Source organism: Labrus bergylta, chromosome 13, assembly GCF_963930695.1.
Source record: "Labrus bergylta chromosome 13, fLabBer1.1, whole genome shotgun sequence".
Classification (NCBI taxonomy): Eukaryota; Metazoa; Chordata; class Actinopteri; order Labriformes; family Labridae; genus Labrus; species Labrus bergylta.
The window spans coordinates 29,797,770-29,866,686 of record NC_089207.1 but is presented as its reverse complement, the minus strand read 5'-3'; the positions used below and the strand labels follow the sequence as shown (position 1 = coordinate 29,866,686).

Genomic DNA, 68,917 nt, shown 5'->3' with positions numbered 1-68,917 from the left:
CCAGTCGCTGCTCTTCAGGGCTTAAGGTTCTGCATCGATGCAGCGCTGGCAGTCCTCCTTCCCTGGGACTTGGTTCATCACAATTAATTTCTTTAAATGTCTTTGTACTGCAGCACATTCTTCTGGTGTCCAGTTTCTTTTAACAGCAGTTTGTTTACCTAAACGGGCATAAAAAGGACAAGTTACAGAGTTTTGAAAACTTAAAATCATAACTAGAACTGAAATACTATCAGATTGATTCAATTGGTCATCCAATGAAGTACTGACTTGGTTGAGAGACCATACAGGACTCTCCCACAGTCAGAAAAATATACAGTTTAACCAAACATTAACTAAATGGGTGTCTTATACCTCTTTTGCACACAAGTGTCACAGAACTACAACCTAATAAAGACAAAAGTGATGGAGGTCTTTTAAAGTTAGCTTATCCATGGCTTAGTCAACCCCAGATTTCAAATATTACCATAAAATCTGCTGTATAAGATGCACTTTTAATACCTATTTTTTCGTCTTAAAAGTTGGCTGTGTCTTGTACACCGGTGCGACCAATATACCAGTATAAAATACTGAAACACGTGCCGTCATTACAGCGGGTGCAGCAGCCACTAACTGCAACCTGACGTGATTAAAACCCATCCCCATTCAGTTTGTATTGAAAGCTGAGTGCACGCTGTGCTGGAAAAGACGGCGACACTGAACAGGCTGGCTGTGCGACTTTTTTCACATCTTTTCCCCCTCACAAGGTCACAACCATGCATTTACAGAAAACAGTGGTATATTGTGTTGTACTTACCTCTCTTTTTTTCAAACTTCCTCCTCTGGTTTTGGGCAGACGCTGTAGAGGTGCTTTCTTGTAGTGATGCGGTGCTGGCCTCATCTTCTGACCCCTGGGCTTCTGCCATCCTGGCATCTGGTAACAGAAAATAGTTTAAACAAATAAATGAGACAGCTATTGATTAAAATATGAAACATGACTATGAAGTAGCTCTCAGTAAGCTGGCTGAATTTTGGTCTTTGTCATGTATACCTTGATTGGTCATAGTGACAACTATAAAATTGTAGTAATAGAGAGTAAAGATTTTATACAATTATATAATTTGTACATGGTTCCTGTGTCTTTTACAGATAAATGGACAGAATTTGTACATTATTCTTCTCAGCTCACCTCTAGTTTTTGCAGAGCTTCTCTGGTTTCGGGCAGATGCTGCAGAGGTGCTGTCTGGCAGTGACATCACACTGTCCTCATCTTCTGACTCCAGTGCCTCTGTAATGCTAGCAACTGGGTACAAAGAGAGGCCATTTTTAAAAAGCAACCGTGCAATGAGGCCACTGAGACCTTGCAAGACAATAAGTGCACTGACTGGGAAGTGTTCATCTCCCAGACAAGTGTGGCGGAAGCTATTGATGTTCTCACAAATTATATTATCTTTGTGAACACTTGGTTATTGTATTAAAAGTGATAATGATGAGAATCCAGGACCACTAACAATTTGAAAGACACAAAAAGGAAATCAGTCTTTGCTTCAGGCAACAGGACTGAGGCTGAACTTATTCAAGGCAGGCTAAATAATGAAATAAGACAGGAATTATAAGACAAAGGTTTTCCAAGAGGCCAAAACCAGGGATGTCTTGAAAGGTGTCAAGACATTTGCTGGCTTTCCAAACACTGAAGTCCAACCTATGCACAGCTGCAAACTGGAGTGGGAGGAACTGAGTACCAACCTTACACTGATATATGTAGAGTTTTCGCCCAAGGGATACTGAGGGGGTGCTCAAGAGAATAAATGCAAATAAAGCCCCTGTGCCTGACATTATAAGCAGATGCCTTTTTGGAGCTCCACTATAACTGACACTGGCGGTAAAAGGCAGTAAAAGTAAGCATGTTTAAGAGTGTAGATATCTTGGCAACCCCATCAATGACAAGCTTATTTTGAAGAGCAGCAGTAAACTGTTATTCTAGAGTTTCTGGGCCACCCAAAAGTATTCTGAGCTTTCTACAGATGCTTTGAGGAACCTTTAACAACCCAGTGTGGTTTGAAGCAATAAGTGCTGAACTGAATCCCTTGAACAAGATTGTGAGGACTAGGAACAAGATCATCAGACAGGGACAAGAGCCTCTCAGCAGCATCCACAAGAGACTTACAGGAAGACCTCATAAATTGCAGTAGAAAACGCATACCTAACACCCACTAGGCCCCCATGTCCTCTGTACATCTATATAGGTCCTTGTCACTCAGATAAAAAGGGTTTCTCCCCTCTACCCTTAAGCCCCCCTGCTAACAACACACTAACCTTTGCACCTACTTATACACCATTATTGTCAGGAGAGCTGTTGTAGAAATGTGCATTTATTTCTTATGAATAGTGTTTTTTTAAGGTCCTTTAAGAATTTTACAAACACAACATGTGCCATTGATGACCTGAGTCATAATTGGTTTGTGTTTGTTGAATTTGTTTTGTCTGTAAACTGTGTCAACCAAGTTCCTCATTGAAAATAAAATAGCACTAACTGAACAGACTTGAGATGTTTACCTCTCTTTTTCGCAAACTTCCTCCTCTGGTTTTGGGCAAAGCTGCTTTCTTGTAGTGTTGTGGTGCTGGTCTCATCTTCCGACCCCTGGACATCTGCCATACTGGCATCTGGTAACAGAAAATAGTTAAAACAAATAAACGAGACAGAAGTAGCTTTCAGTAAGCTGGCTGCATTTGATCCTTTTCTTTCATGATAATTTAGTATATAACGTGAATCTAAGGTGACTGCGAAAGTTGTGCAAACTCTTCTAATTTGACAGATGGGGAGTTTAAAATATAACAAATACACTTTTTCAAAATTAGAGATTCCATAAAAATCACCAAATATATGAATGCTCTAAATGTTGTGTGATAAGATAGTCACTTTTCCAAATGTGCATTCCCAAAAATTAACAATAAGTAGGGGAACCTGCTGTCATTGCATAGCCAAAGAAAATTGTTACAAATATTCCAATCCAATGATTGATCATTCATAACCAGTGTAAAACAATGCTTCACACATACCTTCCATGACCTCTTGTGAACAGGCCTCAATTTCAACAGTCTCTGAAATGTGTATTGACAAAATAATGTATGAATGAGTTGGACAGATGAAAGTGTAGTGATTCACCTCTGACAATCAAGAGTACAACAAGGGAAACATAAACAGCTGGACTGATTAAATAAATAGTTGAATTTAAATTGCGCTGTTATAGTCAAACTCTAACCACTACAAACTCGCTCTGTTCAAACCTTTATCTTTGCATTAAAATATATTATGACTAAGTACCATTTGAATCAATGTGAATTTCATCCAGGCTCTTTCCTTTGTATTTTCCGAGCTGTCCCTGTTCCAATGCCAGGAGAACTTTGCTTATCTTGGTGAGCTGTAGGGTCCCCTCTGGAAGGCGGTAGTGCTTTCTGTGTACATCAATGTTATGCCCAAGGAAATCTGCCAGCTGGTCAAGTTCTGTGTTCTTCAGATTCAGTACAGTAGAAAGCATTGCAATGTGTTTCCTGAGTTTTGTTGAGGTTAGAGCTTTGGGATTTTTGATATCACTACATTCATGCACTAACTGTCTTATGCAGTCAGAACCCCTGAGGTGGTGGACAGAATGAGGCAATGCAAACAAGAAACCATTTTCAGTCAGTACCCCACATTCTTCTCGCTTCTCAACCAGAGTATCAAGAGATTCCCTCATGAGTGGAGTGAGGAGAACAGGAACTTTCCTTCCTCTCTTTCCAACTATGGTTATCCGGACAAAATGTTTGCAAAGCTTCTGCTCCAGTTCTGTAAGGGCCAAGCTAACATCTTCATGCATTTCTGATTGGTCTCTGGACAAGTACACAGACAAGGGCATTTTGGATACTTCTCCTTCTCTCCGGCGGTTGAAGAGAATTACTTGCCCCAGGGTCACTTTTGCCAGGTCTTTCCAGTTTGAGGGGGAAACCTCTTCTTTCAAGGCATCTAAGTGTTGCTGTTGTTTTTCAGACAGCTGGGAATGAAGTCTTTGGACATCCTGTGTGAATGGTAAGAGCTGAGGACAATTCCACTTAGACTGGTTGAGCTGAATCAGTGCTTGGCTTGCAATGTCAAATTTCCAACTTTCTTGGTAGAGCTGAGCAAATTCCTCAGCACCTTTGACAATTTCTTTATCTCTGGCATTCAATCCTTCCGACTTCACAAACATGGCCAAAGTATGTAAGCTGTGTCCAACTTTTCTGGCCAGTGATGGACATTTATATTTGCCTGTTTCATCACTGAAGCCAGCTAAGCATCTTGCGGCAGTTACAACATGAACATACTTCTCAGGTTTTATGAGTTCTTTTATAGTCTTTACTGGTGTAACTTTTTTTTGCAGCCACAATCAGCCTGCCAAGCTCCCTCAGCTTTTGTCGGATATATTGATGTTGGCTGATTACTCTTTCGTTCTTCTTGAACAGTCTGTAGCCGTACTCCAGAATGCAGCTGTCTTGCTTTACAGCTAATGCAATCTTGTCTTGATTCATGTCATTCAAGAACTTCCAGTATGCATCACTAAATCCAGGTGGAGCGCGTTCAGCAAAAGCACACAGTGCCTGGACCCTTGTTTTACCTGGTTTAGATTTTTTTTCCTGAGGCTTGAATTTGCAAACCTGAAAGTGTCGCCACATCACTTTTTTTGTAAATAGTCCATAGCAGTACACACAATGTAGAAATTCTTGTCCCTCAGTGTTTTTCTTTGGTTGTTGAGCTTTCCTTTCTGGCTCTCGAAAACATTGGTGTTATGTTCAAAGTTTCCTTTGTTTCTAATGAAATCTAAGTGCAGTCGTCTTTCTTTGGAGTTCTTTGGTAGACTGAACGCTTTTGTGACATCAATTTCATCATTGTGCATACGCAACAAATGTCTCGACATTTTTTTAACTACTTTTTTACAATAAAAGCAGTGATGCTTCTTGTTGTAGAGTCTTGAACCATCCTCCTTCTTCAAAACTGGATTCACATAGATGGATGCATTGTTTTCATGGTTTTCAAGGGCATCCTCATCAGCAGGATCGTTGCTTTTTTCAAAGCTGCTGCTTTGACTGGAAGACTCAAACTGGCTCTGACTGGAAGACACAAACTGGCTCTGACTGGAAGACTCAAACTGGCTCTGACTGGAAGACACAAACTGGCTCTGACTGGAGGACTCAGACTGGCTCTGACTGGACGACTTGCATCTTTTAAGACTAGTAGAAACTTTGTTCATATTTTTAATTGTCATGGGTATTTCCAAGCAGCAGTCACTGTCTGTGCTCTCCTCCATTGGACCTGGAATATACTCTTCTTCGCTGTCTACACTTGAGGCATCTGATCCTACAAGAATCTTTTGAATCTTAAGAAAGCCTAAATTAATAACTCAACCTCCTCCCTACCTTATATATGTTTAACATGTATTACAGTCTAGGAGGTTTAATACATGCTAAAATTATGTACATTCAGAGTAGGATGAGTAAAATTCAGAGTGCTTTCAGTCAAGTAAATTCACATCTAAAGAGAAATACTGTTAAGTTACAACAGACTAAGGGACCCACATTTAAAAATAATTCACTATATCAATATTAAATTTATATTAAAAAAAAACCTAGCACAAATCTACTACAATATCTGGGTAGATAACTTTAGTAACTTCAAAAATTTAATAAAAATACCTTCAAACAGTAAACTTCCTTACAAGAGTAACAGGCATGCTCATTGATGATAGTCTTTATGATTGCATCTCTCTATATGCATGTCTGGAACTTTAGTAAAGGAACTTTGTTTTAAGTTTGGGAGACACTACCCTCAAAGTGATTACCCAGAAAAAGTAATTAGGAGACTTACAGGATGGTAACAGACTCTCCTTGGCCTTTGTGAAGCCATCTCAGACTTAGATGGGCCCTCTGCACTGTCATCACTTGAATCATAGAGGGCATCAGAAAAATCTGGAACTTTTTTCATCTACAAAAAAAAGTGTGTAGTTATCCTTTTTTGCAAACTAGTACAATTAATTACAGTTGACAGATTTAAAGGGGAAAGGTCTGTCACTTAGTTATTTGCATTCAAAGTGTCAAGGCCGTACCTGAATGCTTTTTGTCCTTCTCAGCTTTGGAACAACTTCAATGTCTGATTGCACATCGGAATGGTCTTTTATGGAATCCTCATCATCGGTTTCTTCCACAATACTCTCAGTTGAATCACTAAGAGTTTGAGGAAAATCTTGTAATGTATCCAACTGCAAATAAGAGTTATGTTAGGGTAAGGTTATCTCTTTTTTGTTTAGATATACAAACCTACATGTTAGAAGTAAATACTCGAAGGTTATGTCAGAATAATGGAGTAAATATATCCCAATTTGTTCGTCAAATGGGGAGGTAAGAATTAAAAAGGCAAACCCTTGCAGAACTGTACTGAAATTGTTGAGAAAATATGAATGAATGCAATAACAATATTACTACTAAATTGGCAGCACCTACAAAAATCAACACCAAGCTCACCAAGTAGAGCAACAGACATGTGCAATGATGACCATCTGACCAATGATATGTATGTCTAACAGTGTAGTTAGTAAAAGAGGTGTTCAGTTTGGCAGGGGTTAACCTTTAAGTGATAACACAGAGCAATAACAAAAAGGCTTTCAGGATGGTAACAGCCTCCACTCACCCTTTGTGAAGCCATCTCAGACTTAGACTGAGTAGAAGGGCCCTCTGTACTGTCATCACTTGAATCATGGAGAGTGTTACATTATGGTACAGTTATACAGTTTTGTTTGAATTTATCAAAATCAATTACAGGGAAAAAATTAAAGGGGTAAATGACTGACCAATAAATGATTGGTATTTAAAGTGTCAGGGGCATACCAGAATGCTTTTTGTCCTTCTGGACTTTGGAACAACTTCATCATAGTGTGGACCCAATGGCTGGTCATTTAAACAATTCTCATCAGTTTCATCAGTGTCAGAATAATCCACCAGGGATGGTCCTCTGGCAGTAAATTCCTAAACATCATAAAAGACGAAATAATCAGGGGGTTAGAGCATAACAACTCTTATAAACACTGTGGTGCAGTTACTATAAGCAGACAGTACATATTTCACTCTAACTGTGCTGGGCTGGTAGCACCAGTGTTAGTGAATTGGCAGTTATTTGTAATGAGAGTCAGGAAATTAGAAAAGAACCTTTTTTTTCCCTCCACATGAAAGCACACATGCTTTGTGAATTAAAACGGTTTGGAGTTGGCTCCTTTGCACAGATTAAAAAAGTGCAAAAGTTGCACAATACTTCAGTACAACAGTCCCTCAGTATAAACAAAAAGCAGGATATATTCCTGACATAAAAACATTCACAAGTTAGAAATGTTTGCATATGTGATGAGATTTTTCTAATGGGCATTAAACTTTGAGCCAAGTAGAATTATTCTTTAAGGGTTCTCAAAACTCTCACAACTTCAAAAAAGGCTGCAAAGTTCTTGTTCCTAAATGTTTTCTTCATCATGCAGCAGTTTAGAATGTGTAAAATTAGAACTGGGAATACTAATGGTAAATTTAAAAAAGTGAGAGGAGTCACCCATTGATAAACAATCACAAAAGAAAGCTCCACACAGTGGGCCCCATGAGGGTCATTCTTATAGGTCTCCCTATCTTGACATCAAAAAAGAGGCCTAAAAAGGATCTCACTTCAAAATATTTTCTTCACCATGCAGTTGCTCATAAAGTGCATTATTTGTACTGTGAAACACTTAGTTTGTATAGTGAGAAGTGTTGTCCTGTAGGTTAACAGTCATTGACAGAGAGGTCCATACGGAGGGCCCCATGAGGACATTGTGTGTGTGTGTGTGTGTGTGTGTGTGTGTGTGTGTGTGTGGAAGAGAAAAGTTGGAAAAATCTCTTGCAGGAAGAGTAATATAGAGGGCCCCATGAAGACATGCACAGGAACATGTGAGTGTGTATCACAAGTTAGCTGACCAAATGAAAGTCAAATAGAAACTAATCAGTCAAGTAAATAGTGTACCCTGTACCAGAACTCAACCACATTCATTATTTCAATTACCTTTGGGCTAGCATCCTCATCCTCATCATGGAGAGACAGATTAACAGGAAGAACATCGGTCTCTTCTTCCACAGCAGGAGTCTGCTTGTATGTTACCTGGTGTTAAGATATATAAAACAAGATGGCAATGAGCTCCAAGTCCAGACACATTTATAGGTCACAAAAGTTTGCTCACATTAAAACCATCTCTGAAACAGCATGTTACTACTCTTTATCAAAAATTAATGATAAATATCTCCTCTCTCAATACTTCCTACAACTATAGCTATATCAGCAACTCTGACAACATGAATCAACTGCAACTGATCAAGTTAAAAAAAATAAAAAAGTGATAAAACTTGCAACTTTGACTGAAAACCTGCACCAGAAAAACACTGCTTATACCTTCCACACAGTTTGGAACTGCATAGTGTTGTATAAGTGAACATAGATATTTTGTAATGGCATTATCCACATTACTTCATTACCTGTACCCCAGCATAATCTCCCTTTGAATCCTCATGGGAAGTCAGCACTGTAGGGAAGGTGTTTGCTTCTACTGCCACAGCAGAAGCCTTCTTGCTTACAGCCTAGAATTAATATAAACGAGACATGACTTTATGATCCATTTCTATGTAAAAACTCATGTGAAAATGGAAATAGAAGACTGGCCTATTTTTATGTTCGTAAAGCAGATCTCTTTAGCACCAACACACCACTTATTAAGCGCTGGTTTCAGCCTTGTGTAGACAGTTTCATTGATGAGAATGAAAGCGGGATGCAGCAGTTGCTAAAGAAATGATCTGCATACCCAAGATGTTTAATGTGGACTGCCCACAAATGTACTATAAGATCTTATGGTCTTCAAATACAGCCATTAGCCAGTTTTAGGCACTTCCCATGTCACTATTTTTCTTAGAAAAAAATACTTTGGACAGTGGTCTATGACTAAGACTATGACTCAAAGATTCTCAATTACAAGACACGTTATGTGAAGTGAACTTAACAACTTTAAAATCATGTAGGGTGACCAATGCATAATCTAACAAGCTCACCTTTTTATGCCATGGCCATTTTGAATCACCATAATTGTAATCAAGTTCAGTTCCTATTTCTATGTTCTTCACAGCAAACAGACACAAATGTGGCCTGTTGTTCACTACAACTTTTTTCATGATGCAGTTTGGAGATTTGTGGTTGTCATTCACTAATCTTCCAAGGGAACCATCTTCTTTGGATGCATCAATACTAAAAGATAAACAAAAACAATACATCAAACTTAGTGCTACTCAAATATCAACTTTTATAAAGTGTCTCATCACGGTTTGATTTGAAGAGCCACTTAAGATATAGAGCACATTAAGTCTAACATTTTACTTGTTAATTCATGAAATATTTAAACACGTTTCAGGTCTAAACAAGAAAACCGTAATTGCTACTAAAAATACATCTCATATACTTACCACCACTTGCGTTTCTGCCAATCAAATTCATACAGGAATGTACTCTGTATCTCTGAGTAGTGCCTTGATCGGCATTCTTCCACTGATATGAATTCCCTCCTGTACTCCAACACAAACGAACCTTGCTCGATTGGTTGGGTAGCAAACACTCCTCTTCCTACAAGGAAACAGAATTAACCCAAATCAATATGTCGTCCCCCTCCTTTGGGAATATCTGTGAGCTGGATTTAATTTCCTAAATGCTTTGGAAACATACCATCTTAAATAAAGAGATGACTTTATCTAGTAATTAGCCAAATTGAATGCATGATGGTCACTGGTCTAATGATGTATTTTTGTTCCTTGAGGATCTTCTCTTTACAGTTGTGTATCATATATGTCTTTCTAAAAATGTTTTGTTTGTGACATGACTTTTAAATATATGGGGTTTCTGTTTAACAGGGACCATCATGTGTTAAACACGTGACCCATGATCCTGTATTTCGGTTCTCTGTTTGTAAAAATAATTCTACGCATTAACTTAAAATGTCACCTCTGAAGATGCCTGACAGTTGCACAGATTTCAGTCCTTTCACGTTTTCATTACTGTCTTCTATTGGTCTAGCACCTACCTTAGTGGTATTTGAATGTGCTGGACACTATACAGTAAATACAGCAGAAATAAAATAAATAACTGACTATATTTGATTTCACTGGTGTGTACATGAAACTTCTCTGATAGAATTCAGGCTTATTAAGACATGCCTATACCTGAACGCATTGGATTTGAACAAAACAGCAGATTGAAGCCAGTTTTTTTCTGTAAAATATCTTCTGACCAGTAGCCTAAATATTTCTTCATTCCAAATGTGTGTGTTAATGAATAGTATTTAGAAATGCAATGCTGTAATTTGCAGCTACCAAAAGGGCTTGAGGTCATACCTTTGATATTGTTGATAAATCTTTCTGCAAACCATGGCTTGTCTCTCGAAGACAGAACGTACGACTTTGCATCTTCGACAGGCTTTATCCTGGACTTCCTTTTGGACATCATGGCTCTGTGAAAATATTTTTATATCATTTCACAGCTGTGCTACACGAGAAAACAGACTGGTCGTTAACTTAGACATAGACATATTTATGTTCAAAGGTTTCTGATATTTGTTGGAAAGTTATCAGAGTCGCATCGCACCTTATTTTATTTTTTAATTTTCACAGTTATGAGAACATAGCATGTGATACGAGTATCGCAATTTTGGATTCATGCTTCAACTACTGTGACTCCTCCACATAGATCATGAAATCACTAGCAAGATGGCGGCCCAGTCAGTCGCAGCGGCCCAGCGCTCTTCACGTCAAGGCAGCTTTTATGTTTTAATTGTGTTGTATTTATGGCTTTGTCATCTCGACGAAGTAGCAGTTACACGTATACAGTACAGCAGATATGAACTTTTCACGGCTACAAAGACAGCTACACAGCCTCAAGCCCTACAGACATAACACTACCTGACACTCTGAATGAGTTTTTTGCCAGCTTTGACAGACTGAACACTGAGACCAACATCTGCTCTGCACTGCCAGTTAAGAACTGTCCTATAAAGATTGAACTACATCAAGTCAGATCCACCCTGCACAGAGTTGACACCAGGACAAAGACAAACAGACTCAGAAACAGTTTCTTTCCACAAGCAGTGAAATGATTATTTCATAACTCGTGTTACACTTCAAAGGGTGGCTCGGACCGCGACGCATTACCTGACTAGGCCCAAAGCCTTCAGTGACACATTTAACATAAAGCAGAGTTTATGTTACAATGCTTTTGTGTGGCCGTATGTGAACGTTTTGACCACTCAAACATTACGTTACATGTGATCGGATGGCCCCTTCAAACAAGGTCAATTACAAAAATACAAGCCTGCGGTGAACACTATTAGCACTTAGCTGCAAGTTACCTGTAGGCTACGTGAGCACAACAACGTCTTCCATATATCAACACTTTCGTAGTAAAGTACGAGATGAGTTTCTCCACAGAAACAGCAACAACACATTTATCAAATAGCTCGCCAGACGTCTGTTAACGTTAGACACCACGTTGAAACTCCACACTGTAGGTATTACAATCCACCGTGTTGTTGTCACTCGGGTATCTCATGAATATTCACTTGCTTAATTAGCCATGTGCTCGGCTGCACGCAGGAAGCACACCCCGGCTCAGAGCATGAGGTAGAGTAGTGTTATACAGAAAGTAGATCCATCTTATTGATACGTTTTTAAATGTAACAGCAGTCAAAATAACTGAAAGTCTATCCCATCAATATGAAATGATGATGTAATGTACGGTGACAATATCCATCCGACTATCATTCATGTTTTAATCCATGTACCAAATGGACCATATTTACCCCTAATTACATCAAAACACTAATTATATTGAATTATGACCACATTTCAAAGTAGGGTGCACTGCATTGTCATAAACTAAACTGGAAGGCTGTGTGCAAGTGAAAGCATCGCAGTCTCCAAAGCTATTGGTTAGCAGCTAACTAGCTTTAGCTAACAGAAGCAAGCAAACGGTCTCATATAGTTGTATCTCAGGGAACAAAGCTTGCTGTACTCCCATATTCTTCTGTTTTATGTAATAAATTGTAAAATGTTAATGAAGTTGTTAATGAAAATAAAATAAAAACTAGAAACCTCAAGCTAGCGATTAGCAATCAGTGATCTACAGCTAAAATTAGCAATCTGTATCGAATGGTACTTTTTATATATATTTTTTTAAAGAAAATCGTTTCTTGTAGTTGCACAAAACTCCTACAGTCAAAAGAATATTAGTTAAAAAAAAGAAAACTTGAAGTAAACTTACCTTATTAACGTGAAAAGTTCTTCAGTCGGTACAAGGTACAGGGTATTGCTCCGTGTTGTGCTTCAGCTCAAGATCAAAATCCTGTAAAATCCCGAGAGACTATGAGACTTGATGTTCAAGGCATCTCATTGGCTAATACCACACACACTTCCGGAAGTGTGTATCCTGCTGCAGTGGCATGGTCGAACCACGATCGACTCGGTGGCGCACACCCACTTCACACACACTTTTCCAATTTTTGTTACCTTTTGGGCCAACTCAAAACAAAGCATGAGGAGTATCAGTGAAGCCTCCTGAGCAACTTTAAAGCAATAAACGATATGGGGCCCAGCATTTTGGCCCCACAAGAATTCATGGCCTCATACCGTTGGTGGGCTACAAGTGGTATGACCCCACCAACCCAGAAATGTGAGAGCACACACACACACAGACAAAGAGACACACGCACAGACACACACAACACACACACACACACACACACACACACACACACACACACACACACACAGAGACACACGCACAAACACAACACAAACAGACACACACACACACACACACACACACACAGACAGACGCACACAGACACACACACACAGACGCGCACACACACACACACACACACACACAACAAACACACAGACACACACACACACACACACACACAAACACACACAACAAACAGACACACACACAGACATGCACACACACACACACACACAAACAGACACAACACAAACAGACACACACACACACACACACACACACAAACAGACACATGCACACACACACACAGAGGGTCGTCTTTTTTTTAACTTTTTCGTAAGGGGGGGTGGGTCGTCTTTTTTCAACTTTTTCAACTTTTTCAACTTTTTCGTGGGGGGGGGGTGGGTCGTCATCTTTCAACATTTTCGTAAGGGTTAGGAATGTGTCGTCTTTTTTCAACTTTTTCAACTTTTATCGTAAGGGGGAGGTTTGTCGTCTTTTTTCAACTTTTTCCTAAGGGTTAGGAATGTGTGGTCTTTTTTCAACTTTTTCAACTTTTTCGTAAGGGGGGGTTTGTCTCTGTTTTTGAACTTATTCATAAGGGTTAGCTTTTTCGTAAAGGGGGGGTGGGTCGTCTTTTTTCAACTTTTTCATAAGGGGGGGTGGGTCGTCCTTTTTCAACTTTTTCGTGAAGGGGGGGTGGATCGTCTGTTTTCAACTTTTTTATAAGGGGGGTTGATCATCCTTTTTCAACTTTTTTGTAAGAGGGGTGGATCGTCTGTTTTCAACTTTTTCGTAATTGGGTGGTGGGTTGTCTTTTTTCAACTTTTTCTTAATGGGGTGTTTCGTCTTTTTTCAACTGTTTCGTAAGGGTTAGGAATGTGTCGTCTTTTTTCAACTTTTTCATAAGGGTTAGGAATGTGTCGTCTTTTTTCAACTTTTTCGTAAGGGGGGTGGGTCATCTATATTCAACTTTTTCGTAAGGGGGCTTTATCGTCTTTTTTCAACTTTTTTCGTAAGGCGGGTGTGTGTTGTCTTTTTTCAACTTTTTTCTAAGGGGGGGTGAGTCGTCCTTTTTCAACTTTTTCGTAAGGGGGGGTGTGTGTTGTCTTTTTTCATTTTTTTCGTAAAGGGGGGGTGTTTCCTCTTTTTTCAACTTTTTAGTAAAGGGGGTTGTATCGTCTTTCTTCAACTTTTTCATAAAGGGGGGTGGGTCGTCTTTTTTCAACTTTTTCGTAAGGGGGGGTTGGTCGTCCTTTTTTAACTTTTTCGTAAGGGGGGGTTTGTTGTCTTTTTTCAACTTTTTTTGTAAGGCGGGGGTGTGTCGTCTTTCTTCAACTTTTTCGTAATGGGGCCAGTCATCTTTTTTTAACTTTTTCGCAGGGGGGTGGGTCGTCCTTTTTTAACATTTTCGTAAGGGTTAGGAATGTGTGGCCTTTTTTCAACTTTTTCGTAGGGTTAGGAATGTGTCGTCTTTTTTCAACTTTTTCGTAAGGGGGGGTTTGTCTCTGTTTTTGAACTTATTCATAAGGGTTAGCTTTTTCGTAAAGGGGGGGTGGGTCGTCTTTTTTCAACTTTTTCATAAGGGGGGGTGGGTCGTCCTTTTTCAACTTTTTCGTGAAGGGGGGGTGGATCGTCTGTTTTCAACTTTTTTATAAGGGGGGTTGATCATCCTTTTTCAACTTTTTTGTAAGAGGGGTGGATCGTCTGTTTTCAACTTTTTCGTAATTGGGTGGTGGGTTGTCTTTTTTCAACTTTTTCGTAATGGGGTGTTTCGTCTTTTTTCAACTGTTTCGTAAGGGTTAGGAATGTGTCGTCTTTTTTCAACTTTTTCATAAGGGTTAGGAATGTGTCGTCTTTTTTCAACTTTTTCGTAAGGGGGGTGGGTCATCTATATTCAACTTTTTCGTAAGGGGGCTTTATCGTCTTTTTTCAACTTTTTTCGTAAGGCGGGTGTGTGTTGTCTTTTTTCAACTTTTTTCTAAGGGGGGGTGAGTCGTCCTTTTTCAACTTTTTCGTAAGGGGGGGTGTGTGTTGTCTTTTTTCATTTTTTTCGTAAAGGGGGGGTGTTTCCTCTTTTTTCAACTTTTTAGTAAAGGGGGTTGTATCGTCTTTCTTCAACTTTTTCATAAAGGGGGGTGGGTCGTCTTTTTTCAACTTTTTCGTAAGGGGGGGTTGGTCGTCCTTTTTTAACTTTTTCGTAAGGGGGGGTTTGTTGTCTTTTTTCAACTTTTTTTGTAAGGCGGGGGTGTGTCGTCTTTCTTCAACTTTTTCGTAATGGGGCCAGTCATCTTTTTTTAACTTTTTCGCAGGGGGGTGGGTCGTCCTTTTTTAACATTTTCGTAAGGGTTAGGAATGTGTGGCCTTTTTTCAACTTTTTCGTAGGGTTAGGAATGTGTCGTCTTTTTTCAACTTTTCCGTAATGGGGGGTGGGTCGTATTTTTTCAACTTTTCCGTAAGTGTTAGGAATGTGTCGTCTTTCTTCAACTTTTTCGTAATAGGGGTGTTTAGTCTTTTTTCAACTTTTTCGTGAGGGGGGGTGTTTCGTCTTTTTCAACTTTTTAACCTTTTTCGTAATGGGGGGGGTTTCGTCTTTTTTCTACTTTTTTGTAAGGGAGGGTGGGTCGTCCTTTTTCAACTTTTTCGTAAGGGTGGGTGTTTTGTCTTTTTCAAACTTTTTCGTGAGGGGGGTGTTTCGTCTTTTTTAAACTTTTTAAACTTTTTCGTAATGGGGGGTGAATCGTCTTTTTTAAACTTTTACGTAAGGGGGGGTGTTTCGTCTTTTTAAATATTTTTCAACTTTTTCAACTTTTTCTTAAAGGGGGGGTGGGTCGTCTTTTTTCAGCTTTTTCGTAAGGGGGATGGGTCATCTTTTTTCAACTTTTTCGTAAGGGGGAGGTGGGTTGTTCTTTTTTCAACTTTTTCGTAATGAGGGGTGGGTTGTCTTTTTTCAACTTATCTGTATTGGGAGGGGTGTTTCGTCTTTTTAATTTTTTTTCGTAAGGGTTAGGAATGTGTCATCTTTTTTCAACTTTTTCGAAAGGGGGGATTTGTCGTCTTTTTTTTACTTTTCCGTAAGGGGGGGGTGTTAAATTTTTTTGTAATGGGGGGTGGGTCGTCTTTTTTCAACTTTTTTGTAATGGGGGGTGGGTCGTCTTTTTTCAAGTTTTTCGGAAGGGGGGGGTTTGTCGTCTTTTTTCAAACTTTTCGTAATGGGGGTGTTTTGTCTTTTTTCAAATTTTTCGTAAGGGGGGGTGAGTCGTCTTTTTTCAACTTTTTCGTGAGGGGGGGTGGGTTGTCTTTTTTCAACTTTTTCGTATTGGGGGTCTTTTGTCTTTTTCCAACTTTTTCGAAGGGTTAGTAATGAATCGTCTTTTTAAGCTTTTTTTCTTAATGGGGGGTGTGTCGTCTTTCTTCAACTTTTCCGTAAGAGAGAGCCTGTATGTCGTCTATTTTCAACTTTTATGTAAGGGGGGTTTGTCGTCGTTTTCAACTTTTCCGTAAGGGGGGGGGGGGGTGTCGACTTTCTTCAACTTTTTTGTAAATGGGGGGTGGGTTGTCTTTTTTCAACTTTTTCGTAAGTGGGGGTGTTTCGTATTTTTTTTTAATTTTCGTAAGGGTTAGGAATGTGTCGTCTTTTTTAACTTTTTTCGTAATTGGGGTATTTCGTCTTTTTTTAACTTTTTTAACTTTTTTGGTGAGGGGGGTTGTGTTGTCTTTTTTAATTTTTTTCGTGAAGGGGGCTGTGTCGTCCTTTTTCAACTTTATCGTAAGGAGGGGGTGGGTCGTCTTTTTTCAACTTTTTTGTAATGGGGGTAGTTGGTCTTTTTTCAACTTTTTCAACTTTTTCGGAAGGGGGGGTTTGTCGTCTTTTTTCAAACTTTCCGTAATGGGGGTGTTTAATCTTTTTTCAACTTTTTCGTAAGGGGGTGGGTCGTCTTTTTTCAACTTTTTTGTAATGGGGGTAGTTGGTCTTTTTTCAACTTTTTCAACTTTTTCGTAAGGGGGTGGGTCGTCTTTTTTCAACTTTTTTGTAATGGGGGTAGTTGGTCTTTTTTCAACTTTTTCAACTTTTTCGGAAGGGGGGGTTTGTCGTCTTTTTTCAAACTTTCCGTAATGGGGGTGTTTCGTCTTTTTTTAACTTTTTCATGAGGGGGGGTGTTTTGTCTTTTTTCAACATTTTCGTAAGGGTTAGGAATTTATCATCTTTTTTTATTTTTTCGTAATGGGGGTGTGTCGTCTTTTTTAAACTTTTCCGTAAGTGGGGGTGTTTCGTCTGTTTTCAACTTTTTCATCTTTTCCGTAAGGGGGGTGGGTTGTCTTTTTCCAACTTTTTCGAAAGACGACAAACCCCCCCCTTACGAAAAAGTTGATAAAAGACGACCCATCCCCCTTTACAGAAAACTTGAGAAAAGACGAAACAACCCCTCCTTACAAAAAAGTTGAAAAAAGACAACCCACCCCCGTCATGAAAACGTTGAAAAAAGACGACACACCCCCCTTACGAAAAAGTTGAAAAAAGACAACCCACCCCCATTTCGAAAAAGTTGAAAAAGTTGAAAAAAGAACGACCCACCCCCCTTACGAAAATGTTTAAAAGAGACGACCCAACCCCCATTATAAAAAAGTTGAAAAACGAAACACCCCCCCTTACGAAAAATTTGAAAAATTTGAAAAAAGACGAAAAACCCCCACTTAATAAAAAGTTGAAGAAACACGACACATTCCTAACCATTACGAAAATTTTAAAAAAGACGAAACACCCCCCTCTTACGACAAAATTGAAAAAAGACGACCCACCTCCCCTTTACGAAAAAAATGAAAAAAGACGACAAACCCCCCCTTACGAAAAAATTTAAGAAAGACGACACACCCCCCATTAAGAAAAAGTTGAAAAAAGATGACAAACCCCCCCTTACAAAAAAGTTGAAAAAAGATGACCCACCCCCCTTTACGGAAAAGTTGAAAAAATTGAAAAAAGACGACCCACCTCCCTTGACAAAAAAATTCAAAAAGTTGAAAAAGGACGACCCACCCCCCTTTACGAAAAGTGAACTTGTGCAGTATGTGCAATGTGAGTGAGTGTACTTTTGAGATGTTAGCGTCAGAGTTCTTGGTGGAAAACGGGAGGGGGTTTCAACGTCCAGTGTTCGTGGAGGCAGAGGTTAGGAATGTGTCATCTTTTTTCAACTTTTTCATACTGGGGGGTGTTTTGTCTTTTTTTAACTTTTTCGTAATGGGGAGGTGTTTAGTCTTTTTTCAACTTTTTCGTAACGGGGGGTGTTTCATCTTTTTTCAACTCTTCCGTTATGGGGGTGTTTCGTCTTTTTCAACATTTTCGTAAAGGTTAGGATTAATGTTTCTCCAATCACCGAGAAATAACGAACCCACCCCCCCCCCCCACCCGACCCACTCTACCCGCGGCCGCAGAAACCATGGCAGCGCGTTTCACAGACATGTTTGTCAACGACATGTTACGCAGTCACTACTTCTCGGATACCAAAGAGGAAGAGGACAAGGAGGAGGACAAGAACAAGGAGGAGGAGGAGGAGGAGGAGGGGGACACGGAGGAGGACACGGAGGAGGAGGAGGATGAGGGGGAGGACATGGATATGGATGAGGATGAGGGGGAGGACATGGACATGGACATGGACATGGATATGGATGAGGGGGAGGAGGAGGAGGACCAAGAAGGAGATGAAGAAGGAGACGAAGGAGAACCCCCTCGACAGAGTTTCCCGTCGAAAAACGGCAAAATCACATGGTTGTCAGCCCCTTACGACGAGAAACGACAGCAGGCCCCCGTGCCCGTGGCCATCCCCACCCCAGGACCCACGGGCCACGCAGCCTCCCAGGCCTGCGACATTGTCTCCTCGTTCCTGCTGTTCATCACGCCGGAGATAGAAAAGATTGTGCTGGAGAAGAAGAAGAAGAAGAAGAAGGCGGCGGCGGCTGCGCACGGACCAGGGCTGCGACGGCGGGGGGAAACAAGAAGAACGTGAACATGACCGTGAGCAGCGACAGCGACAGCAACAAGTCAAAGAAAAAGTCCAAGAAGAAGACGACAGGCCCCTTCCCCGCGGCCCCTCGGAGCCCTATGGGTGAGTCCACGCGTTTCGACGGGAAACTCAACTGCGAGAGTCTCAGCGGGCTCGCGGTGGCTAAAGCCGTGCAGCACACCGGAGTGTACGTCGGTAACGCTGCCGTCATGTGTCAAAGTGCCGAGGCCTTCTTCTACGTGATGGTCGACAGCGCAGGAGTGGACCTGGGGCTCCGCGTGTTCACCGTCGATTCAGATCGCGAGGCGCGCATCGCCACCAAGAACATGTCTTGGCAGTCCGGGGTCGACAATCGGAGCGGCCTCGTAGTCTCCACGGAGGGTCATACGGTGCGTTACAGCAAGACACTCTTGACTGGAGATCCTTTGAAACTGGGATGCGAGAGGCTCACCGTTTTCTCCTACTCCGACAACCCACTGCTGGGAGAGCCCAGGCTGTGTCCTCTCACGGTCATGAGCGGTGCCTGCTCTGTCATGAACGCCCTGTCAGAGAGCGAGCACGGGACTCTGGGCAATGTGACCGGATTCAGCTTCCTCTCTTGGCGCACCTTCAACGCCACGGCTGTTATGAGCGGACCGACGGCATACTGTCAATATACAGCCTCTATACTGGACACGAATGATCCGGCATGGTTGGAACTGCCCTTAGATCCAATGACAGCGTTGCAGCCCACACGTTTACAGTTTCTCTGACTGTCCGCGACTTCCAGCTGGAGCGCCATGGTTAGGCGTACCGGGACGGAGGAGCCGTGGCTCCTTACAAATTTCCTTAGACTGGTTCGCTGCCGCTGTTATTTTTTATTTAATTACATTTTTCCTCTGTGTGGTACTACCTACGCTTGTAATAGGGGTGACTTTTGTGTGTGCTTGTGATCCATAAACTCAATAAAAATATTGTTCTCTCATCATATCTCAGTGCCTCTTGATTACACGGTTCAGACCGTGGTCTCTAACTGTTGAAGGGTGTTTGTTCAAGACTGTATGTGCGTTGGTAAGAGATATAGGTAGGTACCACGTTCGGATGGGGGGGTGGGGGGGCTGCGGTTTTATATAGGGCGCACTCGACACACACCGTGTGTCTTTTATTTTACATCTACCAAAATGGAAACACCTAACCGAGACACCATCCAAGGAGTCGTTCCCTGTCCTACAACTGCACTGGCTCACCCCCCCATCCGGTCCAGGAGGAAACAGCGACTGGTCGCCAGAAAGATGTTCGAAGACGAACATGAAGACTGCTCTCCTGTTACCCCTTCAGATCCCCCCCCAGTGTTCAAATTTCCCAAATTGGACTTCGGTAGACCAACGATGGGTAAAGTCGACCTGGAGCAAGCCCTGGCTATCCAACTGACTCTGCACAGTAGACACGCTGCAAAGGAAAAGCTCATAGCTCACCCTTATTACCTTCGCGAGTCGTCGAACGACGTTGTCACAGATTACCAGAACTATCGACTGGGGGCCGTCAGCTGGTTCACAGGCATCATCATACCGTTCAAGTGTGCACCGAGAACCACCACAGTGTCCTCACGCCGACCGTGAACCTCTTGGACAGATACATAACCAACTGCATCGACCTCGGTGAGAACCTGCGTCAGGTGTTGAAGAACATCGGTAACATCAGAGTGGCATGCCTGTCGCTCTCTCTCAAGATGCACACTGTGTTCACGGAATTTGAATTAAAGTCCTTGCACCTACGCAACTGCTGGGAATACCGGGCATTGGACGCGGACTTGAGTGTCAGACGCGCGGGGATAGTCACCAATACGATCAGTGTAATGTGCAAGTATCTAATCCTAGAGCACCTCAGCGTGCCGCGCGCTCCGCTAGCCCCGACCTGCATTCAGAATCAAGACGTCGAGGCGAGAGCGGCCGAGCTTTTCTCGAAAACTACACTGGACGTTGAGTTGTTACGCTTCAAGAGGTGGAAGTCTATCGCCGTGTGCTGCCTGCTTGGGACGATCGAGGTGTGTGACACGACTCCCGAAGAGGAGCTCCGTCTGGAAGACAGTTTGACCTCGCTCTTAGAAAAGCTGAAGCCCGGCGAGTTCATGCTGAATGAGCTGCGTGAGTTCCAGAGGCTATTCACCGAGGGCTGCGTGATGTGCAGGGGTTCGTTTGTCAACCTGGACGTGTGCGAGTCATGTCATGTTCCCGGTGTAAGAAGAAGCTCCCTGTCGAGAGCAAAGAACAGAATGTTGACAGTGTGACTGACTGCGCGCTCAAACAAACAAACAGCCAAGGTGAACTGAATAATAAAGTGTCTCCTTAATCTGTGTAGAGTAACGACACTGCTACTGACTACTGCGGCGGTGGCAGCTGTGCCATTTACTCAACAATGATTATTAGTGGTTTTTTTCATCCATTTCTGTATTCCTGTGAAATAAAAAACCTGATGATACAAGACATTGTAACACAATGTGTGAAATTTAATTGATTTTATTCAGCATCAAATGTATCCATACATGCAGACATACATACACGTACGTAGTACGTGACAAACACAGAGACAGAACAACAGTTGGTTATGATACTACAGTGTGCCACAGGGAGCCGGTCGGGTGACACGTTGTTGACATCAGACTCGGGTCAGTCTTTTCAAGGGTATAGTTTTCAGCATGCGTCCCAACGGGTCTACGTCTGGTGGTATGAGTAATAGTTCTGCGTTAGGAGACACGCAATGTCTTATGTCCTCTTCAAGCCTCCTATCGCAATATTTGACAGCGTTGTGCATGGCATGTGCGAGGATCACCCTGGGCTTTTGTTTCGTGCAGATCCACACCAAAGCTTCTCTACGAGACACGCTGTACTTGACTGCGACGTGTTCACCCACGACAAAAGCACTGTGGGGAATGGCCAAAATGCCCACGGTGACGAGTGCCTCGGCTCCGGCCTGCGTGACCATTTTGAATTTCCAACCTGCAAAGTTTTCGTCTGGACAGTCCCAACGGCCGATTTGTCCCAGATGTGCTGATAATTAAGGGGAGTACCACAATTGTGAGAGCTTGTAAGATTGAATACAACATACTGAACGACAGCAATCTCATGCTACACTCGTACTAATGTTAGGGAAAAGGTCCACGAAAGGCACCGCTTTGTTCATGATTCAGAATTCAGAAGAGAGACCTCACAGGGTTTTTACAAAGTGTATGTAGCGAGTGATCCTTTTTGTCGTCACGAGAGCTGGATTACCCTGTGTGGGTAGCAAGCATTCGACTGTGGGGTTGATACGTCACAGCCAACCGAACAAGGAGCGTACTTCAAGGGTCAAGGGTGAAAAATAATTTCCCTTTCAAAAGGAGAAGCTCCTTTTTGCGACCCATGTACTTGTACTGTACGTACTGACACCGTCTTCCTCCGCTCCGCACGTGTAAATTCATACCAGGGTCACCTCTTTTGTATCCGGAGAGCACGATGAGAATGATGAGAATACTCCTTGCATCTACCCTGAGCGCAGAGCTGTCAACCCTGAGCTCGAACTTACTCTGGTCGGGGTGATGATCAAATCGGTCATCTTTCACAGGCGGGACGAGGCACTCTCGCAGGCTTGAGATATAGACATCTACACCACGGTGCACTTCAAAGTCACCGGCATAGCTTCCATCGTGGCCTACGACCTAGACTTGATTTGCGATCAGGATGGCGAGGAAGAGACCTGGGAGCTGGTATGGCGATCTTGGTCCAAACACTTTGTCGCTGAGCCGGCGCTCGTACAAGTTCTCCACGATGACATTAAGCGAAAAGTAAACGCTCAGGTTTTTCCTCTCAAGTGCATATCCCTGGCCAAATAGTATATGGAAACCGTTCGGGGTTTCCATATGCGCTGACCTTCAGGGACTTCTGTCCAGACATGGGCTACTACGTTGCTCAAGATGGCAACACGCCTGCCCTGTGCTCCGACGTTATGTTTGGCAGGATGTATTTCATACCTGCAAACAAGCTGAACCAGGTCCTCTCGGCCTCCGAGCTCATCTACGATCACGACAGATCGGAGGCCGAGGCTAAGCTCTTTGACAGCAAACACGTGCCCTATTTCTACAAGGCGGCGTGTCTGGATATTGAGACCGTGTTCAACAAGTCGTACGGTGCGATTCTTTCGCCTACAAGTTCCCGTACTGCACTGAGCGCATGGTCTCGGACATGACGTAGTACAGAAATAAGCTGGTTCACGCTCTGAACACGGGCAGGAAACAATTGCCCAAAGAGACCAAGCACGCGTCCATCCCTGCGCTGGCACCCAACATGCCAGGTCAGTAGCACGAGATAACGTGCGTCTCTCTCGTGATCCTCAACTCACGACCTCGTCCGACCACCGCAAGAAGAAGCTGATAGTTCTCTACAACAAACACACCCGGAGGCAGACCACGAGCTGGCCAGGGGCGCCGGTGTGGACGACGCCACAAGGATCCTATTTTACCCAGGAGCAAAGAGGAGCGGTCTGCGCCCGTGCTGGTGTACACATGTCTCGTCGAGGCCACGGTCAGCCCCTGTAGGATCTTGTGAAAGAGAGTGGCCCAGCTCTTGACTGTGAGGTGTACTCTCTTGGGCAACGACGAGATAGCGGAACCTCCTGACCAGCAACTGTCCCACATGGGGATGTGCCTGTAGAGGACTCCGTCTACACAGTCCGTCACTAGGTCTGTCTACGTAGAAGGCCACTGCACTCGAAGGTCTTCATCACAACCCACAGGGCCACGGTCGCCATCTTCAACTCTGTTTCCTTTAGACGAGTCTGCGTAGAACCACCTGCCCGGTGGCCTGTTCCACTTTGTCAAAGACGGAGATAATTACGTGCCGACGCTACACGGGCTGAGCGCAGAATTTGTAAGAGTATTCTGTCAATGATGGCGCTGGTGGCCAACGGGGCTGACCAACACCAAGTCTCTAACCACATGAGACACAGCGCGGCCGTTACTGTCAACCAGAACTTTAACACCGACAACATCAGCAAACTCTTGGAGGACGAGAGTGTCAAAACGTATCTGAAGACCGTGGTCAGGCACGCAATGAACATCGTGGAAATTTAGACTGGGACCAGGACCAGGACCGGGACCGAGCTTCTTTTTTGAGTGGTGGCGCTCGGGGTACTGAAATTGGATCTTCCTGTGCGTTCTTGTGATCCTCGCGTTGTCCTTTAGGGTCACGGGTCTTTAGTGGGTCTTTTAGTGATCTCGAGCCACCGGCTATCCGAGTGTCCGTGTCCGCACAGGTCTTTGCTGCATTCCTGCGGAGGCTTCTCTTTCAAAAGGTCATGCCACCAGCAGTCGTCCTCCTTGAGACGCATCATCATTTTTTGTCATCATTATTCGAATTGGCTCGCTCCTCACTAGACCAATTTGCCGCCGGTGTGGAAACAGTCTAGCGAACCACAGGCCTATGTTCACTAAGACCAGCACGCGCAGGACTCCGGCGATACACCGATCCAGCCGTTTCTCAGGCGAAATGCATTCCCTCTGTCCTCTCAAGCTGACTCTGCTGGGCTTCTCCCTGTGTACGTCCGGGTAGACCATGTCCTTTGGCATGTCGTGAAACATGCCTCCCAAACAAGCCTCAGTTCCCTCCATCAAAAGTTTTTTTTTGTCTTTTCCTTTTCCTCTCACCCTAAGGCGATCTGGGTCATCCTCATGGCGCCCCAGTAAATTTAGAGAATAATGAAGAATGACCAACTGCATGAAACTCTGTAGAGCTTGTAGTTGTTGTAGTTGTTGTTGTTGCTGAGGCATAATCTGCTGCTGCTGCTGCTGCTGCTGCTGAGGCAGAAGCTGCTGTTGCTGCTGCTGCAAACGTTTGGTCAGGTTGTCAATTTGGATCTGCGAGGCGGCTATGGTGTCTTCCGTCCGTTTGCGTTTTGACAAACCCGCACCTCGGCGGCTTGGTCCAACACGGCGTCCTCAGGGATTCGACGGTCTCCGAGATCATCTGCCCACTACCCTCGGCGGAGCTCTTGTCACTGAACACATAGGAGCGCGTTTCTTCAGTCTGGATGACGATGGAGCTCTCCTTCAGAGTGACCCCTGCGTCCAGGACCAAGTCCTTCAGGGTGGAAAAGCCCATCCTGGTCATTTTCTGGACCAGATCCTCCTCGCCCGTCGCCAGTGTGCAAAAACAAGCCGGTCTCATGGGCACCGAGACTAAACTGCACTCCTCCGTGACGGGTCCTCTCTTGCTGTCTCCCACCGTGCCCATGCTGAAGCCCATGCTCATGTCTGGCTTCACGACGCCCTTGGTGTACTCGTCGTCCTCGCATGCGACGCAGCAGCTTGTATCCCTTGTTTCTAGTTGCAAATCACTCTACCCCTGACTGAGGCTCCGTGGTCGAACTCGCCAAAGCGAACACTGCTTTCATCTAGTTCTCATCGGAGGAATGGCTAGTTCTCATCGGAGGAATGGACAGTTCTCATCGGAGGAATGGATGTTTCCCATTGGAGGATGGGTTTCAGCTGTCATGCCAACCAATGGCAGCTCAACTCTCGTTCAAGGTCTCGCACCTAAAAGCCCGAGCTTCGAGAGGTGCCGCTTCTCTCTCTCTCTCTCTCTCTCTCTCTCTCTACCGTATACAAGACTCTCAGGGACATGGTGATCCAGGACGCGGACGCCATACAGCAAAAGCCTTCGCGTCTACTACTGCAGGCGCTGATGGATCTGGTTGACATCGAAGGCGGGAGCGACTTTGAGTCCGTGGCGAGCGCAGACAAGGCCGGTATCAAACAAGTGCTGTTGGCGTACGGTAACTTCAAGGCCTTTACATACCAAACAATGAACTGATAAGCGCCGCTGGCAAGAGAGTGATTCCAGTGATCACGCAGTACACCGATGATCACACCTTCTTCCCCTGCGACATATTCAGATCCATGATCGGAACCTACACTGTGCTCCTGCCGTCGAACCGGAACGGTAACAACTGTATGACGTACTTCGTGCAAGAGGTACCCACGCACCTCACAGCTCTCACGCCTTCCTTTCAACAAGTCCAACCTTGTCGGTTGTTGCGCGCCAAGGACAAACCCTTGCCCGGTCAGATCGACGACGAAGCATCGGCCCGGAAGACGTGCGACCCATATGTACCCAGAGCGGACCTGGAGTCTCTCCACCTCATGGAGTGTAAAAGCACGATGTCCCACCAGACGCCTATCCCCGAGATGTTTGCGACGGAGTCTCGCAAACTGTCCAGATACTACATATACCTGTTGTTTCGTTAATGCGTGAGCTACGCGGGTCCAGGAGGGTTTTGCATGCAACCGCTTGACATGCATGTATCTCCGGGAACCCAATAAGACAAGCTCAGCTCCCTTGGTGGATGTGCCCCCTAACTGGCTGGAGACTAAAGTGTGCACCAACTACCTGTCGGCTCCACCTATGCCAGACGGTGAGCTGGTGAGTGGGTCCCCCCACTATGTCATGACTCAGCAACCGCATCAACCTCCGGATCCGCAGTATCAGCAGTATCCGGAGAGCAGTATCAGCGAGAGATGGACTACGTCAAGCGGCACTACCCTGTGCACTGCGGTGTCCCAAGATGCAGAGGATTTTGTGGCGGGATCAGCGAACGACACTGGAAGGGGCAGAAGAGGTCGGGTTCAAAGGGAACGTAGATATTGCCTCAATCACCGCAGGGTCTACAACGCGAGCTGTGAGGAAAAATGGGAACTCGAAAAGCAGAAAGGAGACCCAGGCGAAGAGTGTAGCGATGGAGCAGAACACGAGCAAAGGCCAAGACGAAAAACACAAAGGTCCGATGATGTCCGATCCTCGAGAGCAGGAACGGATCAGATCATCGCCCTGTAGTGGGAGAACAGTTCAAGGTGCTACTGGGGACAAAGACAAGGACAACGAGAAGACGACAAAGACGAAGAAGATGAAGAATACGAAAGTGAGCGGGGTCAACACAGGTACAAATCAAAGGAAGTGCTCTGGACACATGGATCGGGACGAGGAGGTGGAGGTGCGGGAGCAGAGGACTAAGAGGACAAAGAAGAAGAAGAAAAAGAAGAAGAAGAAGGAGAAGAAAAGCATTGGAGAAAGAAACGAAAGATCAGAAGGATGGAGCCCGAACAGGACCCAGGCTTGTGGTCATGGCAGAAAGACTGTCGACGGAGCCAACGAGACAACAAGAGACTCGGATGTGACACGGGTGGACAAACAGTACGCAGACACAGGTTCTGGGAACTGTACCTGTCGGCCTCACAACACAACAACAGGGGAGAAGAGCTCACTAGGTTTGTCACTTTGACCGGATACTGGAGGGGGTTCTCTTGCCACGTTCTGCGATATCATAGCAAAACTCTTCCCTTCGGCTACCAAGGTGGACCCCTCAACATCTAGCACACACGCCGTCTCGATGGCCCCGGGCTCAGGATCGCACAGCTCCCTGGCTGAGACTTTAGCGACAGTCGAGGCGCTGGAGAATAATTTCAAAGACCTAGCTGACTGGTTTGAATCGTTTGTGGCCACAAATGCTGTTCGCGTAATCTGGTTTGATGTGGCTATGGAAATGTGCGGCTGTTATGATCTCCTACTCCGTAGACTGGCCGGTGGTCTTAGAGACACATTTCGAGAGTGTGCGTTTATATGGCGTGCACGAGACGTTACACAAGCGGACCAGGCGCTTAAGTGCATCGCGGACACTCTAAAGGGATGCAAGGATGATAAATTGATAGCCTTTCTGGCTGCCAACAACCTCCAGCACATCGCCTTGCCAGAACGCAAAGGTCTCTCATGACGCAGCCAACCCAACGTCGGCGGTTCAGTGCAAGGACAGGCCTACAAACTTTACAGGTCCCGGCGGATTAGGGCGTCCTTGTAAGAATATGAAAATTACGGGCGATGGCAATTGCTTCTTCCAAGCACTCAGCGAAGTGGCGTGTGGCACCGAGGAATACCACGGGACAATTCGTCACTCCGTAGTGAAGCAGCCAGAAAATAACGACGCTAGCTACAGGAGCATCCTGAGAAGTGGTTACCTTTCGGTGTCACAATATATCAGCAAATCCCAGATGAGCTGGGTACTTGGGTGAGCGAAGTGGAGATTCAGGCTGTGGCAGATTGTTTGGGTGTAAGCGTATACACGTACTACACCGACCGTTGGCTCGAATACAGTTGTCGGGGTGTACAGGTGTCTGACCAAGGGATTTATCTGGAGAACTGTGGGGGGCATTACGAGACAGTTGTTTGCATGAAGAGGCCTGAGATGGAGTCTTGTTACGGTTGCTGCAAAGTAGATGCACGTGGGACAACAAGCCGAATCCCAGCCACGGTCATACATTTCACGGACGACGATAGTTTTGGATACCTGTTCGATGTTGTAACCGCAAAGGGGGCGAGATTCAAAATGACATTCGACAGTTCGGGGTTTACAATCATTGGGACCAGGGCACGCTTCTCTCAGCTCACAAGCATGCTGGCCTACATCCGCAAGGTTGAAAAAGTCGTATATGTAGCTGGGCCTCGCTTGGTCCTATGTGATGCAAGCACAACCGTAGGACATTTGAAGTGAGCCACACGGGGATGGGAGAACCGTATCGTCTGTCGAACATGTTCAGACGAGCCAGGTTGCGGGCTTCTTCTAGGTCAACGAACTCGGGAGGAATGCAATGTATCTCAATGACCTATATAGATTGACCAGTATCGGTGCAGTATTGTTGTATTGTATGCATGTACGTATCCCTGTTTATGATGTACCATGAATAAAGACAGTGAAGACACAATCGTTACAGACAGCTGTGAGGGTTTTTTTTATTTTAATTTTGTAATTCACATACACAATATCTTGCCGGTGAAGGAAGACACAATCGTTACAGAGAGCGGTGTTTTTTATTCACATACACAACGCATCTTGCCGTACCAAGTCACCGCTCATGTCACACCGTAGTAGAAGTTAAACCAATCCCTTATGGACACAGCTACACCAGGGAAGTCGCGATCCCATACGCTGTGTTGAAATGCAACACATCTCTGTACCAGGCCATGAGCGAGAACGCCGACCGTTGTGGACGAAAAGACGCCCCACGTCAAGGTCTTGATTGAGAGCCCCTCGGATAACTTGGGTGAAATCACCGGGTGTGTGTCCCTCACAATACTCTATGGATCAAGTCTCTCGGCCATTCACAGCGCACTCAACCATGGCTTGCTGCAAGCGGATGACCGCGAGGGACAGTCCGGTCTTGTCAACAACATCATACAGTTGAGCAAACTTCGTGTTGCTGAGGAGGACGAGGTTGGAATTCATGTGCCAACATCCCATGTCTAGTAGGGAAGAATGTGCACTCGGGTTCCTGAAAGGATCGACCGAAGGACACTTCCTGGGTGACTCGTTTTAAAATATCAAGGTCGATCACAAAAGAGCCTCGTAGTCCTTGTCCGCGTAGGGTTGCTGGGAAGGTATACACACCAAGAGAACAAGGGATGTCCACCGGGTCCATTGGTAACAAGGGCGACCCCGATCTCCAAACACAGGTCGCACGTGAACTCAAACTCCCCCCAGTCACTCTCCGTGAGGGTGCTCAGAGACCCTCTCGCTCTGTCCGAGGTCCAGAGGCTGTTTGACATCATGTAAGCCAAGATGTTCACGAGAGCCTGCCTGTTTTCTTCGTCGTGTACAGATAGGGTGTGATTAAACGGTACGGTGTCGGTACCCGCTATCTTCACACAGGTTCCTCCGCCGTTAACGTCGACCTGCCACTTGGAGGAAAGTTTGCACGGATTGTTCGTGAGGACCCTCTTCTTGTTGTCATCGAGTACAGTGAACTTGACCGGTATTATTTCCAAGGTGCCTTGCTTGTACGCAGTAACGCTCATGTTGTCAATCGCGAACAGAGCGCTGCAGTCCCCCAAGGGTATCAGGTCACCCAAGTCGATTTTGAACACTGCGGGCTGATGGGCCTGACTGACCTTGGTCATGGTGTGGGCGAAAACACACTCCTTCCGACTAAAAGACATCTTTTCACCGAGTATAAGCGGGATCGCGAGGATGCCAGCCGGGGCTTGCTTAGCGAGTGTCTACGGAATCGTATATACGATGATTTTTCTTTTTTTTGTTCTCTTTGCACAGGTCTAGGTTGTTCAAACCACAAAGCACAGACTCGGGCGAACATAGCTGTCACTGAACTGAAGGCATCGGGAGTGTGTATCTGTAACATCAGCACAGTCTGGTACAGAAAACCGGCCAGGTCAACTAGGGTCCTCTCGCACAGCTCGCTTCTCGCCACCAAAGTCTGCCGGTGGCAGAAGCTAGCCCATTTTCATGAAAAGATTTCGGCTTCAAAAAAGTTTAAAATTTTAATGACAGGATTTCGGCTTTAAAAAAAGTCAAAAATTTTCATAAAGTAAAAGTTGAGAACTTTCATGAAAAAATTTCACCTTCAAAAAAGTTGAACATTTTTATGAAAAGATTTCGGCATCAAAGAGTGGAACGTTTTCATGAAAAGTTTTCGGCTTCAAAAAAGTCGAACATTTTCATGAAAAAATTTCACCTTCAAAACAGTTGAAAATTTTTATGAAAAGATTTCTGCTTCAAAGAAGTTTAAAGTTTTCATGACAGGATTTTGGATTTAAAAAAAGTCAAAAATTTTCATAATGTAAAAGTTGAGAACTTTAGCTTCCAAGATCGGACGTGTTCAGGGTTGTACGGCCGTAAGCGATTATTGTGTGCAGAAAGGGGCCTTTAAAAGATCTCATGCCCTCAGCCATAATGTGGTGGAGCATTGATTCTGGCTGAATTTTTGGACATGTGAATATGTCTCTATCATCATATGATAAAAAAAATGAAGAAGCTTACAGCACCTGGTATTCCCAGGCAGTCTCCCATCCAATTACTAACCAGGCCCGACCCTGTTCTGGCAGGCCGTCAACTGGCAGGCTGTCAACTGGCAGGCCGTCAACTGGCAGGCCGTCAACCAACGATTTCAAGGAGCCTAAGAGAGCTCAAGAGCTCCCAGGAAAGTAGGTGGTTAGTGACTTTGATTTACAGATAGATACATGCAGTAATATGATGTACTGTATATGCAGAGAGAGAGAGAGAGAGAGAGAGAGAGAGATATGAGCTCAAGGTGCCAGTTCCCCCGGTAGTCTAAGCCTATAGCAGCATACTGTAACTAGGAGCTGGTCTACACCAGCACCAGCCCTAACTATAAGATTTATCAAAAAGGTCATCGAGTTTCATTGTAGCAGCCCTTGGCAAAAAAGTCTATTCTTAAAAATACAGCCTGTGTCTGCCTCCCGGACCCCGGCTGGAAGACGATTCCAGGGGAGAGGAGCCCGATAACTGAAGGCTTTACCTCCCTTAGAGACTGTAGGTACCACTAGCAGACCTGCATTCTGGGACCGTAATGTTCTTGAGGGGCAGTACAGCACTAGTAGCTCCTTAAGATAAGATGGTGCCTGGCCATTTAGAGCTTTGTAAGTGAGAAGAAGGATCTTGAATTCTATTCTAGACTGTATAGGGAGCCAGTGCAGAGAAGCCAACATAGTAGTAATGTGGTCCCTTTTCCTAGTTCTAGTCAGTACATGAGCTGCAGCGTTCTGGACTAGTTGACGAGTCTTTAGAGTCCCACCCTGACAAAAGAGAATTACAATAATCCAACCTGGAGGTAACAAATGCATGAACTAGTTTTTCTGCATCATTTTGCGACAGGATTTTCCAGATCTTGGATATATTACGAAGGTGAAAATAGGCTGTTCTTGAAATTTGCCTGATGTGAGAGCTAAAGGACATATCTTGATCAAATAGAACTCCTAGATTCCTAACAGTGGTGCTAGATGCCAGGCTGATGTCATTAAGGACAGTCACATCACTAGAAAAAGTCTCTCTGAGGTTTTTAGGTCCTAGCACAATAACTTCAGTCTTGTCTGAGTTAAGTAGCAAAACATTTCTGGTCATCCAGGTCCTAACGTCCTTAAGGCACGTTTCTAGCTTACATTGATACATAAAGCTGAGTATCATCTGCATAACAGTTAAACTGTATGGAGTGTTTCCTCATAATATTTCCCAGAGGAAGCATATATAATGTAAAGAGAATTGGTCCAAGCACTGAACCTTGTGGCACTCCATGGCTAACTTTGGTGTGCATAGAGGACTTATCATTAACATGTACAAACTGAGATCGGTCTGATAAGTAGGATTCAAACCAACTTAAAGCAGTCCCTGTAATTCCAAGTAAATGTTCTAGTCTACTTTAAATGACTGTGGTACATAGCCTGCCAGTAAAGACATAATGATCATAACTAATATAGAGTTGCTAACAAAGGGAAATACTTCCTTAAACAGCTTGGTTGGGATTGAGTCTAAAAGACAGATTGACGGTTTTGACGCAGAAATAATTGAATTTAGCTCTGAAAGGTCGATTGGAGAAAAACAGTCTAGACTAATATCTGGTCCTGGAACTGTCTCTGCCATATCAGACATAGCTGCACCAGGTAAGGGCAGGAGGTTACCAATTTTGTCTCTGATGTCTAGAATTTTGTTGTTGAAAAAGCTCAGGAAATCATTACTGCTGAGGGCTAAAGGAATACAAGGATTGCTTTTGTTTTCCTCGATTAGAGAGAAGTAGTAGGCAGCTCGAGTGTGACGTAGAGCCTTCATATAGTTTCTATGACTATCCTGCCAGAATAAACGAGATTCTACTGTTTTGGTTGAGCGCCATATTCTTTCAAAATTCTGTGACGATTGTTTTAGAGTACAGGTTTCTGAGTTGAACCATGGAGCTAATCTCTGCCATTTGATAACCTTCTGTTTTAGGGGAGCAATCTAATCAATAGTAACTCTCAACTGGGTTGAAACACGGTACTGAATCAAAAGCAGCTGAAATAGCTTCCTTAAATCTAGCTACAGCACGATCAGATAAACTTCTAGAGAGCACATTTTTATTAAGCAGAGATTATTCTGATAGGACAAAGTCGAATGTAATAAGGAAATGGTCTGATAGAAGAGGATTTTCTAGGAAAACTGTAAGGTTTTGGATTTCAATGCCAGAGCTAAAACAAGATCCAGGGTGTGGTAAAAACGATGAGTAGGTTCGTTTACACCCTGGGTGAAACCAATAGAGTCTAAAAATGACATGAAAGCTGTGCTAAGGCTATCATTATCAACATCCACATGGATAAGTCACCTACAACAATTATTCTATCACTGCTAAGGACTAAATTTGATAAAAATTCTGCAAATTCAGATAGAAATTCAGAATATGGGCCAGGAGGGCGGTAAATTACAACAACTAGAACAGGCTGAAAGGTTCTTGAGACTGGATGTAAAAGACTAAGAACAAGACTATCAAAAAAAATCAAACAAAACTTTTTAAATTGCAAAAAAAGTAAAAAGTAAAACCCATTACTACTAAAATATATGTAATGGTCTAAATAATCAGCCTTTTTCTTTTCTTATCATCAGTCCTTTTGTTTACAGTTCACTCTTATTCTTTCTCACTGACAAGACTTTTGCTCTCACTGTCGGCTTTGCGTTTACGATGTCAGCATTCTCGTTTGGGCTGTCCAACATTTTCACATTTAGAGAGAGAGAGAGAGAGAGGCAGCGGCAGCGTGAGCTAACGAGAGAAAGAGAGGTCGCAAAATGGACACATGATTTTCAACAGTGAAAAAAAAAAATCAAGTCGGGCAACGGCGATGATGACCAAGTGCTAAAGCCCAAATCCATGAAGTATGAGGAGGCATATCTTTTCCTTGGATTCACAGTGAATGTGGTAGGAGAGGAGGAGAGACCCGTTTGAGTTTTGTGCCTAAAAAACTGGCAGCTGACAGCATGAGACCCAATAAAGTGAAAAGACATTTGGAGACATTACACCCCTCCCATGTCAGTGAGCAACCCTTTAGCCAAGAAGATGAACCGGTGACACTGCAATCTTTAGCTAACCGCTTTCAACAGCTGGTTAACCGTAGTTTGAAAAACACAGGACCCAACCCTTCCAACTCTGGTCGACAGGTTAGTGTGAATGTTATCAGAAGCAGCAAATTAAATTGATAAAATAAATGAACATTTATTAAATTGGTTCCTATTTGGACCGGCTGTTCCCGACAGTAAGATGGAATCTTTAAGATTTTATTAAACAGAGTTGTGTAAAAAAATGGACATTTGGAAAACATTATAACAATATCAATTTTATATGAGGTAGAGGTTTGCAACCCAACCCGAGCGTGACGGAACTCGATTTGTTTTTGAATACGTAGTTTGACCTCACATCAGGCCAGGCTCTGTTTTTGCTTTTTTTGCTGCTCTAAAATGTATTATGCTGCTTGCTGAAGCACTGACCCAGTTAATGTGACACACCTCCCTCACCCCACACACACACACACACACACACACACACACACACACAAAAACACACACACACACACCTGATTTCCTGTAAATGGAGGAGGGAGGAGCGACACTTGATCTGGGCTCATGACAGGAGGTGGGACAGTGAAAGTGAAAGTGTTCGTGTGTGTGTGTGTGTGTGTGTGAAACTGGTTTCTCTTGTTTCTTGTGTGTTGATCTCTCACTGAGTGTTTCTGTTTTTCCTCTCAGACTTCAGATCAGAACATGGACGTGTGTTTAGAGGAGGACAGAGCAGAGTCTCCTGAACCCAGGTGTGTGTCTCTGAAGTCCATCCATCCTCCTATGAACTTCAAGAATGAACCTTCACCTTCAGACATAAAGTAAGCCTCCTGACAACAAACCTGGAAACCTTCTCATCATCCACAGCTGTAGCCCTTTTTGTATTTACAGCTTCTTTTATAGCATTTTCATCAGCGAGTTTATTAAAGATTCATTTGAATATAAAACTTGTTTTAGAGTTCAGTGGAGCAGACAGAGAGCAGAGTCTCCTGTACCCAGCTGTGTGTCCCTGAAGAGTGATCTGTCCAAAGATTCTCCTCCAGACTTCAGTAAAGAACCTGGACCCTCAGACACAAAGTAAGAAAACTTAACAACTCATTTTCACTTCAGATTCAAATCAACCTGCTAGCTTAAACTTTCTGATATCAAGAGAAATCATTTGATCTTCTTTAAAAATCCATATTTCCTGTTTGTCAAATGTTGTCATATTTGTTCAGTGATCTTTTCTGTATCACCACTGTGTGCAGCTTGGTCATTCAAAACAAGAACATCACCTCGACTTCTGTTTTTTGTTGCTGTGGTATCTAAAGAGGTATTCGTGATAGAAATATAAAATAGTTTGTCATTGCAGAGTTCAGTGGAGCAGACAGAGAGCAGAGTCTCCTGTACCCAGCTGTGTGTCTCTGAAGAGTGATCTGTCCAAATATCCTCCTCCAGACTTCAGTAAAGAACCTGAACCCTCAGACACAAAGTAAGAAAACTTAAAAACTCATTTTCTTTCTTTCTTTTTTCTTTTTTTTTTAACTGTTTATTTTTCATTTTTATAAAACAGGAAATTTTTTGACATAGGCCTTTCTCTAGAATGATATATAATAATAATACTTAAGTGGCACATAAAGTAAATAAATAAAAAGGTACCTGTTTTGACGTAATGTTGATAAAGTGATGAAAAATACGATCGCGAGTCCGTATATTGTGTTTTATTTCGAAATTGACCGGATGCTCTGTGCGTTTCCTTGTCTGACTTCCTGTACGGGCGGTCATAATCTGTCCAGCTTGACGCGTGCCTGCAGCGTATTCCGGCGAAAATAGACTCTCAGCGTATTTGAAACGGAGCAGAGTGTAGTGCCTTTGATGTCATGCTCCGGAGACGGAACGCAGCGCGCACTGTGTGAACACAATGATTGACTAGAGTGGAAGCTAAGTACAGCGTAGTGCGCGGCTAGCACAGAGTATGTGTGAATTGGGGGTTAGACACCCAGATATCATTTTACACAGTTCCACCTGCGGGTAAAAATGTCCATCTTTATTTGTAGACTTGCAGTCATCAGTTGGAGTTTTGTCCTTTGTTGTGAGGCAGAGGAGAGGAACAAACAACAGAAACATCATCAACAACAGAAAATCCTGCATGGGCTGTGCCCCGTGCAGGATCTCTGAAAGCAGAACCATCAACATAGAAAATGAGATCAGGGTTCGTGAGAGGTACATCTTTCAGGTCCGGTCTCGGGATGCAGGGGTGTTGGAGTTCTGCAAGACAAGAATGGGGTTCACCCTCACCGGTAAAGGCATGAGGGTGGCAGGGTTAAGCACGGCACATTTTTTGACATGAACATTTGGTAAACCTAGAAGTGTGGTGTGATATCTGAGCCATCGTGCTGGCGTGAGGTGTGATGTTTTCTGTTCCTGTAGGATAGATGCAACAGATTGAGGCACCAGAAGGTCAAGGTGGGTGTAACCCACAAAGTCACGTGAGGCTAGCACTGCAGACTTGCAGGCAGCCACTGGCCGCAAGCATGCTGGGAGGCCTCTGGCAACAGGGTCTAGTAAGCGGGAGAAGTAGTCAACAGGTTTCAGCTGACCCCCATGAGCCTGTAAAAGAACAGAGGTCATACAGCCATGTTTTTCATCAACAAAATGTGTGAATAGCTTCTCTGGATCTGGGATGCCCAAGGTTGGGGTGGACTGCAAGGACAGTTTAAGGTTTTCAAACACAGTGTTTGCCTCCTCAGTCCACTGGATGGGGCTGGAAGCTGTCAGGTCTCTTTTGTGTGCGATGTCTCTCAGTGGTCTCTCTGAGAAATTGGGAATAAAATGTCGACAGTAAGAACACATGCCCAGTAAAGAAAGAACTTGTTTTTTAGTCATGTGTTTAGGTGTCTCTGCCACTGCTTTAACCCGAGAGGGAGAGAGAGATTTGCCCTGTGGTGTGAGGATGTGGCCTAAAAAAGTCACCTCCTGTTTTACAAACTGTAGTTTAGACAGGGATGCTTTATGGCCTTCTTCAGCATGATGGCGCAGGAGGAGGATGGTGTCTGTCTCACACTGTTCTTTGGTTGGGGCTGCAATGAGAAGGTCATCAACGTACTGCAGCAAGACTGAACCTGGAGAGAGTGTGACAGGGGAGAGACTGCGAGACAAAGCCTGACAAAAAATTGTAGGGCTGCAGGTCAGTCCTTGGCACAGGCCTTGTGTCAAGGTGTGTAACACTTATCTCCAAAGTGGAAAGCAAACCAAAACTGGGAGTCTTTCTGAACGGGGATAGAGAAAAAAACATTAGACAGGTCCACAACGGAAAACCATTTAGCAGAAGAGGGAATCTGGCTGAGAATGGTGTATGGATTGGGAACATTAGGATTAGGGGCGATGATGGCAGAGTTTACAGCTTGTAGGTCCTGCACAAAATGCCAGACTGTGGGCTGTCCGGCAGGACAGATCTTTTTTACAGGAAAGATCGGAGTCTGTACTGGTGAATCTTCACACCTCGAGGAGAGAGTTAAAAACTGGTGTTATGCCCTCTATAGCTTCTTTTCTGAGTGGGTATTGGCGTTGTTGGAGTCTGTAAATTGACTTTGGGATTATCTGAACTGGTTCACGGTTTTTTATCTGTGCCCAGAGTGTACTAGGGACTTGTGCCAGCAAAGGTGAGAACTCTGCATGTGAGAGCGTTTGAAATAGATATGAGGAAGTGCGACTTCTCATATCATCTATGAGATGTGTTCAGTGGACAAAATTAATTTTCATAGTTAAAGGATGCCTGTATTCCTGTAGTGAGTGAGAGAAAAACACACACGAACTTCCAGTGGCAGGCTGCCAGTCATTTGCTTCACTACACTGAGCTACAAACGGACCCAGATCCCACCACCTGCCGGTGGGAGCTTTTGAGAGAGAGATGTGGGGGTGTGAACCGTATATGTCATAGAGTTTCATCTGAGCTGGAGTAAGCTTGACAGATGCTGCACAGTGTGTCCCATTTGTGTAAATGTCGGTTATCAAATCATTGTCATTCAGATCTTTGAAAAATTGTTTTTCATACTCCGGGTTAGGCCCTTCGGAGCAGACATAAGAGGTGCAGTGTAAATTTTCTGGCTTCAACTTCTCAGCGGTGTTGGAAACAAGTGTGAGTGCTGTATTAGTTAAAAACTGAGCAGATATGTAATTTATCCACCACTGATAAGCATACAGGGGAGTATTTAGGCTGAAATGAACGCCAGTAAAATGTGTTACTCCCCTGGCTTCAGTGGGGGAGGGGAACGCGTGTCAGTCCTGCTGACCCGTAAGCCCTCTGGGTGGAGGTTATCACAATGCCAAAAGCGCACATTAAATCTCTTCCCAGAAGGTTAACTGGGCACATGCTGGACATTAAAAACAAATGTTTAGCTTTTGTTTGTACTCCCTCAAACTCCCATGAACAGTTGACAGGGATCCCATACTTTTCCTTTACACAAGAACCACAGGCACTCGTGGACCATGAAAAGCGGCCACTGTCAGGCAAAGTCATTTCAGATGTTTTTAAAACTAAGTGGGTGGCTCCTGAGTCAACTAAAAATTTGACATTATGTCCCTTAACGTAACATGTTATCATTGGCATTTACTCATAAGCTTCAGAGAAGAGACAGGTATAAGTACCCTCCTTTGGTTTGGGAGGGGTTTCTAGAACATTTATTTTTTGTTGAACTAAGCCAAGCAGTGTGTTACGTTCCCCGTAGTTCTAGGGGACACAACAAATTTATATTTACCAGGAATCAAGGTAGAGACCAGAGTTCGGTTTCAAAAATAATAGTCGCTGTATTTAATTGTACAGGAAACACACAAGAAATGACCAGCTTTAGGTGCACCCACAAAAGTACACAAATTTAGAACAACTGCAACGGAGACGATCTGGCACTCCAGCAGCCTGCGTCCCAGCACACGGATATGACTCTTTGTCTTCCCCCCTCTGCAGCCTGCACCCCGTGCCTTTTATTCATCTGCTGCATGCGTACACAGGTGATTCCACTTCTCCATCAGTCTCCCCCAGAGATGGGCGGAGCACCAACCTGTCCAGGAACTCAGAGAGGGAGGGGAGACACACACAGACAACACAACCCATAACACAGTGTATCAGTGCAAAACGGCTCTTCATTGCGTGGGGCGTGTAATGTGTGTGAGGAGCTGCTGTGGCTGTGGGGGCAGGAAAAAATTGGACCTTGCAGGTCAGCCCCGTCCATCTTGCTCCCTGCAGACTCTATGGTGTCTGTCCTGTAAGATTATCGGGCGTCCCCGATCAATCTGTGTAAATTTCTACCTTTACACTGGTCTTTCCAAGTTTACCGGATTCAAGGAGTCACCTGAACTCCTCCAGGCCTGGCGAAGTTAACTGAACTTCCTTTATTCTAACTACCTCGTAGTTTTAGGGCCGTAAGATGGAAGAAACTTAACCTTTCAATTTTGTCCTAGAATACACAGTGACCTTTGACTTTTAAATTGTGAAATCAGAATGTTTTTACCGTGAATTAGGAGGTTTTCTCGTTCATCGGATTCCGAGGTGACAGCCGCTGTCCACGCAGTCGGTCCTCTCGACCTTCAAACTTTCAGGGTTGAGGTGTAGCCCCCAGGTCCAGGTGTTTAGATTGAGGTTCAGGTGTGCTGGGTTCAGGCATCTGGCTTGTATATCTTTCTTTTTAAGTTGCTTGATGACTTCGTGGACACCATGCATGCCATATGAGCGCATCCTTTACTGCAGCATCCAGGAATCTCACTTGGAGGGGCTGCTGGATCTTTAGACAGAAGGGAGCGATGTGCCCTTTCAATCTTAAAGTCCATGTCTGGACCTTTGAGCACTTTTTGCAGTGGATCATGTTTCCTCCTTCACTTCCTTCTGGGATCTGAAAGATTCTCACCTTGTTCCGTCTCAGCCGGAGGTCTTCCCAGGTGGCTGAGAGGTCAATATCACGGTGAAAAGGGTATCGCAGCACCCTCTGCTGACGTATCTTCTGCCAAGCCAACCCTTTCTTCTAAGTTTTCAATTCTCTCTTCATGTTTACCCAGTTGGTCTTTTATGTCCGTAACGGCCTGTTCCAGTTGTTCAAGAGACAGTTTGGTATTATTATGCCCATCTTGATTTTTCTTTGCGGAGTTTCTTCAACTCCTCCAGTAGCGCCACATCGTTGCTAGTCATGTTTTAGCTAGCTTTAGCTGGGCTAGGTGTTGTGTCTGCTGGATGTCTTTTGTCTCAAAGTCGAAACTCATTTTTAAGATATGCTTTCTTATGTGAAAAATGCCTGATAACTATTGTTGTCGTTATTTTTATGTTTTGTCCGACGGATCTCCGTTCCTATGTTGCAATTCATCTCATGACGTTTTTAATCTTCTCTTTAATGATGTTTAACAAACTGTCACACCCTGGCTTTTTTGGCATGACAAATATGGGAGATACACCATTTTAAGGCGTATCAAAGGCAATTTATTGAACAGATATCAAATAATGAAATGATGAACTAACTACTTTAACTAAGTATAGAGTGTGAATGTCAGTATAATCATCATCATCACAACTACGAGTGTTAATTTATGGAACAGCTGCAGTGATGAAATGAAAACATGTAAAACATTAGGACAGTTAAACACATTTTCAAAAACAACATATTTAACAAATATATAGTTGAACAGTCAATGAGAAAAATGGAATCAATATCAGTTGTAAGGTCTGTACCGTCTACCAATTTATGTGTGGCTTTTGTTACTTAGTTATCTGCTTGTGATCTGTAAATGTGGTAACATCAAACATCGCTACGAGACGAATCTGAGGACTCAGAAAACAAAAGAACTAAGAACCTGATGTGATGGATCCACCAGAATCCTCATGTAGTCATTGTTTACATTGTGTTTGATAAATATTCATATTTTCTATCAGTCAACGATCAGTTTAGTTCTAAAGACATGTCTTCACAGGGGGACGAAGAGGACTCATGTTATAGAGGATCAGCCATCCTGTCCTGTGTGTCAGGATGTCCTGAAGGATCCCGTCTCTACCAGCTGTGGACACTGGTTCTGCAGACAGTGCATCACCTCATACTGGGACCAGTCTGGTTCACCAGGAGACTCGTCCTGTCCTCAGTGTGGAGAAAGATCCAGAACAGGACCTGGACTGCAGTCAGCCAGTCAGAGCAGCACTGAACAAAGTAAGTGTCATAATTTGGTCTGATTTTGTTTCTTATTTTGTAGATTTTCAGAGTTTAGATTTTCTTGTTGTATTTAGTTCTCATTCTTCCCTGATGATGTTGTTTCCCTTGTGTGTTTTCTAGGTTAGTCTTTAGTGTTTCATGTGTTATGTGTTATGTTGTAACTTCGTATCCTAGTGTGTTTTGTTACATTCTTGAGTTCTGTGTATCTTTAGTGTTTCATAATTTAGTTTGTAGTTGTCCTCAGTGTTTCTTGGATTATATTCCTGCCTCTGTGTGTTTCCCTCCAGTGTTGATTTGCCTCATTGTCTTCACCTGTGTTATTAGTCTCACCCTGTGTCTATTTACCCTGCATCTCAGTTCTCTTAAATGCTGTCTCCTCGGTCCACGCTCGAGGATCGAGGATCGTCGGACATTTAAACAGATTATAAACATCTGTTAGTTTGTAAAGAGTCAGTCTGTGATGAGCTATAAGTTCTATAAAATCAATATAATGGAGTGTAGGCCGATCACTCCCGACATTTGATTTGTTTTTGATTAACTGTCAAACAAAAAGTCTGTTGAAGTGTTAAAGTCAAAAGATCATAAATGGTTTCTTCATAATAGTTTTCTTTTCATGATCACTCAGACTGTTTGCCCTTGCTGACAGAGGGAGTCTGTCAGCCAGAAACACGTTTTACATTCATCATTATTTACGTTTATAAAGTTTCATATCAGACTGATCATTAATGATCTTCTGTTTGGAAAATGTCACTTTTTTTTCTCTATTATTTAGAACTTGTAAATAATTGTCAGTATTCCTGAGACATAAGTATCTGTGTTTATAAAATACAGAGTTCATTGTCGAATTATTAGTCAAAACAAATTGTTTAATATTAAACAATTCAATAGTAAATCTTTTTGTCAGTAGAAATTGTCCTTTTGGTTTGAAGCAGACTGCAGGTTGTTCTTCAGGTGTTTGCTATCAGGTAACATAAAGAGATTAAACACTGATACTGTGTGTATTTTATTAGAAATAACACAGTGCGTATTTTCGCGGACATAAACAGCTGTTAAGGCCGACTGACAGCTGAACGTGATCAGCTGATGTCATCACAAGTGGACGTGGCTTCACGTGACGCAGTAGAGGATAGGACGTCTCGTCTCTTGAAACATATCTCCTCATTTCCTCTCTCCTCTGCTTTGTTTCCTTGCATCTCTCCATGCATCTCTGGTGGGAGGGACTAAGACGCAAGTGGAGGACACTTGGATGCAATTAAGTGAACTAGGATGTACCCTGTGTCTCTGTGTTCCTTCCCTTGTGTTGTCAGATCATTGTTGTATGTCACTTGTTCTCTTCCTCTCTGTGTTTTGCCTTTTGGATTTTTGTCGGACTTTTTGGAAAGTAAGCCTTGTTTTTGCATTTTTTCTTTTTGTTTGAATAAATATTTTTAGCTGTTCTGCACTTGGGTCCTCCTCCCTTGTTTTACACAGCAGACATGACAGTAAGACAGTACACCTTTCTGCTTCTGTGATCTCCTCCAAAAACGGGACTTTTATTAGTAAATGTAAAAAATCTAAACATTGAAACTATTTTTTACTTCTTTTACAATAACATTTGAAAACAATAAGCAGATTCTATCATTCTCTCTTTCAGTAGATAGAGGTCTGCAGGAGGTTTTAGATGAACATAAGGTCAGTCTGAGGAGGAGATGTGAACATGTGACTGAAGGAAGTGATGAAACAGGAAGTAGAACCCTCCTCAACATGATCTACACTGAGCTCTACATCACAGAGGGACAGTGTGAAGAGGTGAACACCCAACATGAGGTGAGACAGATTGAGACAGACTCTAAAAAGAAGACCCTCCATGAGACTCCAATCAAGTGCCAGGACATCTTTAAAGTCTTACCCGACCAACAGAACCAAAAGACAGAAGCTCAACCCGACCAACAGAAACAAAAGACAGAAGCTCAACCCGACCAACAGAAACCCATCAGAGTGGTTCTGACAAATGGCGTCGCTGGTGTTGGAAAAACCTTCTCTGTGCAGAAGTTCACTCTGGACTGGGCAGAGGGCTCAGAGAACCAAGACCTCAGTCTGGTGATCCTGCTTTCTTTTAGGGAGCTGAACTTGATCAGAGAGAAGAGGTACAGTCTTCTTGAGCTGCTCCATGTTTTCCATCCAACATTACAAAAGGTCACAGCAGAGACGCTCGCTGTCTGTAAACTGTTGTTCATCTTTGATGGCCTGGATGAAAGCAGACTGTCATTGGACTTCAAAAACAGGAAGGTTGTGTCTGATGTCACACAGAATTCATCGTTAAACACACTGTTCACAAACCTCATCAAGGGGAATCTGCTCCCCTCAGCTCTCATCTGGATAACTTCTCGACCTGCAGCTGCCAATCAGATCCCGCCTTCATGTGTTGACAGGTTAACAGAAGTACGAGGTTTCACTGATGCCCAGAAGGAGGAGTACTTCAGGAGGAGGTTCGGTGATGATGAAGATCTATCCAGCAGAATCATCTCACACATCAAGACATCCAGGAGCCTCCACATCATGTGTCTGATCCCGGTCTTCTGCTGGATCACTGCCACAGTTCTGGAGCACATGATGAGCACAGAGCAGAGAGGAGAGCTGCCCAAGACCCTGACTGACATGTACTCACACTTCCTGCTGGTTCAGACAAAGAGGAAGAAGCACAAGTATGGTGAGGAACATCAGATGAGTCCACATGAGCTGATGGAGGCCGACAGAGAAGTTCTTCTTAAGCTGGGGAGGCTGGCGTTTGAACATCTGGAGAAAGGAAACATCATGTTCTACCAAGAAGACCTAGAGCACTGTGCTCTGGATGTCACAGAGGCCTCGGTGTACTCAGGAGTTTGTACAGAGATCTTTAAAACAGAGTGTGTGATCCTGCAGAAAACAGTCTACTGCTTTGTTCATCTGAGCGTTCAGGAGTTTCTGGCTGCAGTCTACATGTTCCACTGTTTCACCAACCGGAACACAACAGTTCTGAAGGCTTTTCTGGAGCAAATAAACAGTGAACAAGACGATGACGACAAAGGCGGCAACAGCGATGACAAGGAAGACGGCGATGAAGGTGATGACGAAGGTGACAACGACAAAGGCGATGATGAAGGGGATGACGAAGGCGACGACCATGAAGGCGACCATGAAGGTGATCATGAAGGCGATGATGGTGTCGGCGCTGACATCACTTCTTTAAAAGTCTTTCTGAGTAGAGCCATGGAGAAATCCCTGGAAAGTAAGAACGGTCACCTGGATCTGTTTGTTCGCTTCCTTCATGGTCTTTCTCTGGAGTCAAACCAGAGACTCTTAGGAGGCCTGCTGGGTCAGACAGACAACAGTCCAGAAATGATCCAGATAGTCATCAACAACCTGAAGGATATGAACAGTTATGGTATCTCACCTGACAGAAGCATCAACATCTTCCACTGTCTGATGGAGATCAACGACCTCTCAGTCAATCAGGAGATCCAAGAGTACCTGAAGTCAGAGAACAGATCAAAGAAGAGAATCTCTGAGATCCACTGCTCTGCTCTGGCCTACATGCTGCAGATGTCTGAGGAGGTTCTGGATGAGTTGGACCTGAAGAAGCACAACACATCAGACCAGGGACGATTGAGACTGATTCCAGCTGTGAGGAACTGCAGGAAGGCAGAGTAAGTCCAGATGTGATGAGCATTATAAATCAGTGTCATTTACTAATTTACAAATTTTAATAAAAACTAAACAATATCCTCACTGTTCACCAATAGTGTTCCACTGTTAAGTCAGTCGTTCCACTGTTAAGTCAGTCGTAGTTTTTTTCACACGATTTTTTTTAGCTTTTTGTCGTGATTTCAAAAATTGCTTTGATGGTTTTTTGTGAACACATTCAGGAGGGAATTCCCAAAGAACTGACTGAGATGGCTGATAGTGTTAATCCCTGAAAGGGGATATATCTGATGCCGTGAGCGCCCCCTTTGAGCCTCTGCAGGCATTACAAATCAATCATGAGCATCATCTGTTGAAATCTCAGCAGGTAGATCACACAAAAACTGTTCTGGCAGGAGATCCTTAACCTCACTACATGTTATTTTTTGCTGACTTGTTTTATTTCTGGATCATTACGCAGTAGTCACTGTATTTTCCCATTTATAGAAGTGAGCCAGACGGCACAAGAATAAGATCCTCCTCCTCAAGAGTTACTGTTCAATGAGTTTCAAATGGTTTTCTAATCCAGAGAGAGTCATCTGAATAGATCACACTTTAGATCACATACTATAGGCTATATGTAATCCTATTAATCAGTAGAAAATAAAAGACTTATCACCTTTGCATCTCTTTTAGCTCATAGTAGAATATTATTGGAACTGAAGTCACCATTTCCCCCCAAAGCATCTCACTGGTTAAAGGAGCTCATGTTGTTCTTAAATCTGGAGAAAATTAAGTACAACTTGAGGGGACCATCTGAAATCTGAAATTCCAAATCTGTTTGTTTTATGTCAGAGTTGACCATTATGTTAAGTTCAGGGTTCCAGCTGTCATGGAAAACCTTTGGAAAGTGATTGAAAATGTCCTGTAACTCCTTGTTTTTGGTCATAGTTCAGTTATCTCTGGCCGTTGTGGGCATATCATGTTATAGAAAAAAAAATATATATATATATAACCAATCAGCTAGCCAAAGGCACAGTGACTGTCCTTTAGAAAATGTTTTTTTTGCTAAACTATTCACAAACTTCCAGCCAGCGCCGCTCATCATTACCACGATGATATTCTGTCGTGGAAATTTTGTGAAAAATCTTACAAAGAAAAATTGGTTCTTAATGATCATTGTATAACATGATACCTATCGAATGAATAAATAGATCTTTAAAAAAAAAAGAAATTATGTAATCCTAAATAAAACTAAATCTGTTTCCATTCATCTGCAACATTTAGTGAATGATTGAAAGATGAAAAATATGCAGGTTTGAAAACGAGTGATGAGACTTTTTGTGTCAGTGACAGATTCCACTAATGTTTGACCAAACAGGACATGTCAAACTGCTCAATTATGTGAAACGTAAATATCAAACGCTTCTTTTAAAAGTAATATTTTTCTCTTATATGTGTCACAACAGACTTTCTGACTGTGGACTCTCAGAGGCTCACTGTGACATCGTGGCCTCAGCTCTGAAGTCCAACCTCTCCCATCTCAGAGAGCTGGACCTGAGTCAGAACTACCTGCAGGATTCAGGAGTGAAGCTGCTGTGTGAGGGACTGCAGAGTCCAAACTGCAGACTGGAAACTCTGAGGTCAGCCCTTTGAGATGCATCATCTCATCTTTAAGGGGTCCTTACACAAATATTAAGTAATACACAAACATCCAAAACAGCATTATTTAACAGACATACTTACAATTATACAAATACAGGCTAAATTACCTCCGATAAACGCAGATGATGTCTAGTATGTTTGCCAGTCATACACCATTTCAATTAAGTCAATATGTGTTACACTGGTAGCACAAATCCTGCCTTTGGCCAGGATAGAGCACTATTCAAATATCGGTCAAGTATACTGTGATACATGCACATGCGCATTTCGTCAAAGTGATAGACCACAGCTGAGCAGAATAAATTGAACATACCTTTGACGGTTGACTTTAGATAAGAACAAAACTTGAATATTACCTACCTAAACCATCTTTTTCGAACAGAACAATACAATGAATCCCAGTTGCATTGTGAATTGATTGATTGCATTCTGAAACATGAAAAGCGGAAAATGTAACAAAATATGAAGTCCAGCAAAAGCATGATGGGATATGTGGGCCCCACTACTACTACCCACTACAGGAAGGATCACAGATGAGCAGAGGACGTCGCGTCCTGATATCAGTGGCTCAGAGTTGATCAAAAACGGTTCTTGCTGAAACAAATTTAACTCGAGACAACCTTTGATGGCCAATCTAAGTTAGCTTGAGTTAGAAAAATGGCTTGCTAAAGATGATGAACATAAACCTCGAAAAATAAACTCAAGACTTTACTTGAGTTACTAAAGGGAGTCAATTTGCCATGCTAAAAGTGGAGAGAAAAAAAAAGAAACAAGCTTACCAGCACGACCAGGGGAACAAAGACATAACTGATTTGAGCTCAGCCAGTCTTTTACTTTTATTTTGTATAAGTATGCCATGCGACTGTAAAGGAATCTGTGTCAAATAAAATCCTAATCACTAGATGGCAGTAGCATGTCACACTAAAACATCGATTAAAATCGGCTCTTTATAATTTGGCCATCAAACATCAAGATGATCATGACATGTTGTTTTCAAACAAAAAAGTAGTCTTTATTTATGCAGTTTTTTATTGTCCTTCTTAGACAATCCAGAGCTCCGGGGGCTTTCACACCTGCAGTGTCTGCCAAAGTGGACACGGAATGAAAGTTTCTCACAGGAGCTATGAGTGTTTGAATCTAAGAATGATCAGGAAGAACTAAAGTTGTACAGTAATGCATCCTAATAAAGTCCTTCAATGTTAGAATGAACAGTTGATGATCACATTAGTGTGTTCATGTGGACAACATCACACATTCATGCATAAAACTCACTGTCATCTACATTTACATGTTTTATTCTTTATTTAGATTGAAGGGCTGCAGTTTGTCAGAGATCAGCTGTTCTTCTCTGGCCTCAGCTCTGAAGTCCAACGCCTCCCATCTCAGAGAGCTGCACCTGAGTAACAACAAGCTGCAGGATTCAGGAGTGAAGCTGCTGTGTGATTATCTGCAGAGTCCAAACTGCAGACTGGAGACTCTGAGGTCAGATCACTGACTGTTTCATTAATTTGTATCATTTCAATCCACAACCTCAATTGTTGCTCATTTCAGAATTTATAGATAGATAGATAGATAGATAGATAGATAGATAGATAGATAGTGTCATGATTTGGTTTTGTATTTGAGTTTCCCTGTTTTATCCCAGTGTTGCTTGTTTCCCTTGTGTGTTTCCTAGTTTTGTCTTCAGTGTTTTCTGTTTTATTTTGTCATTCATTATCCTCGTGTATCTCTGTGTTCTCGTGTGTTTTGTTAGATTCTTGAGTTCTGTGTGTCTTTAGTGTTTCATGATTTAGTTTGTAGTTGTCCTGTGTTTCTTGTATTCCTGCCTCTGTGTGTTTCCCAGTGTGATTGCCCTGATTGTCCTCACCTGTGTCTTGTTAGTCTCACCTGTGTCTGATTACCTAATGTCTATTTAGTCTCTGTGTTTCTTCCCCTCTGTGTCAGTTCATTGTTGTTTGTATGTCTTTTTTATGTCGTTTGTTGGTATGTCAGTTTTTGCTCGTACTCCTCTGTGGCTCCCTGTTTTTGATCCCTGTGTTTTCTGTTGAACTTTTGAAAGTAAGTTTTTGTTGCCTGTTTGCGTTTTTGTTTATTAAAGACTTTTAGTTCATTCTGCACTTGGGTCCACCTCTATTCGTTGCTTACAATTCGTGACAGACAGATAGATAGATTTACTTTATTGATCCCAAACTGGGAAATTGTGGTGTTACAGCAGCAGATTAACAGAGCAAATAAAACAATATAAGAATAGATACAAAGTAAATAAGCAATTAAAATATATAAAGAATAAGAAGAGATATAGACATCCGGAATTTAACTTAAAGGCTTTATATGCAAAAAAAATTTCACACTTAAATATAATAGAAATCAAGTATAGCCTCTGAAAATAACTCTGAGTAATGACTGTCTGCAATGGGTGTAACACCCGAGTCCCACTGTCTCTGATGTTTTCTGAGTTTTCTGAGTCATATCTTCAGTTTGTTTACATCACCGGGATGGCCAGCCGGCTCATCCCCTTGCGAATAAACGTTGTTTAATTGAGGGACTAGAGAAAAGAAGAATAACATACTGTACTCACTACTTAAATGTGTTTCTAGATCACGGTCATTTCGGGTAAATTTACATGCAGTGTGAAGATACGAGCATAATAAAGATCATTAGCATTAGCATTAGCACACAACAATGCGCCACAAGTTGTTTTGGTTTCATGCTGGTGCTCAAGGGCGACATCTGCTGGATCAAAAAATCGCATATAAAGCCTTTAACATTAGTACTATTCCAAAATATTAAAAATTAAATACAACATTTTGTTTGTAAACATACTTGATGGTGGTAAGAGATGTAAATGTGAAAACACAGTGATGACAGGTGTAAATGTACAATAACAGTGATGACAGTGGTAAATGTGCAATAGCTATATAGGGGGTTGTCCAGAGCTGTGCAAATTCGTAGCTGTGCAATCAATGATACATATATTAAAATGCAAGAGTGTAGGTGTTATCAGCTGAAACTATTAACTATAATGATGAGTAGACAGACAATGCCATTAACTTAAATGTAAGGATAATGTGTAAACTTTACATGTAGTATGAGCAGAACAGATTACAGTATGGAAAGAAATTTTATCATGATGACAGTTCTCTGCTCGCCAGAGGTGAGCTGTTGTACAGAGTTATGGCCTTCGGTAAAAAAGCTTTCCTGTATCTGTCCTTGTGACAGCGGAGTTGGATCAGTCTGTTAGAAAAGCTGCTCCACTGTCTGTTCAGTAGGTGGTGCAGAGGGTGCTCAGGATTTTCCATAATGGATAACAGTTTGTTAAGAGTCCTCCTCTCTGTCACCACTACAAAAGAGTCCAGCTTTCAAACTGTCACAGAGCAGGCCTTCTTAATAAGCTTGTCCAGTCTCTTAATGTCACCAGCTCCAATGCTGCTCCCCCAACAGACCACAGCAGAGAACAGTGCACTGGCCACAACAGACTGAACATCTTGCTGCACACATTGAAGGATCTCAGCTTCCTCAGAAAGTAGAGTCTGCTCATCCCCTTCTTGTACACTGTATGAGTCCTTGCACTCTCTCAGCTTCTCCCTCAGATCATGTTGTATCCTCCTCAGCTCCTACCTGTTTCCAGACCTGCAGGCGTGTTTCTTTTTGTTGAGAAGGGCTTTTAGGTCAGTGGTGATCCAGCATTTGTTATTTGGAAAACAGCGTACAGTCCGGGTCGGTAAAGCAGTGTTTTCACTGAATTTAATGTATTCTGTGATGCAGTCAGTCATGCTGTTAATGTCCTCACCATGTGGCTCACAAAGTACATCCCAGTCTGTGGACTCAAAGCAGTCCTGAAGTGCCTCGTTACTCTCCTGTGTCCACCTCCTAACAGTCCTTGTGGTTGCCACAGATTGCCTTTGAACCAGGGGATATACTCTGGTGTCAGTAGGACCAGGTTGCGGTCTGATCTGCCCAGGGGGGGAAGGGCAGTGGTACTGTATGCTTCCTTAATGTTAGCATACAGAAGGTCCAGTGTTTTATTTTCTCTAGTTGGACAGTTAGAATATTGATATAAAAGTGGTTAGTGTTTTGTCCATATTTACATGATTAAAGTCCCCGGTAATGGCTACAAAGGCATTTGGATGCTTAGTTTGAAGCTATGAAACTGTTGACGGTGGGAGATAAACAGCTATAACAATGGCACACGTAAGTAATAGGGGCGCATTCCAAAAGCTAATTAATTAATCAGGACAAAGGGACCAAGTGATGTTGCGATACTTATCACAACCTGAACAAATGTGATTATAGATTATTTTTTCTTCATCTTTTATTCTTTACTCAGATTGATTCGCTGCAGTTTGTCAGAGATCAGCTGTTCTTCTCTGGCCTCAGCTCTGAAGTCCAACCCTTCCCATCTTAGAGAGCTGGACCTGGACTACAACTACAAGCTGCAGGATTCAGGAGTGAAGCTGCTGCGTGATCTTGAGAAGAATCCAAACTATCGACTGGAGACTCTGAGGTCAGTCACTGTGTTTTTTTAGTAAACCCTCCACATATCGGGTCATAAATAAATTATATTTAGATTATTTTTGTTTTTTATTAATTAATTAATTAATAATTATTCAGAATATTCATTTTTAATTAACTAATTGAGACTGATTTCGATGATATTTGGTTATTGTTCGCTGATCTCAGAGCGGTGCCCCAAATTTATTTACTTAGTTTAATAATATTGTTAATTCATATTAATAATTCATTAAGGATAATTATTAATATTAATTCATATAACCAAATTTGACTATATAAAACTCAACATATTTGTTGCCCGTGTATTTGCTCCACAAAACCCCAACACGGGAATGGCTAAGGAAGATAGAGGGCTCCGGCTTACCTGGAAAGTTCAAGCTCTGGCTTACCTGGAAAGTTCAAGGCCTGGCTCTTCCAACAAGGTCTGATTCCAAGACTTATGTGGCTACTCTCAATTTACAACATGCCCATGACATATGTGGAAGGGATAGAGAGACGAGTAAACAAACACCTTCACAGGTGCCTGGGGGTTCCACCTAGCTTTACGTAAGTGGGGCTTTACATTAGATCTGGGCAGTGACAGCTTCCCCTATCATCAGTGGTCGAGGAGTACAAGGTGGCAAAGATAAGGGCCGTGATAATAAACTCCTCAAAAAAAGTTTGGAAACATAATTTTGGTCAATTATTTGGCCCCTTTAATAATACTAATTGGTGTTGTATTTTATATCGTTGGAAAGCCTGATTAGTCACTTTTATAACTTGTAAGGATCATGCAATCGTAGAATGTGCAACACAGCTAAACGCGTGGGTAACATGCCAAAATGTGCCAAAAATCCCCTGCAATGTTCTTCTGTTGGTATTCACTCCTGTTTTGAGTTGCTTGGTGGAATGGATGACTGCACTCACCCACAGTAATATGTTTTTTTTTACATTTTATTCATTTTACACTGTCAGGGACCTCAGTAGCGTGTGGAAGATCCATACACAGCCACAACAGCTTGGCCCCTCCTCCTCATGCAAAAAGGGGTGAATAACTTTACTATAGCTAACGGAAGCTCACCACACATTAGTTAACTAATTATTGAACTAAATGATAGCTCACTCCCTACTAACCTGCTAGTCTACTCTTTCCTAGTGGAAGGAGCTATGTAAAATTACTCCTCTAACACCCTTTGGAAGACAGATGAACAAGTTATAATCACAGCCCCAGGATTATCTGCCTAACATTCATTTCTAGAATAGTTAGATTTAAGGATAACCCCTGGTATAGGACTCTAGATTACACCCTGGAGAGGGAATAACTGTGAACTCCCCCCGCTAGGATGTTAGGTGTGTATGGGATGTGTATATAAATCAGTAAGACAAGTGTGCCGTGGTGTGACTGCTCAAAACTTACCTTCCAAGGTACATGGGGTCCTTAAGGGGAACTTCCAGTCTTTGTGGTGTAAATGATTTCAGTTAGAAAATTATTTCAAAAAGTTTCCGAAAATGTATTAAAAAATTTCAAATGATATTCCAAATGCAAATACAAAACATTAAAAGTAATATAAAAACTGGAAAAGAAAAGCAAAACTCAAAGACCAAAGTCTAAACCTGTGAGTGTAGACATTTGAGGTTTTAAAAGATCTTGGCTCAGAGACTAAGTCCCAAAATGGGATTTCAAACGTCAGTGATGTGTATTCGTTTAGCAAAGCAAAAAGGAACCCCGATCAGATTTTCTACAGGGTTTTTATAGCCAAAAAGTCTCTCTTTTTTCAAGATCCTGTAACACCTCAACAATGCACGTTCGCAGAAACGTGATGTATCCACAGGTCATGCCAAGTTCATGACATAATATCAAGATCGTATGTGGTTTCAGCTCAAAGACCGTGAATCGAGCAGATACACAGAAGAGCTGATACTCAGAAACGCTATACGCCTACAAGCTCCTATGTGGTCTTGCTTCAATGTATGGCACACTTATCTTGACCTCACAGGAGTGTATGCACTAAGAGTGTGTAAGTTTAACAGGAAATGTTGAAAGCAGAAAAAGGTTATGAACTATGTATTAAATGATGAAAGAATTAAATGATAATAAAAGGAAAAAACAAATTCAACAATTGCATAACTCTTTCTGATCTTTCAACAAAGGTCAACCAGCGTGGTTGTGTTGGTCACTCTGGCATGAACAGCATGCCTAAGATGATCCCACAAGTGCTATCAATTAGGTGCCAATCAGGTGTCAGTCATACACCTGTAACTGGCACACACCTGGCAGCACTTGAAGCTCAAAACAGGAGTGAATACCAACAGAAGAACATTGCAGGGGATTTTGGCACATTTTTTTAGAGCGCCACTCACACATTTAGCTGTGTTGCACATTCCATGAACATCACGATCCTTACGAGTTATATCTCTTGTAAAGGTGACTGATCAGGCTTTTCAATGATATATAATACAACACCAATTAGTATTATTAAAGGGGCAAAATAAGTGACCAAAATAACGTTTCCAAACTTTTTTTGAGGAGTTTATTAGTGATGGTAAGACCACAGGCGCAAGTGTCACCACAAGATCCGGACGTAAATGGGCTGCTGACTAAACAGTGGCACAGGCAGAAGTTTCGCTGAGGTTGAAAGACATCATCGGGACGCCCTGCACAGGTAGGCAAGGACTTGGAACCGCCCACTTCCAACAGTGGGGAAAAGCTGACCCAAGGCGAAGAAGAGTCTTGGTACAAGCTGAGGTCCAAAACCTGGAGGAGGAAGACAAAGGCAAAAGGCAGTGGAGCTCAGATCACAAAGAGGTTGGACGAGGTGGAATCTGCCCAAGCGGAAGGTGACCTGGCCTGAACTCTGGAGCCCTTCCGCATCTCTTTCCTGCTTCGGTCAGTGTATGACACCCTTCCAACTCCGACAAACCTGCACAGGTGGGGAATGAAGGAGAACCCACTGTACAGGTTATGTGGAGAGAGAGGAACACTTGCACACATACTGTCTGGGTGCAAGACCACACTAATCCAGGGGAGATACATGTGAAGCCACAACAATGTCTTCAGGGTACACGCCGAGATCTTAAAGCGGGAGAGGCAAAGGAAATACCATACCCATGAGAGACCAATAACATCAATAAAGTTTGTGAGGGAGGGGAAGAGCCTCCTGTAGATGGCCCATGAATGGCAGGTGAGGGTGGACCTTGGAAATAAGCTCCACTTCCCTGAGGTCCTCCAAACATCCCTGAGGCCTGATGTGGTCCTATGGTCCGAGGAGGGAAAGAAGATGATCCTGATTGTAACTGACCATCCCATGGGAGGATAATAATAATAATAGACTTTATTTGGCATGGACATCACAGATACATTGGATGAACCAGATGCATTGTTTAAGTGTTTTAGCAAGCATGCTAGTTCTCAACACCTGTCCACAGGAGGCTTTTGAAAGGAAAACAATTAAGATAGGGAGAAAAGCGATAAAACAGAGAATACAATAAGTAGAGAATAAATAAATAGACTTAAACCGTAGAGCAAAGGTAGTATGATCAAACAATAAACCAGTCAGAAGCTAGTCATGTGAGCACTGTTGTTTTGATTTTAGCCATTGTTTGAGTCCTCTGTTAAAAGCATTACTGTTGCTCTCTAATTGTATGCCAGTGGGCAGAGAGCTCCAAAGTTTTGCCCCCTTTGCAGAGCAGACTGCCCAAAAGATGTCTTGTACATTGGGACAAGAAAATCACACCTGATGGAGGCTTGTGTGACTGCCCTACAAGAGCTCTGACGCCTAATGGCTAATTCAGATAACAGTGGTGACACATGATTATTTACACATTTAAAAAACAGTTTAAGATGACTAAAATTCATAAAATTGTCAAAGGTGAAAAGGTTGTGTTTTTTTAAAATGCCACAGTGATGCCATCTCATACCAAATACTCAGGGTCCAAAAGTGCAGGGAAAAAGGGTGGCAGGCCTGGCTATTCCTAGTGGAAGTTGGCTGCAGGGGTTTCCCTGTGCAGTCTGTATGGAACACACTTGCAGCCCTGAGGAAGGCAGCTGCTAGTAGGTTGGGGGAGGCAGCAGAGAGACTGACTTGCTGGCTTTGGTTCAGGCAGAAGGAGATGAGCTGGAAGCCAGAAGAAGATGGGCAGTGACTGGCCATCACGGCAGACCCGCCTACCTGGAGGATGTTGTGGTTTAAGGTTGAAACATCTGGTGAAAGGTGGTGACCACCTGATGACATCTTCTCCTGGTTGAAAGCTGCAGTCACTAGTGACTGAAGGTGCAGGCATTTTGATGTATCCTATAGAGACGGAGAGATGGATGGAGAGATGGATAGATGGAAAGATGGAGAGATACTATATTCATCCCCTGGGGTAAATGCAGGAGTATCCCATAGCTCACACATAAAAGTTAAAACAATGAATAAACATTAAAGAAAACAATGTTTTAAAAACAGGACTCCAAACAGAGTCATGAATAATCAAAAACTGCATAGATGAAATGAACATATAATTAAAACAGTAAAAGTCTCCGCAGTCCTAAATAGTTCTTATTATTGCACCAATCCCCGGGGTGAGAGAGTGTTCAGGAGAAAGAGAAGGAAAGGCAGGCAGTGACGGTTTACCCACAGCTCCAGTCATGAGCTGCTACCGTTGGCCTGTGTGTTATGAAGCCTAATGTCTGTGGGGACAAAGGATCTCCTGAACCTCTAAGTCCTGCAGGGTAGTGAAATTACCCGTCCACTGCAGCTACTTCTCTGGCCTGCCATGATGTCGAGGAGAGGATGGTTAACATTGTCCAATATAATCTGTCCTCTTCTTCACACGTGTCTCTCCACCTCAATCCTCCAGTGAGTCAAGACGCCTGCCTGAAACAGAACCAACTTTTTTTTAATCAACTTGTCAATGTTGTAATGAATGCAGGCGGACCCACAATACAGACACAAAACAGTCTTTGAATAAAGTTCAAAAGTTATTTATTGAAGTCTGTTGGATATTGGCTGGAGTTCTGAGGTATGTGAATTGGTTTCTTTGTTGTTTAAAGTATCCGGTCTCAGAGTCAGTGATGAAGCAGAGGTGCGGTCGTGGAACTTGGTGTGGAATGCTGAAGATGAGGTACCAGATCTAGACACAGGAAAAGACAAAATTAGCAAAGCGAATCTTAAGTTTGGAAAAATATGTTACAAAAGCCTTACTGAGGAATACCACGGTGGGTAAACAGACAATCTGGCGTCCAGTGGAAGACTGAGCCAGCCTTTATACTGTGGAGTGTGTAGGTGGCTTGATTGGACATGAACAGCAGGTTTGCAGACTTGAGTGCTGGCCAGGTGTGTGGATCCACACCCAGTTCCAGGTGAACACACAGGACAAACAAGAAAACACACGGAGGGAAAAAGAGGAAAAATAGACTAGGATCTTCACAGTCAAGCTGCTTATTAGGAACTCTTTCCAGTTTTGTCCAGATTGCAGTGAATACAAAGACCTGATCTTCAGAGCATGAAAAGAGATGTGTTGAAACACAGTCACTCACTCCCAGGAACACTACTGCACCACAGTGATTGATCAACAAGCCTAACTCTCCTCCCTGTGAGTTTTCCCACTTCACTTTCACCATCCGGTCTCAGACGCCATGAAACTGCTTACATTCAAAGTGGAGTCCATGTCCCAGTCTGTGAGTCCAGTTTCACTAAGACCATCAGACAGTCAGCTGTGGAACAGATCGTTCTCTGTATTTTCCTTATGTCCTGTCACAGAGCTTCTTTTCTAGAGTTCATCTCTTTCTGAACAAATGTTTTCTGCTCAGGTTTCGATCTAACAAATACTGGGGTCAACCAAAGCTTGGACGTTCGTTTGTTCTCTGAGGAGAAATTCACCAGAGAACAAGATGGGACTGTTACAAATGGCTGTCTGAGTGAAAGTCATGGAGGCCATGTTGTTCTGCAGCTGAGCCATCGGCAGAGGGAGTAACAAGTGAAATGTCAGCTGTCAGAGCTGGTAGGACAGAACAACGCCGTGTGTCTGAATGTGTGTGGACGTGAAGCTGCCATAACTCAATGTAAAATGATTTATGATTTCTGTGATCTGTCTTCTTCTCTCATTAGATGGGGAGGATCTCTGTCATAATGTGAGCTGTGTCCTGATGATCCACAGAGGATGAAGCAGCAGCTTCACTGTCACACTCAAAGTTGAGTCCAGCATTAACCCTGAGTGTTCCTCCTGATGTTACAGAGTATCATCAGAGTTCATGGACTGCTCTGCTGCTGCTTTGTCATGCTACACTCTCTGCAGACACACTGAGACTCCTCCACACTCGACCACCTCCTCCACCAGGAACCTGGTTTCATTTGGTCTTTTTTTCTTTTTCTTTACAATCTCTGAAAACAAACCAATTTGTGACCACAAAGTTCTATTAATTAGAATTATACATTAAAAGACGAAAGTTAATATATAGATTTATTTTCGGAGAGTCAACAATATCCCTAATTGATTAATTAGTGCACACTCTGCTCGCTCTGCCTCTCCTGTTCCTGTTAAGTGAACTCAGAAATTAAAGAGCTTGTGAATGAAGTAAAGGATAAATTGGACATATCAGTTGCCTTGCTTTCTGGACCCATTTTTTTTTACAGCCCAGCAGCCCGGATTGGGTATCGCTGGAGCTGAACTAATGCCAGGATGTCTCCCTTCCAGCACTCATTGGTTCACAAATCTGTTAGTCGCTACCATAATAAATAGGTAACCCGGTTGTATGTCACTTCCTCAAAATTTGAGCCAAGTTTAGGAAGGGGTTTGGTCACAGCGACTTTTCCCTCCTGAGTCCAGTCGCCTCCAATCATCTTTTCATCCCCTCGCAATTTGACAAAACTTTTAATATTTGGCACAGGAAAGGTATCAAGTGTTTTAAAGACATGTTTCAAGATAAATGCTTTGTTTCTTTTAATCAACTATCTGAGAAATACCAAAAACACATTTCTCGATATATGCAGGCCCGACTGTATATTCGTTCAAAGCTACTTTGTTTCCCTTCAGAACCTGGCACCAACCCTGTTTTCGCTTTTCTTTCCTTTAACCCACTGTTTAGAGATGCACTGTCCAAATTGTATAGTAACATCTCAATGCTGACATGTTCACCTCTGGACAAGATTAGGGCAGCATGGAAACCAGACTTAGGACATAGATCTGATGATCAGTGGGACTCTGCTCTTCTATCAAACACCGAAGTCTTCACTCTGCGCAAGACATTGCCTACTGCAATTTAAGTGGGTCCATAGGGCCCACATGTCTAAGGTCAAGTTAGCTAGCATCTACCCTTGTATAACTCCCACCTGCGATAAATGCAAAAACGGTGATGCTACTCCGATCCACATGTAGTTGCTTTATACTCGCCTACAACAATACTGGACAGCTGTCTTCTATACTCTACTATCTATACTATACTATCTAAAATATTAGATAAGACTATAGACCCAGACCCTATTGTCGCTTTGTTTGGCATTGCTGACCAACACCTGACATCTGCTGAGCACAGTGTGGTTGTCTTTGCTCTGCTCTTGGCTAGGTGTGCATCTTGCTTAAGTGGAAGGATGCTTCCTCGCCCACTCTTGGCCAATGGCTTCGGGATGTAATGTCCTGTCTCAAACTGAGGTGCTATACTTTTCTGTCTGTGGTTCTGAGAAAAAGTTTTTTAAGACCTGGGAACCCTTCGTATCCTACTTCCTTAACAACAAAACCTCATTAGCTTGACACAAACCTGAAATACTAGTCTTTGTGCCTTTGTTATTATCCAGGAAATGTATGTGGGATGATGGGTGGGTGGATGGGGGGGGAAGGGTTTTTGTACTACATCCGCTATTACTGTTACTGCCACAGGATTCTGTTTATTTTTATTGCTGTACCTTACTGTATACTATGTGGTAATGTGTAATGTGCCTGCCCAACCCTCTTTTTGTTTGTTTAATGTTATTGTTTCTAAAACTCAATAAAAATATTTTGAAAAGAAAGAAACATCAACCTGTGCTGTGTTGTAAGAAGTGCAGCTCTTTGTACCTGATGTAATCTGGTAATCACGTTGGTTTTGATCACTTTGATACATCACTTAATTAACAACAAGCTTCCTCCTAATATGGCTCAGCTGCTGTTGAATGAATAAAATGTCGAGTTATGTTTTGAAGGTGATTTAATAAAACATGCTGCTGATGAACTAAGTCCCCTGCAGACTTGATTTGTTGGCCGTACTCAACGGCCGATTCAAGGTGCCCGATCCCACTTCTGCTCTTCCGGGGGAGTAACAGAGGCATTACAGAGAGCATTCCAGACGGAATTGGTGAAGCCAGCAGGGGAGAACAGCACTGTGTTTGTGTGTGTCTGAGTGTATGTGTGTTTGGCGCTCCCACTTTGTGCTCCCACAACACTGTTACACAATGTGAATTCACAGTCTAGGACTCGCTCTTCATGACACTGCTTCAAAATGTGGGCTCAATGTGAACTCTAGTGGCCACGACTTAGAACTGCATGAAATAGTAAGGTTTTTCATTGATTTTGAAAGTCTTTTTGAAGTTGCCATTACATATGATGCTTCTCCTGCAAAAGGCTCAGACTCAAGAAGAACCTTTACAATGTTTCCCAGCTACTTTGGCTCAGTTCTCTAAAAACGTCCGAAGTCCCCCCAAAAAATCTGAGATTCTTCTTCACAATTCCTGTGCCTATATTCATTTGTATCCAGATGGAAGCCGTTGAGCCACCTTTGGAGAGGGCATAGCGACAGCAGACTTAAAGGCACTCTGGTTGCAGCTGACGTCCAGATCCACACCCAGACAAGTGATGGTCTGGAAAGGCCTTAAGGCAGCTCTAGGAACTGCAGTCTGTACCCCTGGGCTAAGGTGGAAATGTCTGTCAGGAGAGGGAGCGCACACACTCTCTTCACCGAAAAAGGGTCAATGAAAGATTAACAGGTACAACTCAAATTCTATAAATTTACTGTAAGTAGAAGCGCTGTAGTCAACCAACAAAACTAGACACGTCTTAGCGGGGAGTGGGAGCGCAAACACCGCCTTCACCCTCGAGTATGTTGGATGTGTCAAAAACACACTACGGTCAACAACCAAAAACTGTGATACTCACTTTATTGGATGGCGATCCCAAGAAAAAGCCAAAAGGTTGATTGTCACATCCCTTGGAGGGCGACTGAAAAGACGCAACTCTGACAATGGTCACAGGGCTACCAGCGACAAGCTCAAAGTTAATGCTACTACAATAGTCCAACGCCTGTGAGTGAGAAGATGTGAGAAGCGCGAAGGGAAAAAGATCTTCTGATGACACCGGAAGATAATGACAAGTCAGGGTCATCAGGGTTCACACATGACTTTCAATCAATCAATCAATCAATCAATTTTTATTTGTATAGCCTCAACTCATAACAAGTGTTATCTCGAGACACTTCACAAAAAGCAGGTAAAATACCTTACTCTTTGTCTGTTAACATTACAAAAGAGCAGGTAAAAAGACCTTACTCATTGTTATGTTACAAAAAGCAGGTAAAATACCTTACTTATTGCTATGTTACAAAGATCCGGCCTATCCATCATGAGCACTTTAGCAAAGCAGCAAAAGTTACAGTGGTAAGAAAAAACTGCCTTATTAAAAGGCAGAAATCTTGTTGTTCTGGCAGGCCGTCAACCAACGATCTTGAGGAGCCTAAGAGAGCTCAAGAGCTCCCAGGAAAGTAGGTGGTTAGTGACTGAGATTTACAGATAAATACATGCAGTAATATGATGTACTGTATATGCACAGAGAGAGAGAGAGGGAGAGAGAGAGAGGAGCTCAAGGTGCCAGTTCCCCCGGTAGTCTAAGCCTATAGCAGCAAGGTGTAGACCAACTAAGAGCTGGTCTACACCAGCACCAGCCCTAACTATAAGATTTATCAAAAAGGAAAGTTTTAAGTCTATTCTTAAAAATACAGACTGTGTCTGCCTCCTGGACCCCTGCTGGAAGGTGGTTCCAGAGGAGAGGAGCCTGATAACTGAAGGCTTTACCTCCCATAGTACACTTTGTGCGATATCATATCATTCAGTGCTTAAAGCACTGCCTCTGGCGGCCAGGAAGGAGGAAATAGAAAAGAATGCTGAAACGTCCTCCCAGCAACCACAATATCTGGGATGAGGGGGAAGGAGGTGGTCTTGCCCTCCCTCAAAAAGAAGGGTTTTGTTGGTCAAACATCAGACATTCTACAATTCTACAATTCACTTAGCAGACGGTTTTATCCAAAGCGACGTACATCAGAGAGTAAGTACAACACAAGCAAGGATCTAGAAAAAAGGGAACAATGTCAGTAAGAGCAAATGATCAGCTTTGAGTCCGATTGGACACACAGGTGCTAACAGGCATTGCACAGAGGCAAAGCACAACATTGATGTGCGAGTCAGAATAACAAAAAAAAAAAAAAAAGTTACCCCAATGTGGGAATAATCACTATCACAAGCCTCTTTCCACAGAAGAGCTGGAGATGACAATGACGTTTGATAACTCTGATCAAAACAGGATAACCATTTTATCAGCAACAACAATACTGCAGTTTGAACCCCTGGGCCCTGTTGTGAAGGTTGGATCAGACGCCTCTCATTGGCAGAGCGTAGTGGGCGGGAGGGAGTGTAGACCTGGATGAGAGAGTTAAAGTAAGGAGGAGCCGTTTTTGTTGCTGTTTTGTAAGCGAGCAGCAGAGTTTTAAATTTGATGCGAGCAGTAACTGGGAGCCAGTGTAAGGAGATGAACAGCGGAGTGACATGTGCTCTTTTAGGAAGGTTGAAGACCAGTCGTGCTGCTGCATTTTGTATCATTTGCAGAGGTTTGATAGTGCATGTAGGAAGACCTGCCAATAGAGAGTTGCAATAGTCGATGCGTGATATCACAAGAGCCTGTACCAGGAGCTGTGTAGCATGTTCTGACAGGTAAGGTCTGATCTTCTTGATGTTGTACAGGGCAAATCGACATAACCGGGCAATCAAGGCTACTTGAACCTTAAAAGTTAGCTGGTCATCAATCATGACACCCAGGTTCCGGGCAGACTTTGTGGGCATGAGTTTGGTTGTTCCAAGCTAGATATTTATTCTGTGTTTGCTTAGAGGGACTGGCTGGGATGACAAGGAGCTCAGTGTTTGAAAGATTGAGTTGAAGGTGTCGTTCATTCATACATTTAGAGATATCAGCAAGGCATGATGAGATTCTTGCAGAGACTGTAACATCGTCTGGCGGGAATGACAGAAAGAGCTGGGTATCGTCAGCATAGCAGTGGTATGAGAAGCCATGAGAGCGGATTATTGAACGAAGTGAGCTTGTGTATATGGAGAAGAGAAGGGGACCAAGCACTGACCCTTGAGGTGCCCCTGTGGATAAGCTGTGCGCTTTGGACACTTCTCCCTTCCACGACACTCTAAAGGATCGCCCAGAGAAGTAGGACACGAACCAGCAGAGGGCAGATCCTGAGATGCCAAGTTCAGAGAGCATGGATAGGAGGATTTGATGGTTGACTGTGTCAAAGGCAGCAAACAGGTCTAGCAGTAGCCCGCAATTCACACATACTCCGTGCGTGCCGCGGTCCGTCAGCGCCACGGGTTTACTCCGTCGGACGGCTCGCGCCAATTCACACTGGATCTGTTTCTGCGACGTCAGCGCAGCGGAGCGCACCCATGACACATCACAGGAGAACTACAAGATCCCGCGGGAATAAAGAGAAAAACATGCAAACAACATGTTGCTTTGTCTTTCTGAAGATGCATTGTTGTTAATTTGGTTCCTGTTTTGACGTAATGTTGATAAAGTGATGACCGTATATTGTGTTTTATTTTGAAATTGACCGGATGCTCTGTGCGTTTCCTTGTCTGACTTCCTGTCCGGGCTGTCATATTCTGTCCAGCTTGACGCAAACTTGCAGCGTACTCCGGCGAAAATAGACTTGCTGCGTATTTGAAAAGAAGCAGAGCGCAGTGCCGTCGGTGGCTCACACGGAGTATGTGTGAATTGGGCTTAATAGAACTGAGGACTGACCCCCAGCTCTGGCAGCTCGTAGTGATTCTGTTACTGACAGTAGTGCAGTTTCAGTAGAGTGGCCCCGCTTAAAGCCTGACTGATTTGGGTCAAACAGATCGTTTCTGGACAGGAACTCAGAGACTTGCTTAAAGACTGTGCGCTCAAGTATTTTTGACAGAAAGGGCAGAAGAGAAACCGGTCTGTAGTTTTCAACCTGGGTTGGGTTTAGTGTGGGTTTTTTGAGCAGAGGGGTGACCCGAGCTTGCTTGAATGCGGTGGGGAACACACCAAGGGGCAACTTCCGGTCTCAAAAAATGAAGCCAATGCGGAAGTACAAAAAACTGCAGTTCCTCGAGGTTCTGCTTGAGGCTGGCTGCAGAAGTGTCGGAAGTACCATAAGCCCACAGCCAAAAAAGCCTGTTTTTACCACAGGAACTAACATGTTTACAGCCTGGTTCAAAAAATGAGATATATCTGATAAGTTGACGGACCCTTCTCCTCACACTGTGGGGGGGGGGGGGGAGGGGGGTTTACAACTCATCGGGTTTTATTCTATTAAGGAAAACGGCTATGCCCATATAAGGGTTGTGGCAGATTTGATTGACAACTCTGCGCGCTGCATCTGTCTGTCAGTTCAGCAGCAGGTCAGGAGGCTAGCTGCTTGATCCGTCTGATTTCTCTTCTTTTTTACTTCGTTTGGAGAGTTTGTTTAACACATATCTGACAACATACATGGCTTGCTGTGCGGTTAACAGACCATCCAAGAAGTTGATGCTTCAGTTTTTTTCGGTAAGTGATACAGTAGTGTTATATTTACTGCATACTCGTGTCGGTATTTATATTTACGGACCTAGCTGGTTTAGCGTTAGCTTGTAAACCAATCAGCTAACTGTACTCAATGTAGCTCATTATTTACAATGGTTTAGAAATGTTAGTTGTTAAGATGTTGTTGTTGAAAATAATGAGTTTGTGTGATGTTAGAAGCTAAAGGTTCACCTCAGTGGTTAACCGCAGACTGTAAATATGGTTATCTGACGTTATAATAATAATAATAATAATGTATACTTTATTGATCCCGCGAGGGGAAATTCGTTTTTACACTCTGTCTAGTTAACATGCTACACAAACATAGGCTGAAATACACAAACATGCACATGCACAAACAGGATCCTATGGACATGCACTAATGGAGAGGTTTCAGAGTGAGGGGGCTGCCCACAGTGGGCGCTCCTGAGCTGGTGGGGGGGTTAGGTGCCTTGCTCAAGGGCACCTCGGCAGTGCTCAGGAAGTGGACTGGCACCTCTCCAGCTACCAGGTCAATTTCAGACCCTCCGATTCCCAACCGAAGTCCCTACAGACTGAGCTACTGCCGCCCCATGATGAATGTTATACTCCACGTAAATGTCGACATTAAAAAACAAACTTTGTGTAGTAATTATCCATCAGTACTTAACATAAACTTAACTCAACTGAACCTAATATGCTGTGTAGGTTATAGAGGATGACATTAACGTTACATGGTTGATGTAGTGTCTTAAGATTTGTGCAAACTGTTACCAAATAAAATAAAAAAATTATCACTTTGTATGAGTTCAGGGAAATTTAATATGGTTATTAATATAGTTCTTAATCGTAGGGGAAAACAGAATATAGCAGAAGAAATATAAAATGTGCAAGAAATAGTTTGAAGAATACAGCCATGTACCGAGCTCATGTTAATAACAAATGAGCTACTGTATGTTCTGCACTGAAGCACAGAGAGTTGGGACCTGTGAATGATTTAAATAATTCAGGTAATATTTGTTTCATGTTAAGATGAAGTACTATCCACAATAAATTGCTTAATTTTTCCTCACACAAAATCTGAGGCAATTTGATGTCGAATATCATTGTGCAAGTGAGTGAGAGAGCTGAAAATAGCATAATTACAATAAGGTTTATCTTCTAAACTTTGAATAGATGTTGATTACCTGAATACTGTACCTCCCTCACAGATGCAGGTGTTGTTGAGGCCCAGGTTTCTGCCTTTGTCTCTGCAGCTCTCTGGGCACCTCGATGGACCAGTCACCAATAATCCACACTGTGTTTATAGGAGAAATACAAAGGTGTTCAATTAATGCCTCAGACAAGACAAAATGTACAGTTAACTACATGTGACAGCTCAGGGTGTTTTTCTGTTATTATTACCACATCTGCAGGAATAATATTGAACAAGATAGCTGCAACTCCTAATAATAGATGCTAGTCTTAAACACAATTTTTTCTAATTCTTAAGGTTTTTGGTGTGAAGCTGACACTGGCCACAGACTCCATGACTTCACGGGGTTCTATAGAAAACAAATGTCTTATAATAAATACTAAATAATTATTTTCAAATTTTTTCAATTGTCATGTTCACCCACATCGCTGTTGACATCAACATTCCTCTTTTTGTCAGAACAGTAATATGAACTGTATGCTTTGCTTTTTAATGCTGTTGCTAGGTTGATCCAAAGTTAGGTTGAGACCCCACTGAGACAGCAATTCCAATATGGATGCGCCCCTCGATTAGATTCATTTGATGCCTCTGTAACAGACTGGTGACGTCACTCAGGGTTTGTCCAGTAATAGATCAGTCTATGATCTATACACATGCATACATACATACCTTAAAACGGGATGGCATCTTTGCTGTGGACTTCCAGGTTAATTAGAATTTGTTGGGTTTATTTAGTCAATTAGGGCGCGGTCACACTGGCCATCCTTAACATGCTCAAACACACTTCAACGCTAAAGTCCAGTTCATTTGACCAGTGTGACTGCTCCATATCGTGCTCAGGCACGGTACACTTCCTTGGCTTTGGCACACTTCGGAGAGGTGTGCTTCGGCATGGTACACTTCATGCACGAGCACAAGCATGCGGGTACACAACGCTGACAGCCTTCATTAAGGAAAAATCCAGATTTTGATGTCTGTGTCTGACTAAAATGACACAATATAAGCCACAAAGTAACTGTCATGTTCTGTGTTGTTCTCCGATGTGCGGGCATCCGCGCGGACTCTCTCTCTCTCATCCGCTTGTTTGTAAACTGAGCACGCTTCATAATAACTTAAAGCGTGCATGTGTTGTATTACGACAATATGTACAAGAGGTAATCGTGCTTAGGCACAGATAGTCCTGTGTAGTGTGACCGCGGGCCGCGCCGGCCAGCGGGGGAATGGCGCTGCAGGGGGGCAATCGTGCTTGGGTACAGCATGGTACGGATGGCCCCTGTGACCCCCTTGTAGGCGCGGTCACAGGGGCAATGATACAGGTTGCAGCATGTTGTGCAGGCTTTGAGCCACATGAAATGATGGAATACGCATCTACGAAAGCCATAAAAACTGCTACAAGTCATTTCCACTTAGTAGATAAAGCGAGGTTAAACAAGATTTAATAATGCAGCCCAGCGATGTCTTTTAATGTTGTTTAAACTCCTCATTTCAGTCAATATTTTCGCCTAACAGCTTGAACAACGTTAACACTGTATTAATAAGTTTACCTACTGTAAACCACAATTACCTCACCTGCAAAATCTCTCTTCCAAAAATGTAATAAAGCCAAGAATACACAGTACGCTTACAGAAAAAAAAGCTTGTCCTCAATGACAGCATACATAGCTAACACGATTCCAAACGCGCGTCTTTTATTTTGAAGGCGAGCCGTGTCGGTCGAGGAATCCAACAAGAAACTCCTCACAATCAACACTCATAAAGGACTGTTCCAATACAACAGGCTCGTCTATGGTGTTGCTTCTGCTCCAGCAATCTGACAAAGAGCTATGGATCAGGTGTTTCAAGGTATCCCAGGTACACAGTGTTATCTTGATGACATCATTGTAACAGGCTAGAATGATGACGACCACCTAGAAAATCGACCACCTAGAAAATCTCAGCAAGGTGCTTGCCAGGCTATGGCCTGCGTGCGAAGAGAAATAAGTGTGAGTTTTTCAGGAGCGAAATCTCATACTGTGGACATGTCATTGACAAGCACGGCTTACACAAAATCAAAAGAGAAAATTTAAGCTGTGCTCCAGGCACCAAAACCAGAAAATGTGTCAAAGCTGAGGTCGTATTTAGGCCTTGTCAACTACTATCACAAGTTCCTCCCAAACTTCGCTACAACGCTCTACCCACTCAACGCGCTGCTGCAGACAGGAGCAAAATGGGAGTGGTCTGAGGAATGTGATAGAGCATTCAAAGAGACAAAAAGACTGATAACTTCAGATGAACTGCTAACCCATTACGACCCAGCACGACCCATCAGACTGGCCTGCGACGCTAGTCCTTATGGGATTGGTTGTGTTCTGTCACACCTCATGAAGGATGGATCTGAACGCCCTATTGCGTTCGCCTCTAGATCACTATCAAGCGCAGAACGCAATTATGTGCAGATCAATCGTGAGGCCCTCAGTCTAGTGTGGGGTATTAAAAAGTTCCACCATTACCTTTATGGCCAAAGGTTCACTCTTGTGACAGACCACCAACCCCTGGTATCGATTTTTAATCCCAGAAAAGGGATCCCAGTAATGTCAGCCACCCGCTTACAACGTTATATCTCCGCTGACTGTCTGAGCTCCGCCCTGTCTGTCTCTGACTGTTAACGTCTCTCCGTGTCGTTATCTGAGATGTAGACTAATCTTAAATGTGCACACTATGCAGATATTTTAGCTGTTGCTCACAGCGTGTCGGTTTGGAAAAATATCAGAACAGTTGCATATAACAGAAATGGAGTTGTTTTTGCGGACTTTACTTTTAAGTTTTGTTTTCACCGCTGCGGAGCAAAAAAGGAGGAGATGTGTCTGTGTAGGAGATTAAACTGCAGCATGATAGAATAAACACATTAGCCCGGTTCTACGATCTCTCTGCTTTGGCAGATCATCAGCAAGTTAAAATCCTTCACGATCTAAGATCGTTATATCGCCCACCACTACTTAAAGGTGCGCATCAAGAAAGCTTACCTGCCTAAAACCATATAGAAAGAATAGGAGACATACATTTGAATTAATCAACATTGAAAAGGCAGAATAGAGTAAATTAGGATCTGATTTAGGGTAGAATAGAATAGAATAGAACGAAATGTCAGGAAGGAGGAGGATTGCTGCCACAGAGGCTTTAGCCATGCTCCAGAGCCTTGATGAGGCAGAGTCTGATGGAGGCGCAGGTTCGGATACGGAAAGTGATGTCTCCTGGTCTCTCGAAACTTCATCTGACACTGGCTCTGAGATTGAACCTGAGAATGATACAGAGATCATTCCCATTCGCAAAAAACGGCGGCTGCTGTTCCTGTGGTTGTCGATAAACTATTCAAATTTCAAATTCATTAGAATTTCATGTTTGTGTCCTGAAGTTTATTATACCTTTCACAACATTACAGATCCATTTATTCTTATATTTGATATTGATTATTGAAATGATATGCAAATAATTCGTAAACAGTCAAAATGACCGCTATGGCCTTTCTAGTAGTGATAGTGTTAATGTCGACATTTACGTGGAGTATAACATTATGACATCAGATAACCAGATTTACAGTCTGCGGTTAAAGGAGGACCTTTAGTTTTTAACATCACACAAATTCTGTCGTACAACATCTTAAAGCCCCAATATGTAACTTTTCAACCTTAAAATATTTGCTTGTAAGTTCGTCTAACACATAGGTCTAACAGCGTAATCACATTTAACAGCGACAATGTTGTCTCTCCAACGTCCGCACAGCGGCTCCCTGCCTCAATACTCCACTATGTAACTTTCTGTAATATTCGACTTGTCTTTTGATTCGGGAATGATGTGTTTGCTGTCCAAGGTGTTCAGCTACTGAAGGAGGAAGAGGAGGAGGCTGATGTCTTGTAATCCAGGTAAATTTGACTTACATCTCAAACACACAAATATATATTTTGCAGATCACATTCCAGTCATGCAAATGCTTGTATTTGTAATTATGCATGCATGCAGCATTGTTGTTATTTAGGACCATTACAAAATGTATTTGAAATGGCACACTACATTTATATTTTGACTCTTTCTATCTCTCCAGCTGATTTTCAAGCTGAGGACTCTGCTCACCTTTATGTTATTTGGTGCAATATGAAGTGGAAGTGAGAACTTTGTCACTAACAGAGAAGGTTTTTTTCTGTCTGTCTTTTCTACCCAACAGGACAACTTCAGATTTGGAGAACATCCAAAAGCACACCCTCATGTATGCAGAGAAGCAGTTTGGTCACAC

General features: G+C 43.0%; 1 protein-coding gene across 1 annotated transcript; it reads left to right on the top strand.

The window, feature by feature from the left end:
• The first annotated feature begins 34,332 nt into the window (after positions 1 to 34,332).
• Positions 34,333 to 58,851, top strand: LOC114920337 (NLR family CARD domain-containing protein 3-like). The gene is made up of 9 exons (XM_065962523.1): positions 34,333 to 34,526; positions 34,663 to 34,782; positions 35,057 to 35,176; positions 40,636 to 40,865; positions 42,502 to 44,533; positions 45,977 to 46,150; positions 47,481 to 47,654; positions 50,500 to 50,676; positions 56,756 to 58,851. Exons 1-9 carry the CDS (start codon positions 34,411 to 34,413, stop codon positions 56,775 to 56,777), a joined length of 3,165 nt encoding a protein of 1,054 aa, XP_065818595.1. The 5' UTR covers positions 34,333 to 34,410; the 3' UTR covers positions 56,778 to 58,851.
• The last annotated feature ends 10,066 nt before the right edge of the window (positions 58,852 to 68,917 follow it).

Coding starts and splice junctions, on each gene's coding strand:
- LOC114920337 (XM_065962523.1), top strand. CDS start 34,411: ATGGACGTGTGTTTAGAGGAGGACAGAGCAGAGTCTCCTGAACCCAGG. Junction 40,866..42,501: donor TCAGAGCAGCACTGAACAAA/GTAAGTGTCATA, acceptor TCTCTCTTTCAG/TAGATAGAGGTCTGCAGGAG. Junction 50,677..56,755: donor TATCGACTGGAGACTCTGAG/GTCAGTCACTGT, acceptor TTCTCTCATTAG/ATGGGGAGGATCTCTGTCAT.